We start from the raw sequence: 72,089 nt of genomic DNA on the forward strand, positions 1-72,089 counted from the left end.
AGTGGAAAAAGGAATATATTCAAATATAAACTACACAGAAGCATTCTGTGAAACTTCTTTCTGATCTGAGCATTCAGCTAACAGAGTTAAACCATACTTTTGATTGAGCAGTTTTGAAACACTCTGTCTGTAGAAAATGCAACTGGACATTCGTAGCGCTAAGTGGGTAATAGTGGAAAAAAGAATATGTTCAAATATAAACTACACAGAAGCATTGTATGAAACTTCTTTCTGTTCTGTGCATTCAACTAACAGAGTTGAACCTTACTTTTGATTGAGCCTTTCTGAAACACTCTTTCTGTAGAAACTGCAATTGGACATTCTGAGCGCTAAGAGGCCTCTATTCGGAAAAATAATATCTTCAAATAAAAACTACACAGAAGCATTGTGTGAAACTTATTTCTGATATGTTCATTAAGCTAACGGAGTTAAACCATACTTTGGATTGCGCAGTTCTGAACACTCTTTCTGTAGAAAATGCAAGTGGACATTCGGAACGCTAAGAGGGTAATAGTGGAAAAAGGAATATATTCAAATATAAACTACACAGTAGCATTCTGTGAAAATTCTTTCTGTTCTGTGCATTCAACTAACAGAGTTGAACCTTACTTTTGATTGAGCCGTTCTGAAACACTCTTTCTGTAGAAACTGCAATTGGACATGCTAAGCGCTAAGAGGCCTACATTGGGAAAAAGAATATCTTCAAATAAAAACTACACAGATGCATTCTGTGAAACTTATTTCTGATCTGTAAATTCAGTTAACAGAGATAAAACATATTTTTGATTGAGCAGTTATGAAACACTCTTTTTGTAGAAAATGCAAGTGGAGATTCGGAGCGCTAAGAGGGTAATAGTGGAAAAAGGAATGTCTTCAAATATAAACTACACAGAATCATTCGGTGAAACTTCTTTCTGATCTGTGCATTCAGCTAACAGAGTTAAACCATACTTTTGATTGAGCAGATCTGAACACTCTTTCTGTTGAAAATGCAACTGGACATTTGGAGCGCTAAGAGCGTAGTAGTGGAAAAAGGAATATATTCAAATATAAACTACACAGAAGCATTCTGTGAAACTTCTTTCTGATCTGAGCATACAGCTAACAGAGTTAAACCCTACTTTTGATTGAGCAGTTTTGAAACACTCTGTCTGTAGAAAATGCAACTGGACATTCGTAGCGCTAAGTGGGTAATAGTGGAAAAAAGTATATGTTCAAATATAAACTACACAGAAGCATTGTATGAAACTTCTTTCTGTTCTGTGCATTCAACTAACAGAGTTGAACCTTACTTTTGATTGAGCCGTTCTGAAACACTCTTTCTGTAGAAACTGCAATTGGACATTCTGAGCGCTAAGAGGCCTATATTGGGAAAAAGAATGTCTACAAATAAAAACTACACAGAAGAATTGTGTGAAACTTCTTTCTGTTTTGTTTGTTCAACTAAAAGAGTTGAACCTTAGTTTTGATTGAGCCGTTCTGAAACACTCTTTCTGTAGAAAATGCAAGTGGATATTCGGAGCACTAAGAGGGTAATAGTGGAAAAAGGAATGTCTACAAATATAAACTACACAGAAGCATTCTGTGAAACTTCTTTCTGATCTGAGCATTCAGCTAACAGAGTTAAACCATACTTTTGATTGAGCAGTTTTGAAACACTCTGTCTGTAGAAAATGCAACTGGACATTCGTAGCGCTAAGTGGGTAATAGTGGAAAAAAAATATTTTCAAATATAAACTACACAGAAGCATTGTATGAAAGTTCTTTCTGTTCTGTGCATTCAAATAACAGAGTTGAACCTTACTTTTGATTGAGCTTTTCTGAAACACTCTTTCTGTAGAAACTGCAATTGGACATTCTGAGCGCTAAGAGGCCTCTATTGGGAAAAATAATATCTTCAAATAAAAACTACACAGAAGCATTGTGTGAAACTTATTTCTGATATGTTCATTAAGCTAACGGAGTTAAACCATACTTTGGATTGCGCAGTTCTGAACACTCTTTCTGTAGAAAATGCAAGTGGACATTCGGAACGCTAAGAGGGTAATAGTGGAAAAAGGAATATATTCAAATATAAACTACACAGTAGCATTCTGTGAAAATTCTTTCTGTTCTGTGCATTCAACTAACAGAGTTGAACCTTACTTTTGATTGAGCCGTTCTGAAACACTCTTTCTGTAGAAACTGCAATTGGACATGCTAAGCGCTAAGAGGCCTACATTGGGAAAAAGAATATCTTCAAATAAAAACTACACAGATGCATTCTGTGAAACTTATTTCTGATCTGTAAATTCAGTTAACAGAGATAAAACATATTTTTGATTGAGCAGTTATGAAACACTCTTTTTGTAGAAAATGCAAGTGGAGATTCGGAGCGCTAAGGGGGTAATAGTGGAAAAAGGAATGTCTTCAAATATAAACTACACAGAATCATTCGGTGAAACTTCTTTCTGATCTGTGCATTCAGCTAACAGAGTTAAACCATACTTTTGATTGAGCAGATCTGAACACTCTTTCTGTTGAAAATGCAACTGGACATTTGGAGCGCTAAGAGCGTAGTAGTGGAAAAAGGAATATATTCAAATATAAACTACACAGAAGCATTCTGTGAAACTTCTTTCTGATCTGAGCATACAGCTAACAGAGTTAAACCCTACTTTTGATTGAGCAGTTTTGAAACACTCTGTCTGTAGAAAATGCAACTGGACATTCGTAGCGCTAAGTGGGTAATAGTGGAAAAAAGTATATGTTCAAATATAAACTACACAGAATCATTGTATGAAACTTCTTTCTGTTCTGTGCATTCAACTAACAGAGTTGAACCTTACTTTTGATTGAGCCGTTCTGAAACACTCTTTCTGTAGAAACTGCAATTGGACATTCTGAGCGCTAAGAGGCCTATATTGGGAAAAAGAATGTCTACAAATAAAAACTACACAGAAGAATTGTGTGAAACTTCTTTCTGTTTTGTTTGTTCAACTAAAAGAGTTGAACCGTAGTTTTGATTGAGCCGTTCTGAAACACTCTTTCTGTAGAAAATGCAAGTGGATATTCGGAGCACTAAGAGGGTAATAGTGGAAAAAGGAATGTCTACAAATATAAACTACACAGAAGCATTCTGTGAAACTTCTTTCTGATCTGAGCATTCAGCTAACAGAGTTAAACCATACTTTTGATTGAGCAGTTTTGAAACACTCTGTCTGTAGAAAATGCAACTGGACATTCGTAGCGCTAAGTGGGTAATAGTGGAAAAAAAATATGTTCAAATATAAACTACACAGAAGCATTGTATGAAAGTTCTTTCTGTTCTGTGCATTCAACTAACAGAGTTGAACCTTACTTTTGATTGAGCTTTTCTGAAACACTCTTTCTGTAGAAACTGCAATTGGACATTCTGAGCGCTAAGAGGCCTCTATTGGGAAAAATAATATCTTCAAATAAAAACTACACAGAAGCATTGTGTGAAACTTATTTCTGATATGTTCATTAAGCTAACAGAGTTAAACCATACTTTGGATTGCGCAGTTCTGAACACTCTTTCTGTAGAAAATGCAAGTGGACATTCGGAGCGCTAAGAGGGTAATAGTGGAAAAAGGAATATATTCAAATATAAACTACACAGTAGCATTCTGTGAAAATTCTTTCTGTTCTGTGCATTCAACTAACAGAGTTGAACCTTACTTTTGATTGAGCCGTTCTGAAACACTCTTTCTGTAGAAACTGCAATTGGACATGCTAAGCGCTAAGAGGCCTACATTGGGAAAAAGAATATCTTCAAATAAAAACTACACAGATGCATTCTGTGAAACTTATTTCTGATCTGTAAATTCAGTTAACAGAGATAAAACATATTTTTGATTGAGCAGTTATGAAACACTCTTTTTGTAGAAAATGCAAGTGGAGATTCGGAGCGCTAAGAGGGTAATAGTGGAAAAAGGAATGTCTTCAAATATAAACTACACAGAATCATTCGGTGAAACTTCTTTCTGATCTGTGCATTCAGCTAACAGAGTTAAACCATACTTTTGATTGAGCAGATCTGAACACTCCTTCTGTTGAAAATGCAACTGGACTTTTGGAGCGCTAAGAGCGTATTAGTGGAAAAAGGAATATATTCAAATATAAACTACACAGAAGCATTCTGTGAAACTTCTTTCTGATCTGAGCATTCAGCTAACAGAGTTAAAAAATACTTTTGATTGAGCAGTTTTGAAACACTCTGTCTGTAGAAAATGCAACTGGACATTCGTAGCGCTAAGTGGGTAATAGTGGAAAAAAGAATATGTTCAAATATAAACTACACAGAAGCATTGTATGAAACTTCTTTCTGTTCCGTGCATTCAACTAACAGAGTTGAACCTTACTTTTGATTGATCCGTTCTGAAACACTCTTTCTGTAGAAACTGCAATTGGACATTCTGAGCGCTAAGAGGCCTATATTGGGAAAAAGAATGTCTACAAATAAAAACTACACAGAAGAATTGTGTGAAACTTCTTTCTGTTCTGTTTGTTCAACTAAAAGAGTTGAAGCTTAGTTTTGATTGAGCCGTTCTGAAACACTCTTTCTGTAGAAAATGCAAGTGGAGATTCGGAGTGCTAAGAGGGTAATAGTGGAAAAAGGAATGTCTCCAAATATAAACTACACAGAATCATTCTGTGAAACTTCTTTCTGATCTGTGCATTCAGCTAACAGAGTTAAATCATACTTTTGATTGAGCAGATCTGAACACTCTTTCTGTAGAAAATGCAACTGGACATTTGGAGCGCTAAGAGAGTAGTAGTGGAAAAAGGAATATATTCAAATATAAACTACACAGAAGCATTCTGTGAAACTTCTTTCTGATCTGAGCATTCAGCTAACAGAGTTAAACCATACTTTTGATTGAGCAGTTTTGAAACACTCTGTCTGTAGAAAATGCAACTGGACATTCGTAGCGCTAAGTGGGTAATAGTGGAAAAAAGAATATGTTCAAATATAAACTACACAGAAGCATTGTATGAAACTTCTTTCTGTTCTGTGCATTCAACTAACAGAGTTGAACCTTACTTTTGATTGAGCCTTTCTGAAACACTCTTTCTGTAGAAACTGCAATTGGACATTCTGAGCGCTAAGAGGCCTCTATTGGGAAAAATAATATCTTCAAATAAAAACTACACAGAAGCATTGTGTGAAACTTATTTGTGATATGTTCATTAAGCTAACGGAGTTAAACCATACTTTGGATTGCGCAGATCTGAACACTCTTTCTTTAGAAAATGCAAGTGGACATTCGGAACGCTAAGAGGGTAATAGTGGAAAAAGGAATATATTCAAATATAAACTACACAGTAGCATTCTGTGAAAATTCTTTCTGTTCTGTGCATTCAACTAACAGAGTTGAACCTTACTTTTGATTGAGCCGTTCTGAAACACTCTTTCTGTAGAAACTGCAATTGGACATGCAAAGCGCTAAGAGGCCTACATTGGGAAAAAGAATATCTTCAAATAAAAACTACACAGATGCATTCTGTGAAACTTATTTCTGATCTGTAAATTCAGTTAACAGAGATAAAACATATTTTTGATTGAGCAGTTATGAAACACTCTTTTTGTAGAAAATGCAAGTGGAGATTCGGAGCGCTAAGAGGGTAATAGTGGAAAAAGGAATGTCTTCAAATATAAACTACACAGAATCATTCGGTGAAACTTCTTTCTGATCTGTGCATTCAGCTAACAGAGTTAAACCATACTTTTGATTGAGCAGATCTGAACACTCTTTCTGTTGAAAATGCAACTGGACATTTGGAGCGCTAAGAGCGTAGTAGTGGAAAAAGGAATATATTCAAATATAAACTACACAGAAGCATTCTGTGAAACTTCTTTCTGATCTGAGCATACAGCTAACAGAGTTAAACCCTACTTTTGATTGAGCAGTTTTGAAACACTCTGTCTGTAGAAAATGCAACTGGACATTCGTAGCGCTAAGTGGGTAATAGTGGAAAAAGTATATGTTCAAATATAAACTACACAGAAGCATTGTATGAAACTTCTTTCTGTTCTGTGCATTCAACTAACAGAGTTGAACCTTACTTTTGATTGAGCCGTTCTGAAACACTCTTTCTGTAGAAACTGCAATTGGACATTCTGAGCGCTAAGAGGCCTATATTGGGAAAAAGAATGTCTACAAATAAAAACTACACAGAAGAATTGTGTGAAACTTCTTTCTGTTCTGTTTGTTCAACTAAAAGAGTTGAACCTTAGTTTTGATTGAGCCGTTCTGAAACACTCTTTCTGTAGAAAATGCAAGTGGAGATTCGGAGAGCTAAGAGGGTAATAGTGGAAAAAGGAATGTCTACAAATATAAACTACACAGAATCATTCTGTGAAACTTCTTTCTGATCTGTGCATTCAGCTAACAGAGTTAAACCATACTTTTGATTGAGCAGATCTGAACTCTCTTTCTGTAGAAAATGCAACTGGACATTTGGAGCGCTAAGAGAGTAGTAGTGGAAAAAGGAATATATTCAAATATAAACTACACAGAAGCATTCTGTGAAACTTCTTTCTGATCTGAGCATTCAGCTAACAGAGTTAAACCATACTTTTGATTGAGCAGTTTTGAAACACTCTGTCTGTAGAAAATGCAACTGGACATTCGTAGCGCTAAGTGGGTAATAGTGGAAAAAACAATATGTTCAAATATAAACTACACAGAAGCATTGTATGAAACTTCTTTCTGTTCTGTGCATTCAACTAACAGAGTTGAACCTTACTTTTGATTGAGCCTTTCTGAAAAACTCTTTCTGTAGAAATTGCAATTGGACATTCTGAGCGCTAAGAGGCCTCTATTGGGAAAAATAATATCTTCAAATAAAAACTACACAGAAGCATTGTGTGAAACTTATTTCTGATATGTTCATTAAGCTAACAGAGTTAAAACATACTTTGGATAGCGCAGTTCTGCACACTCTTTCTGTAGAAAATGCAAGTGGACATTCGGAGCGCTAAGAGGGTAATAGTGGAAAAAGGAATATATTCAAATATAAACTACACAGTAGCATTCTGTGAAAATTCTTTCTGTTCTGTGCATTCAACTAACGGAGTTGAACCTTACTTTTGATTGAGCCGTTCTGAAACACTCTTTCTGTAGAAACTGCAATTGGACATGCTAAGCGCTAAGAGGCCTACATTGGGAAAAAGAATATCTTCAAATAAAAACTACACAGATGCATTCTGTGAAACTTATTTCTGATCTGTAAATTCAGTTAACAGAGATAAAACATATTTTTGATTGAGCAGTTATGAAACACTCTTTTTGTAGAAAATGCAAGTGGAGATTCGGAGCGCTAAGAGGGTAATAGTGGAAAAAGGAATGTCTTCAAATATAAACTACACAGAATCATTCGGTGAAACTTCTTTCTGATCTGTGCATTCAGCTAACAGAGTTAAAAAATACTTTTGATTGAGCAGATCTGAACACTCTTTCTGTTGAAAATGCAACTGGACATTTGGAGCGCTAAGAGCGTAGTAGTGGAGAAAGGATTATATTCAAATATAAACTACACAGAAGCATTCTGTGAAACTTCTTTCTGATCTGAGCATACAGCTAACAGAGTTAAACCATACTTTTGATTGAGCAGTTTTGAAACACTCTGTCTGTAGAAAATGCAACTGGACATGCGTAGCGCTAAGTGGGTAATAGTGGAAAAAAGAATATGTTCAAATATAAACTACACAGAAGCATTGTATGAAACTTCTTTCTGTTCTGTGCATTCAACTAACAGAGTTGAACCTTACTTTTGATTGAGCCTTTCTGAAACACTCTTTCTGTAGAAACTGCAATTGGACATTCTGAGCGCTAAGAGGCCTCTATTGGGAAAAATAATATCTTCAAATAAAAACTACACAGAAGCATTGTGTGAAACTTATTTCTGATATGTTCATTAAGCTAACAGAGTTAAACCATACTTTTGATTGCGCAGTTCTGCACACTGTTTCTGTAGAAAATGCAAGTGGACATTCGGAGCGCTAAGAGGGTAATAGTGGAAAAAGGAATATATTCAAATATAAACTACACAGTAGCATTCTGTGAAAATTCTTTCTGTTCTGTGCATTCAACTAACAGAGTTGAACCTTACTTTTGATTGAGCCGTTCTGAAACACTCTTTCTGTAGAAACTGCAATTGGACATGCTAAGCGCTAAGAGGCCTACATTGGGAAAAAGAATATCTTCAAATAAAAACTACACAGATGCATTCTGTGAAACTTATTTCTGATCTGTAAATTCAGTTAACAGAGATAAAACATATTTTTGATTGAGCAGTTATGAAACACTCTTTTTGTAGAAAATGCAAGTGGAGATTCGGAGCGCTAAGAGGGTAATAGTGGAAAAAGGAATGTCTTCAAATATAAACTACACAGAATCATTCGGTGAAACTTCTTTCTGATCTGTGCATTCAGCTAACAGAGTTAAACCATACTTTTGATTGAGCAGATATGAACACTCCTTCTGTTGAAAATGCAACTGGACTTTTGGAGCGCTAAGAGCGTATTAGTGGAAAAAGGAATATATTCAAATATAAACTACACAGAAGCATTCTGTGAAACTTCTTTCTGATCTGAGCATTCAGCTAACAGAGTTAAAAAATACTTTTGATTGAGCAGTTTTGAAACACTCTGTCTGTAGAAAATGCAACTGGACATTCGTAGCGCTAAGTGGGTAATAGTGGAAAAAAGAATATGTTCAAATATAAACTACACAGAAGCATTGTATGAAACTTCTTTCTGTTCCGTGCATTCAACTAACAGAGTTGAACCTTACTTTTGATTGATCCGTTCTGAAACACTCTTTCTGTAGAAACTGCAATTGGACATTCTGAGCGCTAAGAGGCCTATATTGGGAAAAAGAATGTCTACAAATAAAAACTACACAGATGCATTCTGTGAAACTTCTTTCTGTTCTGTTTGTTCAACTAAAAGAGTTGAAGCTTAGTTTTGATTGAGCCGTTCTGAAACACTCTTTCTGTAGAAAATGCAAGTGGAGATTCGGAGCGCCAAGAGGGTAATAGTGGAAAAAGGAATGTCTCCAAATATAAACTACACAGAATCATTCTGTGAAACTTCTTTCTGATCTGTGCATTCAGCTAACAGAGTTAAATCATACTTTTGATTGAGCAGATCTGAACACTCTTTCTGTAGAAAATGCAACTGGACATTTGGAGCGCTAAGAGAGTAGTAGTGGAAAAAGGAATATATTCAAATATAAACTACACAGAAGCATTCTGTGAAACTTCTTTCTGATCTGAGCATTCAGCTAACAGAGTTAAACCATACTTTTGATTGAGCAGTTTTGAAACACTCTGTCTGTAGAAAATGCAACTGGACATTCGTAGCGCTAAGTGGGTAATAGTGGAAAAAAGAATATGTTCAAATATAAACTACACAGAAGCATTGTATGAAACTTCTTTCTGTTCTGTGCATTCAACTAACAGAGTTGAACCTTACTTTTGATTGAGCCGTTCTGAAACACTCTTTCTGTAGAAACTGCAATTGGACATTCTGAGCGCTAAGAGGCCTATATTGGGAAAAAGAATGTCTACAAATAAAAACTACACAGAAGAATTGTGTGAAACTTCTTTCTGTTTTGTTTGTTCAACTAAAAGAGTTGAACCTTAGTTTTGATTGAGCCGTTCTGAAACACTCTTTCTGTAGAAAATGCAAGTGGAGATTCGGAGCACTAAGAGGGTAATAGTGGAAAAAGGAATGTCTACAAATATAAACTACACAGAAGCATTCTGTGAAACTTCTTTCTGATCTGAGCATTCAGCTAACAGAGTTAAACCATACTTTTGATTGAGCAGTTTTGAAACACTCTGTCTGTAGAAAATGCAACTGGACATTCGTAGCGCTAAGTGGGTAATAGTGGAAAAAAAATATGTTCAAATATAAACTACACAGAAGCATTGTATGAAAGTTCTTTCTGTTCTGTGCATTCAACTAACAGAGTTGAACCTTACTTTTGATTGAGCTTTTCTGAAACACTCTTTCTGTAGAAACTGCAATTGGACATTCTGAGCGCTAAGAGGCCTCTATTGGGAAAAATAATATCTTCAAATAAAAACTACACAGAAGCATTGTGTGAAACTTATTTCTGATATGTTCATTAAGCAAACGGAGTTAAACCATACTTTGGATTGCGCAGTTCTGAACACTCTTTCTGTAGAAAATGCAAGTGGACATTCGGAACGCTAAGAGGGTAATAGTTTAAAAAGTAATATATTCAAATATAAACTACACAGTAGCATTCTGTGAAAATTCTTTCTGTTCTGTGCATTCAACTAACAGAGTTGAACCTTACTTTTGATTGAGCCGTTCTGAAACACTCTTTCTGTAGAAACTGCAATTGGACATGCTAAGCGCTAAGAGGCCTACATTGGGAAAAAGAATATCTTCAAATAAAAACTACACAGATGCATTCTGTGAAACTTATTTCTGATCTGTAAATTCAGTTAACAGAGATAAAACATATTTTTGATTGAGCAGTTATGAAACACTCTTTTTGTAGAAAATGCAAGTGGAGATTCGGAGCGCTAAGGGGGTAATAGTGGAAAAAGGAATGTCTTCAAATATAAACTACACAGAATCATTCGGTGAAACTTCTTTCTGATCTGTGCATTCAGCTAACAGAGTTAAACCATACTTTTGATTGAGCAGATCTGAACACTCTTTCTGTTGAAAATGCAACTGGACATTTGGAGCGCTAAGAGCGTAGTAGTGGAAAAAGGAATATATTCAAATATAAACTACACAGAAGCATTCTGTGAAACTTCTTTCTGATCTGAGCATACAGCTAACAGAGTTAAACCCTACTTTTGATTGAGCAGTTTTGAAACACTCTGTCTGTAGAAAATGCAACTGGACATTCGTAGCGCTAAGTGGGTAATAGTGGAAAAAAGTATATGTTCAAATATAAACTACACAGAAGCATTGTATGAAACTTCTTTCTGTTCTGTGCATTCAACTAACAGAGTTGAACCTTACTTTTGATTGAGCCGTTCTGAAACACTCTTTCTGTAGAAACTGCAATTGGACATTCTGAGCGCTAAGAGGCCTATATTGGGAAAAAGAATGTCTACAAATAAAAACTACACAGAAGAATTGTGTGAAACTTCTTTCTGTTTTGTTTGTTCAACTAAAAGAGTTGAACCTTAGTTTTGATTGAGCCGTTCTGAAACACTCTTTCTGTAGAAAATGCAAGTGGATATTCGGAGCACTAAGAGGGTAATAGTGGAAAAAGGAATGTCTACAAATATAAACTACACAGAAGCATTCTGTGAAACTTCTTTCTGATCTGAGCATTCAGCTAACAGAGTTAAACCATACTTTTGATTGAGCAGTTTTGAAACACTCTGTCTGTAGAAAATGCAACTGGACATTCGTAGCGCTAAGTGGGTAATAGTGGAAAAAAAATATGTTCAAATATAAACTACACAGAAGCATTGTATGAAAGTTCTTTCTGTTCTGTGCATTCAACTAACAGAGTTGAACCTTACTTTTGATTGAGCTTTTCTGAAACACTCTTTCTGTAGAAACTGCAATTGGACATTCTGAGCGCTAAGAGGCCTCTATTGGGAAAAATAATATCTTCAAATAAAAACTACACAGAAGCATTGTGTGAAACTTATTTCTGATATGTTCATTAAGCTAACAGAGTTAAACCATACTTTGGATTGCGCAGTTCTGAACACTCTTTCTGTAGAAAATGCAAGTGGACATTCGGAGCGCTAAGAGGGTAATAGTGGAAAAAGGAATATATTCAAATATAAACTACACAGTAGCATTCTGTGAAAATTCTTTCTGTTCTGTGCATTCAACTAACAGAGTTGAACCTTACTTTTGATTGAGCCGTTCTGAAACACTCTTTCTGTAGAAACTGCAATTGGACATGCTAAGCGCTAAGAGGCCTACATTGGGAAAAAGAATATCTTCAAATAAAAACTACACAGATGCATTCTGTGAAACTTATTTCTGATCTGTAAATTCAGTTAACAGAGATAAAACATATTTTTGATTGAGCAGTTATGAAACACTCTTTTTGTAGAAAATGCAAGTGGAGATTCGGAGCGCTAAGAGGGTAATAGTGGAAAAAGGAATGTCTTCAAATATAAACTACACAGAATCATTCGGTGAAACTTCTTTCTGATCTGTGCATTCAGCTAACAGAGTTAAACCATACTTTTGATTGAGCAGATCTGAACACTCCTTCTGTTGAAAATGCAACTGGACTTTTGGAGCGCTAAGAGCGTATTAGTGGAAAAAGGAATATATTCAAATATAAACTACACAGAAGCATTCTGTGAAACTTCTTTCTGATCTGAGCATTCAGCTAACAGAGTTAAAAAATACATTTGATTGAGCAGTTTTGAAACACTCTGTCTGTAGAAAATGCAACTGGACATTCGTAGCGCTAAGTGGGTAATAGTGGAAAAAAGAATATGTTCAAATATAAACTACACAGAAGCATTGTATGAAACTTCTTTCTGTTCCGTGCATTCAACTAACAGAGTTGAACCTTACTTTTGATTGATCCGTTCTGAAACACTCTTTCTGTAGAAACTGCAATTGGACATTCTGAGCGCTAAGAGGCCTATATTGGGAAAAAGAATGTCTACAAATAAAAACTACACAGAAGAATTGTGTGAAACTTCTTTCTGTTCTGTTTGTTCAACTAAAAGAGTTGAAGCTTAGTTTTGATTGAGCCGTTCTGAAACACTCTTTCTGTAGAAAATGCAAGTGGAGATTCAGAGTGCTAAGAGGGTAATAGTGGAAAAAGGAATGTCTCCAAATATAAACTACACAGAATCATTCTGTGAAACTTCTTTCTGATCTGTGCATTCAGCTAACAGAGTTAAATCATACTTTTGATTGAGCAGATCTGAACACTCTTTCTGTAGAAAATGCAACTGGACATTTGGAGCGCTAAGAGAGTAGTAGTGGAAAAAGGAATATATTCAAATATAAACTACACAGAAGCATTCTGTGAAACTTCTTTCTGATCTGAGCATTCAGCTAACAGAGTTAAACCATACTTTTGATTGAGCAGTTTTGAAACACTCTGTCTGTAGAAAATGCAACTGGACATTCGTAGCGCTAAGTGGGTAATAGTGGAAAAAAGAATATGTTCAAATATAAACTACACAGAAGCATTGTATGAAACTTCTTTCTGTTCTGTGCATTCAACTAACAGAGTTGAACCTTACTTTTGATTGAGCCTTTCTGAAACACTCTTTCTGTAGAAACTGCAATTGGACATTCTGAGCGCTAAGAGGCCTCTATTGGGAAAAATAATATCTTCAAATAAAAACTACACAGAAGCATTGTGTGAAACTTATTTGTGATATGTTCATTAAGCTAACAGAGTTAAACCATACTTTGGATTGCGCAGTTCTGAACACTCTTTCTGTAGAAAATGCAAGTGGACATTCGGAACGCTAAGAGGGTAATAGTGGAAAAAGGAATATATTCAAATATAAACTACACAGTAGCATTCTGTGAAAATTCTTTCTGTTCTGTGCATTCAACTAACAGAGTTGAACCTTACTTTTGATTGAGCCGTTCTGAAACACTCTTTCTGTAGAAACTGCAATTGGACATGCTAAGCGCTAAGAGGCCTACATTGGGAAAAAGAATATCTTCAAATAAAAACTACACAGATGCATTCTGTGAAACTTATTTCTGATCTGTAAATTCAGTTAACAGAGATAAAACATATTTTTGATTGAGCAGTTATGAAACACTCTTTTTGTAGAAAATGCAAGTGGAGATTCGGAGCGCTAAGAGGGTAATAGTGGAAAAAGGAATGTCTTCAAATATAAACTACACAGAATCATTCGGTGAAACTTCTTTCTGATCTGTGCATTCAGCTAACAGAGTTAAACCATACTTTTGATTGAGCAGATCTGAACACTCTTTCTGTTGAAAATGCAACTGGACATTTGGAGCGCTAAGAGCGTAGTAGTGGAAAAAGGAATATATTCAAATATAAACTACACAGAAGCATTCTGTGAAACTTCTTTCTGATCTGAGCATACAGCTAACAGAGTTAAACCCTACTTTTGATTGAGCAGTTTTGAAACACTCTGTCTGTAGAAAATGCAACTGGACATTCGTAGCGCTAAGTGGGTAATAGTGGAAAAAGTATATGTTCAAATATAAACTACACAGAAGCATTGTATGAAACTTCTTTCTGTTCTGTGCATTCAACTAACAGAGTTGAACCTTACTTTTGATTGAGCCGTTCTGAAACACTCTTTCTGTAGAAACTGCAATTGGACATTCTGAGCGCTAAGAGGCCTATATTGGGAAAAAGAATGTCTACAAATAAAAACTACACAGAAGAATTGTGTGAAACTTCTTTCTGTTCTGTTTGTTCAACTAAAAGAGTTGAACCTTAGTTTTGATTGAGCCGTTCTGAAACACTCTTTCTGTAGAAAATGCAAGTGGAGATTCGGAGAGCTACGAGGGTAATAGTGGAAAAAGGAATGTCTACAAATATAAACTACACAGAATCATTCTGTGAAACTTCTTTCTGATCTGTGCATTCAGCTAACAGAGTTAAACCATACTTTTGATTGAGCAGATCTGAACTCTCTTTCTGTAGAAAATGCAACTGGACATTTGGAGCGCTAAGAGAGTAGTAGTGGAAAAAGGAATATATTCAAATATAAACTACACAGAAGCATTCTGTGAAACTTCTTTCTGATCTGAGCATTCAGCTAACAGAGTTAAACCATACTTTTGATTGAGCAGTTTTGAAACACTCTGTCTGTAGAAAATGCAACTGGACATTCGTAGCGCTAAGTGGGTAATAGTGGAAAAAACAATATGTTCAAATATAAACTACACAGAAGCATTGTATGAAACTTCTTTCTGTTCTGTGCATTCAACTAACAGAGTTGAACCTTACTTTTGATTGAGCCTTTCTGAAAAACTCTTTCTGTAGAAACTGCAATTGGACATTCTGAGCGCTAAGAGGCCTCTATTGGGAAAAATAATATCTTCAAATAAAAACTACACAGAAGCATTGTGTGAAACTTATTTCTGATATGTTCATTAAGCTAACAGAGTTAAAACATACTTTGGATTGCGCAGTTCTGCACACTCTTTCTGTAGAAAATGCAAGTGGACATTCGGAGCGCTAAGAGGGTAATAGTGGAAAAAGGAATATATTCAAATATAAACTACACAGTAGCATTCTGTGAAAATTCTTTCTGTTCTGTGCATTCAACTAACGGAGTTGAACCTTACTTTTGATTGAGCCGTTCTGAAACACTCTTTCTGTAGAAACTGCAATTGGACATGCTAAGCGCTAAGAGGCCTACATTGGGAAAAAGAATATCTTCAAATAAAAACTACACAGATGCATTCTGTGAAACTTATTTCTGATCTGTAAATTCAGTTAACAGAGATAAAACATATTTTTGATTGAGCAGTTATGAAACACTCTTTCTGTTGAAAATGCAAGTGGAGATTCGGAGCGCTAAGAGGGTAATAGTGGAAAAAGGAATGTCTTCAAATATAAACTACACAGAATCATTCTGTGAAACTTCTTTCTGATCTGAGCATACAGCTAACAGAGTTAAACCATACTTTTGATTGAGCAGTTTTGAAACACTCTGTCTGTAGAAAATGCAACTGGACATGCGTAGCGCTAAGTGGGTAATAGTGGAAAAAAGAATATGTTCAAATATAAACTACACAGAAGCATTGTATGAAACTTCTTTCTGTTCTGTGCATTCAACTAACAGAGTTGAACCTTACTTTTGATTGAGCCTTTCTGAAACACTCTTTCTGTAGAAACTGCAATTGGACATTCTGAGCGCTAAGAGGCCTCTATTGGGAAAAATAATATCTTCAAATAAAAACTACACAGAAGCATTGTGTGAAACTTATTTGTGATATGTTCATTAAGCTAACAGAGTTAAACCATACTTTGGATTGCGCAGTTCTGAACACTCTTTCTGTAGAAAATGCAAGTGGACATTCGGAACGCTAAGAGGGTAATAGTGGAAAAAGGAATATATTCAAATATAAACTACACAGTAGCATTCTGTGAAAATTCTTTCTGTTCTGTGCATTCAACTAACAGAGTTGAACCTTACTTTTGATTGAGCCGTTCTGAAACACTCTTTCTGTAGAAACTGCAATTGGACATGCTAAGCGCTAAGAGGCCTACATTGGGAAAAAGAATATCTTCAAATAAAAACTACACAGATGCATTCTGTGAAACTTATTTCTGATCTGTAAATTCAGTTAACAGAGATAAAACATATTTTTGATTGAGCAGTTATGAAACACTCTTTTTGTAGAAAATGCAAGTGGAGATTCGGAGCGCTAAGAGGGTAATAGTGGAAAAAGGAATGTCTTCAAATATAAACTACACAGAATCATTCGGTGAAACTTCTTTCTGATCTGTGCATTCAGCTAACAGAGTTAAACCATACTTTTGATTGAGCAGATCTGAACACTCTTTCTGTTGAAAATGCAACTGGACATTTGGAGCGCTAAGAGCGTAGTAGTGGAAAAAGGAATATATTCAAATATAAACTACACAGAAGCATTCTGTGAAACTTCTTTCTGATCTGAGCATACAGCTAACAGAGTTAAACCCTACTTTTGATTGAGCAGTTTTGAAACACTCTGTCTGTAGAAAATGCAACTGGACATTCGTAGCGCTAAGTGGGTAATAGTGGAAAAAGTATATGTTCAAATATAAACTACACAGAAGCATTGTATGAAACTTCTTTCTGTTCTGTGCATTCAACTAACAGAGTTGAACCTTACTTTTGATTGAGCCGTTCTGAAACACTCTTTCTGTAGAAACTGCAATTGGACATTCTGAGCGCTAAGAGGCCTATATTGGGAAAAAGAATGTCTACAAATAAAAACTACACAGAAGAATTGTGTGAAACTTCTTTCTGTTCTGTTTGTTCAACTAAAAGAGTTGAACCTTAGTTTTGATTGAGCCGCTCTGAAACACTCTTTCTGTAGAAAATGCAAGTGGAGATTCGGAGCGCTAAGAGGGTAATAGTGGAAAAAGGAATGTCTACAAATATAAACTACACAGAATCATTCTGTGAAACTTCTTTCTGATCTGTGCATTCAGCTAACAGAGTTAAACCATACTTTTGATTGAGCAGATCTGAACTCTCTTTCTGTAGAAAATGCAACTGGACATTTGGAGCGCTAAGAGAGTAGTAGTGGAAAAAGGAATATATTCAAATATAAACTACACAGAAGCATTCTGTGAAACTTCTTTCTGATCTGAGCATTCAGCTAACAGAGTTAAACCATACTTTTGATTGAGCAGTTTTGAAACACTCTGTCTGTAGAAAATGCAACTGGACATTCGTAGCGCTAAGTGGGTAATAGTGGAAAAAACAATATGTTCAAATATAAACTACACAGAAGCATTGTATGAAACTTCTTTCTGTTCTGTGCATTCAACTAACAGAGTTGAACCTTACTTTTGATTGAGCCTTTCTGAAAAACTCTTTCTGTAGAAACTGCAATTGGACATTCTGAGCGCTAAGAGGCCTCTATTGGGAAAAATAATATCTTCAAATAAAAACTACACAGAAGCATTGTGTGAAACTTATTTCTGATATGTTCATTAAGCTAACAGAGTTAAAACATACTTTGGATTGCGCAGTTCTGCACACTCTTTCTGTAGAAAATGCAAGTGGACATTCGGAGCGCTAAGAGGGTAATAGTGGAAAAAGGAATATATTCAAATATAAACTACACAGTAGCATTCTGTGAAAATTCTTTCTGTTCTGTGCATTCAACTAACGGAGTTGAACCTTACTTTTGATTGAGCCGTTCTGAAACACTCTTTCTGTAGAAACTGCAATTGGACATGCTAAGCGCTAAGAGGCCTACATTGGGAAAAAGAATATCTTCAAATAAAAACTACACAGATGCATTCTGTGAAACTTATTTCTGATCTGTAAATTCAGTTAACAGAGATAAAACATATTTTTGATTGAGCAGTTATGAAACACTCTTTCTGTTGAAAATGCAAGTGGAGATTCGGAGCGCTAAGAGGGTAATAGTGGAAAAAGGAATGTCTTCAAATATAAACTACACAGAATCATTCTGTGAAACTTCTTTCTGATCTGAGCATACAGCTAACAGAGTTAAACCATACTTTTGATTGAGCAGTTTTGAAACACTCTGTCTGTAGAAAATGCAACTGGACATGCGTAGCGCTAAGTGGGTAATAGTGGAAAAAAGAATATGTTCAAATATAAACTACACAGAAGCATTGTATGAAACTTCTTTCTGTTCTGTGCATTCAACTAACAGAGTTGAACCTTACTTTTGATTGAGCCTTTCTGAAAAACTCTTTCTGTAGAAATTGCAATTGGACATTCTGAGCGCTAAGAGGCCTCTATTGGGAAAAATAATATCTTCAAATAAAAACTACACAGAAGCATTGTGTGAAACTTATTTCTGATATGTTCATTAAGCTAACAGAGTTAAAACATACTTTGGATTGCGCAGTTCTGCACACTCTTTCTGTAGAAAATGCAAGTGGACATTCGGAGCGCTAAGAGGGTAATAGTGGAAAAAGGAATGTCTTCAAATATAAACTACACAGAATCATTCGGTGAAACTTCTTTCTGATCTGTGCATTCAGCTAACAGAGTTAAACCATACTTTTGATTGAGCAGATCTGAACACTCTTTCTGTTGAAAATGCAACTGGACATTTGGAGCGCTAAGAGCGTAGTAGTGGAAAAAGGAATATATTCAAATATAAACTACACAGAAGCATTCTGTGAAACTTCTTTCTGATCTGAGCATACAGCTAACAGAGTTAAACCCTACTTTTGATTGAGCAGTTTTGAAACACTCTGTCTGTAGAAAATGCAACTGGACATTCGTAGCGCTAAGTGGGTAATAGTGGAAAAAAGTATATGTTCAAATATAAACTACACAGAAGCATTGTATGAAACTTCTTTCTGTTCTGTGCATTCAACTAACAGAGTTGAACCTTACTTTTGATTGAGCCGTTCTGAAACACTCTTTCTGTAGAAACTGCAATTGGACATTCTGAGCGCTAAGAGGCCTATATTGGGAAAAAGAATGTCTACAAATAAAAACTACACAGAAGAATTGTGTGAAACTTCTTTCTGTTTTGTTTGTTCAACTAAAAGAGTTGAACCTTAGTTTTGATTGAGCCGTTCTGAAACACTCTTTCTGTAGAAAATGCAAGTGGATATTCGGAGCACTAAGAGGGTAATAGTGGAAAAAGGAATGTCTACAAATATAAACTACACAGAAGCATTCTGTGAAACTTCTTTCTGATCTGAGCATTCAGCTAACAGAGTTAAACCATACTTTTGATTGAGCAGTTTTGAAACACTCTGTCTGTAGAAAATGCAACTGGACATTCGTAGCGCTAAGTGGGTAATAGTGGAAAAAAAATATGTTCAAATATAAACTACACAGAAGCATTGTATGAAAGTTCTTTCTGTTCTGTGCATTCAACTAACAGAGTTGAACCTTACTTTTGATTGAGCTTTTCTGAAACACTCTTTCTGTAGAAACTGCAATTGGACATTCTGAGCGCTAAGAGGCCTCTATTGGGAAAAATAATATCTTCAAATAAAAACTACACAGAAGCATTGTGTGAAACTTATTTCTGATATGTTCATTAAGCAAACGGAGTTAAACCATACTTTGGATTGCGCAGTTCTGAACACTCTTTCTGTAGAAAATGCAAGTGGACATTCGGAACGCTAAGAGGGTAATAGTGGAAAAAGGAATATATTCAAATATAAACTACACAGTAGCATTCTGTGAAAATTCTTTCTGTTCTGTGCATTCAACTAACAGAGTTGAACCTTACTTTTGATTGAGCCGTTCTGAAACACTCTTTCTGTAGAAACTGCAATTGGACATGCTAAGCGCTAAGAGGCCTACATTGGGAAAAAGAATATCTTCAAATAAAAACTACACAGATGCATTCTGTGAAACTTATTTCTGATCTGTAAATTCAGTTAACAGAGATAAAACATATTTTTGATTGAGCAGTTATGAAACACTCTTTTTGTAGAAAATGCAAGTGGAGATTCGGAGCGCTAAGGGGGTAATAGTGGAAAAAGGAATGTCTTCAAATATAAACTACACAGAATCATTCGGTGAAACTTCTTTCTGATCTGTGCATTCAGCTAACAGAGTTAAACCATACTTTTGATTGAGCAGATCTGAACACTCTTTCTGTTGAAAATGCAACTGGACATTTGGAGCGCTAAGAGCGTAGTAGTGGAAAAAGGAATATATTCAAATATAAACTACACAGAAGCATTCTGTGAAACTTCTTTCTGATCTGAGCATACAGCTAACAGAGTTAAACCCTACTTTTGATTGAGCAGTTTTGAAACACTCTGTCTGTAGAAAATGCAACTGGACATTCGTAGCGCTAAGTGGGTAATAGTGGAAAAAAGTATATGTTCAAATATAAACTACACAGAAGCATTGTATGAAACTTCTTTCTGTTCTGTGCATTCAACTAACAGAGTTGAACCTTACTTTTGATTGAGCCGTTCTGAAACACTCTTTCTGTAGAAACTGCAATTGGACATTCTGAGCGCTAAGAGGCCTATATTGGGAAAAAGAATGTCTACAAATAAAAACTACACAGAAGAATTGTGTGAAACTTCTTTCTGTTTTGTTTGTTCAACTAAAAGAGTTGAAACTTAGTTTTGATTGAGCCGTTCTGAAACACTCTTTCTGTAGAAAATGCAAGTGGATATTCGGAGCACTAAGAGGGTAATAGTGGAAAAAGGAATGTCTACAAATATAAACTACACAGAAGCATTCTGTGAAACTTCTTTCTGATCTGAGCATTCAGCTAACAGAGTTAAACCATACTTTTGATTGAGCAGTTTTGAAACACTCTGTCTGTAGAAAATGCAACTGGACATTCGTAGCGCTAAGTGGGTAATAGTGGAAAAAAAATATGTTCAAATATAAACTACACAGAAGCATTGTATGAAAGTTCTTTCTGTTCTGTGCATTCAACTAACAGAGTTGAACCTTACTTTTGATTGAGCTTTTCTGAAACACTCTTTCTGTAGAAACTGCAATTGGACATTCTGAGCGCTAAGAGGCCTCTATTGGGAAAAATAATATCTTCAAATAAAAACTACACAGAAGCATTGTGTGAAACTTATTTCTGATATGTTCATTAAGCAAACGGAGTTAAACCATACTTTGGATTGCGCAGTTCTGAACACTCTTTCTGTAGAAAATGCAAGTGGACATTCGGAACGCTAAGAGGGTAATAGTGGAAAAAGGAATATATTCAAATATAAACTACACAGTAGCATTCTGTGAAAATTCTTTCTGTTCTGTGCATTCAACTAACAGAGTTGAACCTTACTTTTGATTGAGCCGTTCTGAAACACTCTTTCTGTAGAAACTGCAATTGGACATGCTAAGCGCTAAGAGGCCTACATTGGGAAAAAGAATATCTTCAAATAAAAACTACACAGATGCATTCTGTGAAACTTATTTCTGATCTGTAAATTCAGTTAACAGAGATAAAACATATTTTTGATTGAGCAGTTATGAAACACTCTTTTTGTAGAAAATGCAAGTGGAGATTCGGAGCGCTAAGGGGGTAATAGTGGAAAAAGGAATGTCTTCAAATATAAACTACACAGAATCATTCGGTGAAACTTCTTTCTGATCTGTGCATTCAGCTAACAGAGTTAAACCATACTTTTGATTGAGCAGATCTGAACACTCTTTCTGTTGAAAATGCAACTGGACATTTGGAGCGCTAAGAGCGTAGTAGTGGAAAAAGGAATATATTCAAATATAAACTACACAGAAGCATTCTGTGAAACTTCTTTCTGATCTGAGCATACAGCTAACAGAGTTAAACCCTACTTTTGATTGAGCAGTTTTGAAACACTCTGTCTGTAGAAAATGCAACTGGACATTCGTAGCGCTAAGTGGGTAATAGTGGAAAAAAGTATATGTTCAAATATAAACTACACAGAAGCATTGTATGAAACTTCTTTCTGTTCTGTGCATTCAACTAACAGAGTTGAACCTTACTTTTGATTGAGCCGTTCTGAAACACTCTTTCTGTAGAAACTGCAATTGGACATTCTGAGCGCTAAGAGGCCTATATTGGGAAAAAGAATGTCTACAAATAAAAACTACACAGAAGAATTGTGTGAAACTTCTTTCTGTTTTGTTTGTTCAACTAAAAGAGTTGAACCTTAGTTTTGATTGAGCCGTTCTGAAACACTCTTTCTGTAGAAAATGCAAGTGGATATTCGGAGCACTAAGAGGGTAATAGTGGAAAAAGGAATGTCTACAAATATAAACTACACAGAAGCATTCTGTGAAACTTCTTTCTGATCTGAGCATTCAGCTAACAGAGTTAAACCATACTTTTGATTGAGCAGTTTTGAAACACTCTGTCTGTAGAAAATCCAACTGGACATTCGTAGCGCTAAGTGGGTAATAGTGGAAAAAAAATATGTTCAAATATAAACTACACAGAAGCATTGTATGAAAGTTCTTTCTGTTCTGTGCATTCAACTAACAGAGTTGAACCTTACTTTTGATTGAGCTTTTCTGAAACACTCTTTCTGTAGAAACTGCAATTGGACATTCTGAGCGCTAAGAGGCCTCTATTGGGAAAAATAATATCTTCAAATAAAAACTACACAGAAGCATTGTGTGAAACTTATTTCTGATATGTTCATTAAGCTAACAGAGTTAAACCATACTTTGGATTGCGCAGTTCTGAACACTCTTTCTGTAGAAAATGCAAGTGGACATTCGGAGCGCTAAGAGGGTAATAGTGGAAAAAGGAATATATTCAAATATAAACTACACAGTAGCATTCTGTGAAAATTCTTTCTGTTCTGTGCATTCAACTAACAGAGTTGAACCTTACTTTTGATTGAGCCGTTCTGAAACACTCTTTCTGTAGAAACTGCAATTGGACATGCTAAGCGCTAAGAGGCCTACATTGGGAAAAAGAATATCTTCAAATAAAAACTACACAGATGCATTCTGTGAAACTTATTTCTGATCTGTAAATTCAGTTAACAGAGATAAAACATATTTTTGATTGAGCAGTTATGAAACACTCTTTTTGTAGAAAATGCAAGTGGAGATTCGGAGCGCTAAGAGGGTAATAGTGGAAAAAGGAATGTCTTCAAATATAAACTACACAGAATCATTCGGTGAAACTTCTTTCTGATCTGTGCATTCAGCTAACAGAGTTAAACCATACTTTTGATTGAGCAGATCTGAACACTCCTTCTGTTGAAAATGCAACTGGACTTTTGGAGCGCTAAGAGCGTATTAGTGGAAAAAGGAATATATTCAAATATAAACTACACAGAAGCATTCTGTGAAACTTCTTTCTGATCTGAGCATTCAGCTAACAGAGTTAAAAAATACATTTGATTGAGCAGTTTTGAAACACTCTGTCTGTAGAAAATGCAACTGGACATTCGTAGCGCTAAGTGGGTAATAGTGGAAAAAAGAATATGTTCAAATATAAACTACACAGAAGCATTGTATGAAACTTCTTTCTGTTCCGTGCATTCAACTAACAGAGTTGAACCTTACTTTTGATTGATCCGTTCTGAAACACTCTTTCTGTAGAAACTGCAATTGGACATTCTGAGCGCTAAGAGGCCTATATTGGGAAAAAGAATGTCTACAAATAAAAACTACACAGAAGAATTGTGTGAAACTTCTTTCTGTTCTGTTTGTTCAACTAAAAGAGTTGAAGCTTAGTTTTGATTGAGCCGTTCTGAAACACTCTTTCTGTAGAAAATGCAAGTGGAGATTCAGAGTGCTAAGAGGGTAATAGTGGAAAAAGGAATGTCTCCAAATATAAACTACACAGAATCATTCTGTGAAACTTCTTTCTGATCTGTGCATTCAGCTAACAGAGTTAAATCATACTTTTGATTGAGCAGATCTGAACACTCTTTCTGTAGAAAATGCAACTGGACATTTGGAGCGCTAAGAGAGTAGTAGTGGAAAAAGGAATATATTCAAATATAAACTACACAGAAGCATTCTGTGAAACTTCTTTCTGATCTGAGCATTCAGCTAACAGAGTTAAACCATACTTTTGATTGAGCAGTTTTGAAACACTCTGTCTGTAGAAAATGCAACTGGACATTCGTAGCGCTAAGTGGGTAATATTGGAAAAAAGAATATGTTCAAATATAAACTACACAGAAGCATTGTATGAAACTTCTTTCTGTTCTGTGCATTCAACTAACAGAGTTGAACCTTACTTTTGATTGAGCCTTTCTGAAACACTCTTTCTGTAGAAACTGCAATTGGACATTCTGAGCGCTAAGAGGCCTCTATTGGGAAAAATAATATCTTCAAATAAAAACTACACAGAAGCATTTTGTGAAACTTATTTGTGATATGTTCATTAAGCTAACAGAGTTAAACCATACTTTGGATTGCGCAGTTCTGAACACTCTTTCTGTAGAAAATGCAAGTGGACATTCGGAACGCTAAGAGGGTAATAGTGGAAAAAGGAATATATTCAAATATAAACTACACAGTAGCATTCTGTGAAAATTCTTTCTGTTCTGTGCATTCAACTAACAGAGTTGAACCTTACTTTTGATTGAGCCGTTCTGAAACACTCTTTCTGTAGAAACTGCAATTGGACATGCTAAGCGCTAAGAGGCCTACATTGGGAAAAAGAATATCTTCAAATAAAAACTACACAGATGCATTCTGTGAAACTTATTTCTGATCTGTAAATTCAGTTAACAGAGATAAAACATATTTTTGATTGAGCAGTTATGAAACACTCTTTTTGTAGAAAATGCAAGTGGAGATTCGGAGCGCTAAGAGGGTAATAGTGGAAAAAGGAATGTCTTCAAATATAAACTACACAGAATCATTCGGTGAAACTTCTTTCTGATCTGTGCATTCAGCTAACAGAGTTAAACCATACTTTTGATTGAGCAGATCTGAACACTCTTTCTGTTGAAAATGCAACTGGACATTTGGAGCGCTAAGAGCGTAGTAGTGGAAAAAGGAATATATTCAAATATAAACTACACAGAAGCATTCTGTGAAACTTCTTTCTGATCTGAGCATACAGCTAACAGAGTTAAACCCTACTTTTGATTGAGCAGTTTTGAAACACTCTGTCTGTAGAAAATGCAACTGGACATTCGTAGCGCTAAGTGGGTAATAGTGGAAAAAGTATATGTTCAAATATAAACTACACAGAAGCATTGTATGAAACTTCTTTCTGTTCTGTGCATTCAACTAACAGAGTTGAACCTTACTTTTGATTGAGCCGTTCTGAAACACTCTTTCTGTAGAAACTGCAATTGGACATTCTGAGCGCTAAGAGGCCTATATTGGGAAAAAGAATGTCTACAAATAAAAACTACACAGAAGAATTGTGTGAAACTTCTTTCTGTTCTGTTTGTTCAACTAAAAGAGTTGAACCTTAGTTTTGATTGAGCCGTTCTGAAACATTCTTTCTGTAGAAAATGCAAGTGGAGATTCGGAGAGCTACGAGGGTAATAGTGGAAAAAGGAATGTCTACAAATATAAACTACACAGAATCATTCTGTGAAACTTCTTTCTGATCTGTGCATTCAGCTAACAGAGTTAAACCATACTTTTGATTGAGCAGATCTGAACTCTCTTTCTGTAGAAAATGCAACTGGACATTTGGAGCGCTAAGAGAGTAGTAGTGGAAAAAGGAATATATTCAAATATAAACTACACAGAAGCATTCTGTGAAACTTCTTTCTGATCTGAGCATTCAGCTAACAGAGTTAAACCATACTTTTGATTGAGCAGTTTTGAAACACTCTGTCTGTAGAAAATGCAACTGGACATTCGTAGCGCTAAGTGGGTAATAGTGGAAAAAAAAATATGTTCAAATATAAACTACACAGAAGCATTGTATGAAACTTCTTTCTGTTCTGTGCATTCAACTAACAGAGTTGAACCTTACTTTTGATTGAGCCTTTCTGAAAAACTCTTTCTGTAGAAACTGCAATTGGACATTCTGAGCGCTAAGAGGCCTCTATTGGGAAAAATAATATCTTCAAATAAAAACTACACAGAAGCATTGTGTGAAACTTATTTCTGATATGTTCATTAAGCTAACAGAGTTAAAACATACTTTGGATTGCGCAGTTCTGCACACTCTTTCTGTAGAAAATGCAAGTGGACATTCGGAGCGCTAAGAGGGTAATAGTGGAAAAAGGAATATATTCAAATATAAACTACACAGTAGCATTCTGTGAAAATTCTTTCTGTTCTGTGCATTCAACTAACGGAGTTGAACCTTACTTTTGATTGAGCCGTTCTGAAACACTCTTTCTGTAGAAACTGCAATTGGACATGCTAAGCGCTAAGAGGCCTACATTGGGAAAAAGAATATCTTCAAATAAAAACTACACAGATGCATTCTGTGAAACTTATTTCTGATCTGTAAATTCAGTTAACAGAGATAAAACATATTTTTGATTGAGCAGTTATGAAACACTCTTTTTGTAGAAAATGCAAGTGGAGATTCGGAGCGCTAAGAGGGTAATAGTGGAAAAAGGAATGTCTTCAAATATAAACTACACAGAATCATTCGGTGAAACTTCTTTCTGATCTGTGCATTCAGCTAACAGAGTTAAACCATACTTTTGATTGAGCAGATCTGAACACTCTTTCTGTTGAAAATGCAACTGGACATTTGGAGCGCTAAGAGCGTAGTAGTGGAAAAAGGAATATATTCAAATATAAACTACACAGAAGCATTCTGTGAAACTTCTTTCTGATCTGAGCATACAGCTAACAGAGTTAAACCCTACTTTTGATTGAGCAGTTTTGAAACACTCTGTCTGTAGAAAATGCAACTGGACATTCGTAGCGCTAAGTGGGTAATAGTGGAAAAAAGTATATGTTCAAATATAAACTACACAGAAGCATTGTATGAAACTTCTTTCTGTTCTGTGCATTCAACTAACAGAGTTGAACCTTACTTTTGATTGAGCCGTTCTGAAACACTCTTTCTGTAGAAACTGCAATTGGACATTCTGAGCGCTAAGAGGCCTATATTGGGAAAAAGAATGTCTACAAATAAAAACTACACAGAAGAATTGTGTGAAACTTCTTTCTGTTCTGTTTGTTCAACTAAAAGAGTTGAACCTTAGTTTTGATTGAGCCGTTCTGAAACACTCTTTCTGTAGAAAATGCAAGTGGAGATTCGGAGAGCTAAGAGGGTAATAGTGGAAAAAGGAATGTCTACAAATATAAACTACACAGAATCATTCTGTGAAACTTCTTTCTGATCTGTGCATTCAGCTAACAGAGTTAAACCATACTTTTGATTGAGCAGATCTGAACTCTCTTTCTGTAGAAAATGCAACTGGACATTTGGAGCGCTAAGAGAGTAGTAGTGGAAAAAGGAATATATTCAAATATAAACTACACAGAAGCATTCTGTGAAACTTCTTTCTGATCTGAGCATTCAGCTAACAGAGTTAAACCATACTTTTGATTGAGCAGTTTTGAAACACTCTGTCTGTAGAAAATGCAACTGGACATTCGTAGCGCTAAGTGGGTAATAGTGGAAAAAACAATATGTTCAAATATAAACTACACAGAAGCATTGTATGAAACTTCTTTCTGTTCTGTGCATTCAACTAACAGAGTTGAACCTTACTTTTGATTGAGCCTTTCTGAAAAACTCTTTCTGTAGAAACTGCAATTGGACATTCTGAGCGCTAAGAGGCCTCTATTGGGAAAAATAATATCTTCAAATAAAAACTACACAGAAGCATTGTGTGAAACTTATTTCTGATATGTTCATTAAGCTAACAGAGTTAAACCATACTTTGGATTGCGCAGTTCTGCACACTCTTTCTGTAGAAAATGCAAGTGGACATTCGGAGCGCTAAGAGGGTAATAGTGGAAAAAGGAATATATTCAAATATAAACTACACAGTAGCATTCTGTGAAAATTCTTTCTGTTCTGTGCATTCAACTAACAGAATTTAACCTTACTTTTGATTGAGCCGTTCTGAAACACTCTTTCTGTAGAAACTGCAATTGGACATGCTAAGCGCTAAGAGGCCTACATTGGGAAAAAGAATATCTTCAAATAAAAACTACACAGATGCATTCTGTGAAACTTATTTCTGATCTGTAAATTCAGTTAACAGAGATAAAACATATTTTTGATTGAGCAGTTATGAAACACTCTTTTTGTAGAAAATGCAAGTGGAGATTCGGAGCGCTAAGAGGGTAATAGTGGAAAAAGCAATGTCTTCAAATATAAACTACACAGAATCACTCGGTGAAATTTCTTTCTGATCTGTGCATTCAGCTAACAGAGTTAAACCATACTTTTGATTGAGCAGATCTGAACACTCTTTCTGTAGAAAATGCAACTGGACATTTGGAGCGCTAAGAGCGTAGTAGTGGAAAAAGGAATATATTCAAATATAAACTACACAGAAGCATTCTGTGAAACTTCTTTCTGATCTGAGCATTCAGCTAACAGAGTTAAACCATACTTTTGATTGAGCAGTTTTGAAACACTCTGTCTGTAGAAAATGCAACTGGACATTCGTAGCGCTAAGTGGGTAATAGTGGAAAAAAGATTATGTACAAATATAAACTACACAGAATCATTGTATGAAACTTCTTTCTGTTCTGTGCATTCAACTAACAGAGTTGAACCTTACTTTTGATTGAGCCGTTCTGAAACACTCTTTCTGTAGAAACTGCAATTGGACATTCTGAGCGCTAAGAGGCCTATATTGGGAAAAAGAATGTCTACAAATAAAAACTACACAGAAGAATTGTGTGAAACTTCTTTCTGTTCTGTTTGTTCAACTAAAAGAGTTGAACCTTAGTTTTGATTGAGCCGTTCTGAAACACTCTTTCTGTAGAAAATGCAAGTGGAGATTCGGAGCGCTAAGAGGGTAATAGAGGAAAAAGGAATGTCTACAAATATAAACTACACAGAATCATTCTGTGAAACTTCTTTCTGATCTGTGCATTCAGCTAACAGAGTTAAACCATACTTTTGATTGAGCAGATCTGAACACTCTTTCTGTAGAAAATGCAACTGGACATTTGGAGCGCTAAGAGAGTAGTAGTGGAAAAAGGAATATATTCAAATATAAACTACACAGAAGCATTCTGTGAAACTACTTTCTGATCTGAGCATTCAGCTAACAGAGTTAAACGATACTTTTGATTGAGCAGTTTTGAAACACTCTGTCTGTAGAAAATGCAACTGGACATTCGTAGCGCTAAGTGGGTAATAGTGGAAAAAAGAATATGTTCAAATATAAACTACACAGAAGCATTGTATGAAACTACTTTCTGTTCTGTGCATTCAACTAACAGAGTTGAACCTTACTTTTGATTGAGCCTTTCTGAAACACTCTTTCTGTAGAAACTGCAATTGGACATTCTGAGCGCTAAGAGGCCTCTAATGGGAAAAATAATATCTTCAAATAAAAACTACACAGAAGCATTGTGTGAAACTTATTTCTGATATGTTCATTAAGCTAACGGAGTTAAACCATACTTTGGATTGCGCAGTTCTGAACACTCTTTCTGTAGAAAATGCAAGTGGACATTCGGAACGCTAAGAGGGTAATAGTGGAAAAAGGAATATATTCAAATATAAACTACACAGTAGCATTCTGTGAAAATTCTTTCTGTTCTGTGCATTCAACTAACAGAGTTGAACCTTACTTTTGATTGAGCCGTTCTGAAACACTCTTTCTGTAGAAACTGCAATTGGACATGCTAAGCGCTAAGAGGCCTACATTGGGAAAAAGAATATCTTCAAATAAAAACTACACAGATGCATTCTGTGAAACTTATTTCTGATCTGTAAATTCAGTTAACAGAGATAAAACATATTTTTGATTGAGCAGTTATGAAACACTCTTTTTGTAGAAAATGCAAGTGGAGATTCGGAGCGCTAAGAGGGTAATAGTGGAAAAAGGAATGTCTTCAAATATAAACTACACAGAATCATTCGGTGAAACTTCTTTCTGATCTGTGCATTCAGCTAACAGAGTTAAACCATACTTTTGATTGAGCAGATCTGAACACTCTTTCTGTTGAAAATGCAACTGGACATTTGGAGCGCTAAGAGCGTAGTAGTGGAAAAAGGAATATATTCAAATATAAACTACACAGAAGCATTCTGTGAAACTTCTTTCTGATCTGAGCATACAGCTAACAGAGTTAAACCCTACTTTTGATTGAGCAGGTTTGAAAAACTCTGTCTGTAGAAAATGCAACTGGACATTCGTAGCGCTAAGTGGGTAATAGTGGAAAAAATATATGTTCAAATATAAACAACACAGAAGCATTGTATGAAACTTCTTTCTGTTCTGTGCATTCAACTAACAGAGTTGAACCTTACTTTTGATTGAGCCGTTCTGAAACACTCTTTCTGTAGAAACTGCAATTGGACATTCTGAGCGCTAAGAGGCCTATATTGGGAAAAAGAATGTCTACAAATAAAAACTACACAGAAGAATTGTGTGAAACTTCTTTCTGTTCTGTTTGTTCAACTAAAAGAGTTGAACCTTAGTTTTGATTGAGCCGTTCTGAAACACTCTTTCTGTAGAAAATGCAAGTGGAGATTCGGAGCACTAAGAGGGTAATAGTGGAAAAAGGAATGTCTACAAATATAAACTACACAGAATCATTCTGTGAAACTTCTCTCTGATCTGTGCATTCAGCTAACAGAGTTAAACCATACTTTTGATTGAGCAGATCTGAACACTCTTTCTGTAGAAAATGCAACTGGACATTTGGAGCGCTAAGAGAGTAGTAGTGGAAAAAGGAATATATTCAAATATAAACTACACAGAAGCATTCTGTGAAACTTCTTTCTGATCTGAGCATTCAGCTAACAGAGTTAAACCATACTTTTGATTGAGCAGTTTTGAAACACTCTGTCTGTAGAAAATGCAACTGGACATTCGTAGCGCTAAGTGGGTAATAGTGGAAAAAAAATATGTTCAAATATAAACTACACAGAAGCATTGTATGAAACTTCTTTCTGTTCTGTGCATTCAACTAACAGAGTTGAACCTTACTTTTGATTGAGCTTTTCTGAAACACTCTTTCTGTAGAAACTGCAATTGGACATTCTGAGCGCTAAGAGGCCTCTATTGGGAAAAATAATATCTTCAAATAAAAACTACACAGAAGCATTGTGTGAAACTTATTTCTGATATGTTCATTAAGCTAACAAAGTTAAACCATACTTTGGATTGCGCAGTTCTGAACACTCTTTCTGTAGAAAATGCAAGTGGACATTCGGAGCGCTAAGAGGGTAATAGTGGAAAAAGGAATATATTCAAATATAAACTACACAGTAGCATTCTGTGAAAATTCTTTCTGTTCTGTGCATTCAACTAACAGAGTTGAACCTTACTTTTGATTGAGCCGTTATGAAACACTCTTTCTGTAGAAACTGCAATTGGACATGCTAAGCGCTAAGAGGCCTACATTGGGAAAAAGAATATCTTCAAATAAAAACTACACAGATGCATTCTATGAAACTTATTTCTGATCTGTAAATTCAGTTAACAGAGATAAAACATATTTTTGATTGAGCAGTTATGAAACACTCTTTTTGTAGAAAATGCAAGTGGAGATTCGGAGCGCTAAGAGGGTAATAGTGGAAAAAGGAATGTCTTCAAATATAAACTACACAGAATCATTCGGTGAAACTTCTTTCTGATCTGTGCATTCAGCTAACAGAGTTAAACCATACTTTTGATTGAGCAGATCTGAACACTCCTTCTGTTGAAAATGCAACTGGACTTTTGGAGCGCTAAGAGCGTATTAGTGGAAAAAGGAATATATTCAAATATAAACTACACAGAAGCATTCTGTGAAACTTCTTTCTGATCTGAGCATTCAGCTAACAGAGTTAAAAAATACTTTTGATTGAGCAGTTTTGAAACACTCTGTCTGTAGAAAATGCAACTGGACATTCGTAGCGCTAAGTGGGTAATAGTGGAAAAAAGAATATGTTCAAATATAAACTACACAGAAGCATTGTATGAAACTTCTTTCTGTTCCGTGCATTCAACTAACAGAGTTGAACCTTACTTTTGATTGATCCGTTCTGAAACACTCTTTCTGTAGAAACTGCAATTGGACATTCTGAGCGCTAAGAGGCCTATATTGGGAAAAAGAATGTCTACAAATAAAAACTACACAGAAGAATTGTGTGAAACTTCTTTCTGTTCTGTTTGTTCAACTAAAAGAGTTGAAGCTTAGTTTTGATTGAGCCGTTCTGAAACCCTCTTTCTGTAGAAAATGCAAGTGGAGATTCGGAGCGCTAAGAGGGTAATAGTGGAAAAAGGAATGTCTCCAAATATAAACTACACAGAATAATTCTGTGAAACTTCTTTCTGATCTGTGCATTCAGCTCACAGAGTTAAATCATACTTTTGATTGAGCAGATCTGAACACTCTTTCTGTAGAAAATGCAACTGGACATTTGGAGCGCTAAGAGAGTAGTAGTGGAAAAAGGAATATATTCAAATATAAACTACACAGAAGCATTCTGTGAAACTTCTTTCTGATCTGAGCATTCAGCTAACAGAGTTAAACCATACTTTTGATTGAGCAGTTTTGAAACACTCTGTCTGTAGAAAATGCAACTGGACATTCGTAGCGCTAAGTGGGTAATAGTGGAAAAAAGAATATGTTCAAATATAAACTACACAGAAGCATTGTATGAAACTTCTTTCTGTTCTGTGAATTCAACTAACAGAGTTGAACCTTACTTTTGATTGAGCCTTTCTGAAACACTCTTTCTGTAGAAACTGCAATTGGACATTCTGAGCGCTAAGAGGCCTCTATTGGGAAAAATAATATCTTCAAATAAAAACTACACAGAAGCATTGTGTGAAACTTATTTCTGATATGTTCATTAAGCTAACGGAGTTAAACCATACTTTGGATTGCGCAGTTCTGAACACTCTTTCTGTAGAAAATGCAAGTGGACATTCGGAACGCTAAGAGGGTAATAGTGGAAAAAGGAATATATTCAAATATAAACTACACAGTAGCATTCTGTGAAAATTCTTTCTGTTCTGTGCATTCAACTAACAGAGTTGAACCTTACTTTTGATTGAGCCGTTCTGAAACACTCTTTCTGTAGAAACTGCAATTGGACATGCTAAGCGCTAAGAGGCCTACATTGGGAAAAAGAATATCTTCAAATAAAAACTACACAGATGCATTCTGTGAAACTTATTTCTGATCTGTAAATTCAGTTAACAGAGATAAAACATATTTTTGATTGAGCAGTTATGAAACACTCTTTTTGTAGAAAATGCAAGTGGCGATTCGGAGCGCTAAGAGGGTAATAGTGGAAAAAGGAATGTCTTCAAATATAAACTACACAGAATCATTCGGTGAAACTTCTTTCTGATCTGTGCATTCAGCTAACAGAGTTAAACCATACTTTTGATTGAGCAGATCTGAACACTCTTTCTGTTGAAAATGCAACTGGACATTTGGAGCGCTAAGAGCGTAGTAGTGGAAAAAGGAATATATTCAAATATAAACTACACAGAAGCATTCTGTGAAACTTCTTTCTGATCTGAGCATACAGCTAACAGAGTTAAACCCTACTTTTGATTGAGCAGGTTTGAAAAACTCTGTCTGTAGAAAATGCAACTGGACATTCGTAGCGCTAAGTGGGTAATAGTGGAAAAAATATATGTTCAAATATAAACAACACAGAAGCATTGTATGAAACTTCTTTCTGTTCTGTGCATTCAACTAACAGAGTTGAACCTTACTTTTGATTGAGCCGTTCTGAAACACTCTTTCTGTAGAAACTGCAATTGGACATTCTGAGCGCTAAGAGGCCTATATTGGGAAAAAGAATGTCTACAAATAAAAACTACACAGAAGAATTGTGTGAAACTTCTTTCTGTTCTGTTTGTTCAACTAAAAGAGTTGAACCTTAGTTTTGATTGAGCCGTTCTGAAACACTCTTTCTGTAGAAAATGCAAGTGGAGATTCGGAGCACTAAGAGGGTAATAGTGGAAAAAGGAATGTCTACAAATATAAACTACACAGAATCATTCTGTGAAACTTCTCTCTGATCTGTGCATTCAGCTAACAGAGTTAAACCATACTTTTGATTGAGCAGATCTGAACACTCTTTCTGTAGAAAATGCAACTGGACATTTGGAGCGCTAAGAGAGTAGTAGTGGAAAAAGGAATATATTCAAATATAAACTACACAGAAGCATTCTGTGAAACTTCTTTCTGATCTGAGCATTCAGCTAACAGAGTTAAACCATACTTTTGATTGAGCAGTTTTGAAACACTCTGTCTGTAGAAAATGCAACTGGACATTCGTAGCGCTAAGTGGGTAATAGTGGAAAAAAAATATGTTCAAATATAAACTACACAGAAGCATTGTATGAAACTTCTTTCTGTTCTGTGCATTCAACTAACAGAGTTGAACCTTACTTTTGATTGAGCTTTTCTGAAACACTCTTTCTGTAGAAACTGCAATTGGACATTCTGAGCGCTAAGAGGCCTCTATTGGGAAAAATAATATCTTCAAATAAAAACTACACAGAAGCATTGTGTGAAACTTATTTCTGATATGTTCATTAAGCTAACAAAGTTAAACCATACTTTGGATTGCGCAGTTCTGAACACTCTTTCTGTAGAAAATGCAAGTGGACATTCGGAGCGCTAAGAGGGTAATAGTGGAAAAAGGAATATATTCAAATATAAACTACACAGTAGCATTCTGTGAAAATTCTTTCTGTTCTGTGCATTCAACTAACAGAGTTGAACCTTACTTTTGATTGAGCCGTTATGAAACACTCTTTCTGTAGAAACTGCAATTGGACATGCTAAGCGCTAAGAGGCCTACATTGGGAAAAAGAATATCTTCAAATAAAAACTACACAGATGCATTCTATGAAACTTATTTCTGATCTGTAAATTCAGTTAACAGAGATAAAACATATTTTTGATTGAGCAGTTATGAAACACTCTTTTTGTAGAAAATGCAAGTGGAGATTCGGAGCGCTAAGAGGGTAATAGTGGAAAAAGGAATGTCTTCAAATATAAACTACACAGAATCATTCGGTGAAACTTCTTTCTGATCTGTGCATTCAGCTAACAGAGTTAAACCATACTTTTGATTGAGCAGATCTGAACACTCCTTCTGTTGAAAATGCAACTGGACTTTTGGAGCGCTAAGAGCGTATTAGTGGAAAAAGGAATATATTCAAATATAAACTACACAGAAGCATTCTGTGAAACTTCTTTCTGATCTGAGCATTCAGCTAACAGAGTTAAAAAATACTTTTGATTGAGCAGTTTTGAAACACTCTGTCTGTAGAAAATGCAACTGGACATTCGTAGCGCTAAGTGGGTAATAGTGGAAAAAAGAATATGTTCAAATATAAACTACACAGAAGCATTGTATGAAACTTCTTTCTGTTCCGTGCATTCAACTAACAGAGTTGAACCTTACTTTTGATTGATCCGTTCTGAAACACTCTTTCTGTAGAAACTGCAATTGGACATTCTGAGCGCTAAGAGGCCTATATTGGGAAAAAGAATGTCTACAAATAAAAACTACACAGAAGAATTGTGTGAAACTTCTTTCTGTTCTGTTTGTTCAACTAAAAGAGTTGAAGCTTAGTTTTGATTGAGCCGTTCTGAAACCCTCTTTCTGTAGAAAATGCAAGTGGAGATTCGGAGCGCTAAGAGGGTAATAGTGGAAAAAGGAATGTCTCCAAATATAAACTACACAGAATAATTCTGTGAAACTTCTTTCTGATCTGTGCATTCAGCTCACAGAGTTAAATCATACTTTTGATTGAGCAGATCTGAACACTCTTTCTGTAGAAAATGCAACTGGACATTTGGAGCGCTAAGAGAGTAGTAGTGGAAAAAGGAATATATTCAAATATAAACTACACAGAAGCATTCTGTGAAACTTCTTTCTGATCTGAGCATTCAGCTAACAGAGTTAAACCATACTTTTGATTGAGCAGTTTTGAAACACTCTGTCTGTAGAAAATGCAACTGGACATTCGTAGCGCTAAGTGGGTAATAGTGGAAAAAAGAATATGTTCAAATATAAACTACACAGAAGCATTGTATGAAACTTCTTTCTGTTCTGTGAATTCAACTAACAGAGTTGAACCTTACTTTTGATTGAGCCTTTCTGAAACACTCTTTCTGTAGAAACTGCAATTGGACATTCTGAGCGCTAAGAGGCCTCTATTGGGAAAAATAATATCTTCAAATAAAAACTACACAGAAGCATTGTGTGAAACTTATTTCTGATATGTTCATTAAGCTAACGGAGTTAAACCATACTTTGGATTGCGCAGTTCTGAACACTCTTTCTGTAGAAAATGCAAGTGGACATTCGGAACGCTAAGAGGGTAATAGTGGAAAAAGGAATATATTCAAATATAAACTACACAGTAGCATTCTGTGAAAATTCTTTCTGTTCTGTGCATTCAACTAACAGAGTTGAACCTTACTTTTGATTGAGCCGTTCTGAAACACTCTTTCTGTAGAAACTGCAATTGGACATGCTAAGCGCTAAGAGGCCTACATTGGGAAAAAGAATATCTTCAAATAAAAACTACACAGATGCATTCTGTGAAACTTATTTCTGATCTGTAAATTCAGTTAACAGAGATAAAACATATTTTTGATTGAGCAGTTATGAAACACTCTTTTTGTAGAAAATGCAAGTGGCGATTCGGAGCGCTAAGAGGGTAATAGTGGAAAAAGGAATGTCTTCAAATATAAACTACACAGAATCATTCGGTGAAACTTCTTTCTGATCTGTGCATTCAGCTAACAGAGTTAAACCATACTTTTGATTGAGCAGATCTGAACACTCTTTCTGTTGAAAATGCAACTGGACATTTGGAGCGCTAAGAGCGTAATAGTGGAAAAAGGAATATATTCAAATATAAACTACACAGAAGCATTCTGTGAAACTTCTTTCTGATCTGAGCATACAGCTAACAGAGTTAAACCCTACTTTTGATTGAGCAGTTTTGAAACACTCTGTCTGTAGAAAATGCAACAGGACATTCGTAGCGCTAAGTGGGTAATAGTGGAAAAAAGTATATGTTCAAATATAAACTACACAGAAGCATTGTATGAAACTTCTTTCTGTTCTGTGCATTCAAATAACAGAGTTGAACCTTACTTTTGATTGAGCCGTTCTGAAACACTCTTTCTGTAGAAACTGCAATTGGACATTCTGAGCGCTAAGAGGCCTATATTGGGAAAAAGAATGTCTACAAATAAAAACTACACAGAAGAATTGTGTGAAACTTCTTTCTGTTCTGTTTGTTCAACTAAAAGAGTTGAACCTTAGTTTTGATTGAGCCGTTCTGAAACACTCTTTCTGTAGAAAATGCAAGTGGAGATTCGGAGAGCTAAGAGGGTAATAGTGGAAAAAGGAGTGTCTCAAAATATAAACTACACAGAATCATTCTGTGAAACTTCTTTCTGATCTGTGCATTCAGCTAACAAAGTTAAACCATACTTTTGATTGAGCAGATCTGAACTCTCTTTCTGTAGAAAATGCAACTGGACATTTGGAGCGCTAAGAGAGTAGTAGTTAAAAAAGGAATATATTCAAATATAAACTACACAGAAGCATTCTGTGAAACTTCTTTCTGATCTGAGCATTCAGCTAACAGAGTTAAACCATACTTTTGATTGAGCAGTTTTGAAACACTCTGTCTGTAGAAAATGCAACTGGACATTCGTAGCGCTAAGTGGGTAATAGTGGAAAAAACAATATGTTCAAATATAAACTACACAGAAGCATTGTATGAAACTTCTTTCTGTTCTGTGCATTCAACTAACAGAGTTGAACCTTACTTTTGACTGAGCCTTTCTGAAAAACTCTTTCTGTAGAAACTGCAATTGGACATTCTGAGCGCTAAGAGGCCTCTATTGGGAAAAATAATATCTTCAAATAAAAACTACACAGAAGCATTGTGTGAAACTTATTTCTGATATGTTCATTAAGCTAACAGAGTTAAACCATACTTTGGATTGCGCAGTTCTGCACACTCTTTCTGTAGAAAATGCAAGTGGACATTCGGAGCGCTAAGAGGGTAATAGTGGAAAAAGGAATATATTCAAATATAAACTACACAGTAGCATTCTGTGAAAATTCTTTCTGTTCTGTGCATTCAACTAACAGAGTTGAACCTTACTTTTGATTGAGCCGTTCTGAAACACTCTTTCTGTAGAAACTGCAATTGGACATGCTAAGCGCTAAGAGGCCTACATTGCGAAAAAGAATATCTTCAAATAAAAACTACACAGATGCATTCTGTGAAACTTATTTCTGATCTGTAAATTCAGTTAACAGAGATAAAACATATTTTTGATTGAGCAGTTATGAAACACTCTTTTTGTAGAAAATGCAAGTGGAGATTCGGAGCGCTAAGAGGGTAATAGTGGAAAAAGGAATGTCTACAAATATAAACTACACAGAATCATTCTGTGAAACTTCTTTCTGATCTGTGCATTCAGCTAACAGAGTTAAACCATACTTTTGATTGAGCAGATCTGAACACTCTTTCTGTAGAAAATGCAACTGGACATTTGGAGCGCTAAGAGAGTAGTAGTGGAAAAAGGAATATATTCAAATATAAACTACACAGAAGCATTCTGTGAAACTTCTTTCTGATCTGAGCATACAGCTAACAGAGTTAAACCATACTTTTGATTGAGCAGTTTTGAAACACTCTGTCTGTAGAAAATGCAACTGGACATTCGTAGCGCTAAGTGGGTAATAGTGGAAAAAAGAATATGTTCAAATATAAACTACACAGAAGCATTGTATGAAACTACTTTCTGTTCTGTGCATTCAACTATCAGAGTTGAACCTTACTTTTGATTGAGCCGTTCTGAAACACTCTTTCTGTAGAAACTGCAATTGGACATTCTGAGCGCTAAGAGGCCTATATTGGGAAAAAGAATGTCTACAAATAAAAACTACACAGAAGAATTGTGTGAAACTTCTTTCTGTTCTGTTTGTTCAACTAAAAGAGTTGAACCTTAGTTTTGATTGAGCCGTTCTGAAACACTCTTTCTGTAGAAAATGCAAGTGGAGATTCGGAGCGCTAAGAGGGTAATAGTGGAAAAAGGAATGTCCACAAATATAAACTAAACAGAATCATTCTGTGAAACTTCTCTCTGATCTGTGCATTCAGCTAACAGAGTTAAACCATACTTTTGATTGAGCAGATCTGAACACTCTTTCTGTAGAAAATGCAACTGGACATTTGGAGCGCTAAGAGAGTAGTAGTGGAAAAAGGAATATATTCAAATATAAACAACACAGAAGCATTCTGTGAAACTTCTTTCTGATCTGAGCATTCAGCTAACAGAGTTAAACCATACTTTTGATTGAGCAGATCTGAACACTCTTTCTGTAGAAAATGCAACTGGACATTTGGAGCGCTAAGAGAGTAGTAGTGGAAAAAGGAATATATTCAAATATAAACTACACAGAAGCATTCTGTGAAACTTCTTTCTGATCTGAGCATTCAGCTAACAGAGTTAAAGCATACTTTTGATTGAGCTGTTTTGAAACACTCTGTCTGTAGAAAATGCAACTGGACATTCGTAGCGCTAAGTGGGTAATAGTGGAAAAAAGAATATGTTCAAATATAAACTACACAGAAGCATTGTATGAAACTTCTTTCTGTTCTGTTTGTTCAACTAAAAGAGTTGAACCTTAGTTTTGATTGAGCCGTTCTGAAACACTCTTTCTGTAGAAAATGCAAGTGGAGATTCGGAGCGCTAAGAGGGTAATAGTGGAAAAAGGAATGTCTCCAAATATAAACTACACAGAATCATTCTGTGAAACTTCTTTCTGATCTGTGCATTCAGCTAACAGAGTTAAATCATACTTTTGATTGAGCAGATCTGAACACTCTTTCTGTAGAAAATGCAACTGGACATTTGGAGCGCTAAGAGAGTAGTAGTGGAAAAAGGAATATATTCAAATATAAACTACACAGAAGCATTCTGTGAAACTTCTTTCTGATCTGAGCATTCAGCTAACAGAGTTAAACCATACTTTTGATTGAGCAGTTTTGAAACACTCTGTCTGTAGAAAATGCAACTGGACATTCGTAGCGCTAAGTGGGTAATAGTGGAAAAAAGAATATGTTCAAATATAAACTACACAGAAGCATTGTATGAAACTTCTTTCTGTTCTGTGCATTCAACTAACAGAGTTGAACCTTACTTTTGATTGAGCCTTTCTGAAACACTCTTTCTGTAGAAACTGCAATTGGACATTCTCAGCGCTAAGAGGCCTCTATTGGGAAAAATAATATCTTCAAATAAAAACTACACAGAAGCATTGTGTGAAACTTATTTCTGATATGTTCATTAAGCTAACGGAGTTAAACCATACATTGGATTGCGCAGTTCTGAACACTCTTTCTGTAGAAAATGCAAGTGGACATTCGGAACGCTAAGAGGGTAATAGTGGAAAAAGGAATATATTCAAATATAAACTACACAGTAGCATTCTGTGAAAATTCTTTCTGTTCTGTGCATTCAACTAACAGAGTTGAACCTTACTTTTGATTGAGCCGTTCTGAAACACTCTTTCTGTAGAAACTGCAATTGGACATGCTAAGCGCTAAGAGGCCTACATTGGGAAAAAGAATATCTTCAAATAAAAACTACACAGATGCATTCTGTGAAACTTATTTCTGATCTGTAAATTCAGTTAACAGAGATAAAACCTATTTTTGATTGAGCAGTTATGAAACACTCTTTTTGTAGAAAATGCAAGTGGCGATTCGGAGCGCTAAGAGGGTAATAGTGGAAAAAGGAATGTCTTCAAATATAAACTACACAGAATCATTCGGTGAAACTTCTTTCTGATCTGTGCATTCAGCTAACAGAGTTAAACCATACTTTTGATTGAGCAGATCTGAACACTCTTTCTGTTGAAAATGCAACTGGACATTTGGAGCGCTAAGAGCGTAATAGTGGAAAAAGGAATATATTCAAATATAAACTACACAGAAGCATTCTGTGAAACTTCTTTCTGATCTGAGCATACAGCTAACAGAGTTAAACCCTACTTTTGATTGAGCAGTTTTGAAACACTCCGTCTGTAGAAAATGCAACTGGACATTCGTAGCGCTAAGTGGGTAATAGTGGAAAAAAGTATATGTTCAAATATAAACTACACAGAAGCATTGTATGAAACTACTTTCTGTTCTGTGCATTCAAATAACAAAGTTGAACCTTACTTTTGATTGAGCCGTTCTGAAACACTCTTTCTGTAGAAACTGCAATTGGACATTCTGAGCGCTAAGAGGCCTATATTGGGAAAAAGAATGTCTACAAATAAAAACTACACAGAAGAATTGTGTGAAACTTCTTTCTGTTCTGTTTGTTCAACTAAAAGAGTTGAACCTTAGTTTTGATTGAGCCGTTCTGAAACACTCTTTCTGTAGAAAATGCAAGTGGAGATTCGGAGAGCTAAGAGGGTAATAGTGGAAAAAGGAATGTCTCAAAATATAAACTACACAGAATCATTCTGTGAAACTTCTTTCTGATCTGTGCATTCAGCTAACAAAGTTAAACCATACTTTTGATTGAGCAGATCTGAACTCTCTTTCTGTAGAAAATGCAACTGGACATTTGGAGCGCTAAGAGTTTAGTAGTGGAAAAAGGAATATATTCAAATATAAACTACACAGAAGCATTCTGTGAAACTTCTTTCTGATCTGAGCATTCAGCTAACAGAGTTAAACCATACTTTTGATTGAGCAGTTTTGAAACACTCTGTCTGTAGAAAATGCAACTGGACATTCGTAGCGCTAAGTGGGTAATAGTGGAAAAAACAATATGTTCAAATATAAACTACACAGAAGCATTGTATGAAACTTCTTTCTGTTCTGTGCATTCAACTAACAGAGTTGAACCTTACTTTTGATTGAGCCTTTCTGAAAAACTCTTTCTGTAGAAACTGCAATTGGACATTCTGAGCGCTAAGAGGCCTCTATTGGGAAAAATAATATCTTCAAATAAAAACTACACAGAAGCATTGTGTGAAACTTATTTCTGATATGTTCATTAAGCTAACAGAGTTAAACCATACTTTGGATTGCGCAGTTCTGCACACTCTTTCTGTAGAAAATGCAAGTGGACATTCGGAGCGCTAAGAGGGTAATAGTGGAAAAAGGAATATATTCAAATATAAACTAGACAGTAGCATTCTGTGAAAATTCTTTCTGTTCTGTGCATTCAACTAACAGAGTTGAACCTTACTTTTGATTGAGCCGTTCTGAAACACTCTTTCTGTAGAAACTGCAATTGGACATGCTAAGCGCTAAGAGGCCTACATTGCGAAAAAGAATATCTTCAAATAAAAACTACACAGATGCATTCTGTGAAACTTATTTCTGATCTGTAAATTCAGTTAACAGAGATAAAACATATTTTTGATTGAGCAGTTATGAAACACTCTTTTTGTAGAAAATGCAAGTGGAGATTCGGAGCGCTAAGAGGGTAATAGTGGAAAAAGGAATGTCTACAAATATAAACTACACAGAATCATTCTGTGAAACTTCTTTCTGATCTGTGCATTCAGCTAACAGAGTTAAACCATACTTTTGATTGAGCAGATCTGAACACTCTTTCTGTAGAAAATGCAACTGGACATTTGGAGCGCTAAGAGAGTAGTAGTGGAAAAAGGAATATATTCAAATATAAACTACACAGAAGCATTCTGTGAAACTTCTTTCTGATCTGAGCATACAGCTAACAGAGTTAAACCATACTTTTGATTGAGCAGTTTTGAAACACTCTGTCTGTAGAAAATGCAACTGGACATTCGTAGCGCTAAGTGGGTAATAGTGGAAAAAAGAATATGTTCAAATATAAACTACACAGAAGCATTGTATGAAACTACTTTCTGTTCTGTGCATTCAACTATCAGAGTTGAACCTTACTTTTGATTGAGCCGTTCTGAAACACTCTTTCTGTAGAAACTGCAATTGGACATTCTGAGCGCTAAGAGGCCTATATTGGGAAAAAGAATGTCTACAAATAAAAACTACACAGAAGAATTGTGTGAAACTACTTTCTGTTCTGTTTGTTCAACTAAAAGAGTTGAACCTTAGTTTTGATTGAGCCGTTCTGAAACACTCTTTCTGTAGAAAATGCAAGTGGAGATTCGGAGCGCTAAGAGGGTAATAGTGGAAAAAGGAATGTCCACAAATATAAACTACACAGAATCATTCTGTGAAACTTCTCTCTGATCTGTGCATTCAGCTAACAGAGTTAAACCATACTTTTGATTGAGCAGATCTGAACACTCTTTCTGTAGAAAATGCAACTGGACATTTGGAGCGCTAAGAGAGTAGTAGTGGAAAAAAGAATATATTCAAATATAAACAACACAGAAGCATTCTGTGAAACTTCTTTCTGATCTGAGCATTCAGCTAACAGAGTTAAACCATACTTTTGATTGAGCAGATCTGAACACTCTTTCTGTAGAAAATGCAACTGGACATTTGGAGCGCTAAGAGAGTAGTAGTGGAAAAAGGAATATATTCAAATATAAACTACACAGAAGCATTCTGTGAAACTTCTTTCTGATCTGAGCATTCAGCTAACAGAGTTAAAGCATACTTTTGATTGAGCTGTTTTGAAACACTCTGTCTGTAGAAAATGCAACTGGACATTCGTAGCGCTAAGTGGGTAATAGTGGAAAAAAGAATATGTTCAAATATAAACTACACAGAAGCATTGTATGAAACTTCTTTCTGTTCTGTTTGTTCAACTAAAAGAGTTGAACCTTAGTTTTGATTGAGCCGTTCTGAAACACTCTTTCTGTAGAAAATGCAAGTGGAGATTCGGAGCGCTAAGAGGGTAATAGTGGAAAAAGGAATGTCTCCAAATATAAACTACACAGAATCATTCTGTGAAACTTCTTTCTGATCTGTGCATTCAGCTAACAGAGTTAAATCATACTTTTGATTGAGCAGATCTGAACACTCTTTCTGTAGAAAATGCAACTGGACATTTGGAGCGCTAAGAGAGTAGTAGTGGAAAAAGTAATATATTCAAATATAAACTACACAGAAGCATTCTGTGAAACTTCTTTCTGATCTGAGCATTCAGCTAACAGAGTTAAACCATACTTTTGATTGAGCAGTTTTGAAACACTCTGTCTGTAGAAAATGCAACTGGACATTCGTAGCGCTAAGTGGGTAATAGTGGAAAAAAGAATATGTTCAAATATAAACTACACAGAAGCATTGTATGAAACTTCTTTCTGTTCTGTGCATTCAACTAACAGGGTTGAACCTTACTTTTGATTGAGCCTTTCTGAAACACTCTTTCTGTAGAAACTGCAATTGGACATTCTCAGCGCTAAGAGGCCTCTATTGGGAAAAATAATATCTTCAAATAAAAACTACACAGAAGCATTGTGTGAAACTTATTTCTGATATGTTCATTAAGCTAACGGGGTTAAACCATACTTTGGATTGCGCAGTTCTGAACACTCTTTCTGTAGAAAATGCAAGTGGACATTCGGAACGCTAAGAGGGTAGTAGTGGAAAAAGGAATATATTCAAATATAAACTACACAGTAGCATTCTGTGAAAATTCTTTCTGTTCTGTGCATTCAACTAACAGAGTTGAACCTTACTTTTGATTGAGCCGTTCTGAAACACTCTTTCTGTAGAAACTGCAATTGGACATGCTAAGCGCTAAGAGGCCTACATTGGGAAAAAGAATATCTTCAAATAAAAACTACACAGATGCATTCTGTGAAACTTATTTCTGATCTGTAAATTCAGTTAACAGAGATAAAACATATTTTTGATTGAGCAGTTATGAAACACTCTTTTTGTAGAAAATGCAAGTGGAGATTCGGAGCGCTAAGAGGGTAATAGTGGAAAAAGGAATGTCTTCAAATATAAACTACACAGAATCACTCGGTGAAACTTCTTTCTGATCTGTGCATTCAGCTAACAGAGTTAAACCATACTTTTGATTGAGCAGATCTGAACACTCTTTCTGTAGAAAATGCAACTGGACATTTGGAGCGCTAAGAGCGTAGTAGTGCAAAAAGGAATATATTCAAATATAAACTACACAGAAGCATTCTGTGAAACTTCTTTCTGATCTGAGCATTCAGCTAACAGAGTTAAACCATACTTTTGATTGAGCAGTTTTGAAACACTCTGTCTGTAGAAAATGCAACTGGACATTCGTAGCGCTAAGTGGGTAATAGTGGAAAAAAGAATATGTACAAATATAAACTACACAGAAGCATTGTATGAAACTTCTTTCTGTTCTGTGCATTCAACTAACAGAGTTGAACCTTACTTTTGATTGAGCCGTTCTGAAACACTCTTTCTGTAGAAACTGCAATTGGACATTCTGAGCGCTAAGAGGCCTATATTGGGAAAAAGAATGTCTACAAATAAAAACTACACCGAAGAATTGTGTGAAACTTCTTTCTGTTCTGTTTGTTCAACTAAAAGAGTTGAACCTTAGTTTTGATTGAGCCGTTCTGAAACACTCTTTCTGTAGAAAATGCAAGTGGAGATTCGGAGCGCTAAGAGGGTAATAGTGGAAAAAGGAATGTCTACAAATATAAACTACACAGAATCATTCTGTGAAACTTCTCTCTGATCTGTGCATTCAGCTAACAGAGTTAAACCATACTTTTGATTGAGCAGATCTGAACTCTCTTTCTGTAGAAAATGCAACTGGACATTTGGAGCGCTAAGAGAGTAGTAGTGGAAAAAGGAATATATTCAAATATAAACTACACAGAAGCATTCTGTGAAACTTCTTTCTGATCTGAGCATTCAGCTAACAGAGTTAAACCATACTTTTGATTGAGCAGTTTTGAAACACTCTGTCTGTAGAAAATGAAACTGGACATTCGTAGCGCTAAGTGGGTAATAGTGGAAAAAAGAATATGTTCAAATATAAACTACACAGAAGCATTGTATGAAACTTCTTTCTGTTCTGTGCATTCAACTAACAGAGTTGAACCTTACTTTTGATTGAGCCTTTCTGAAACACTCTTTCTGTAGAAACTGCAATTGGACATTCTGAGCGCTAAGAGGCCTCTATTGGGAAAAATAATATCTTCAAATAAAAACTACACAGAAGCATTGTGTGAAACTTATTTCTGATATGTTCATTAAGCTAACAGAGTTAAACCATACTTTTGATTGCGCAGTTCTGCACACTCTTTCTGTAGAAAATGCAAGTGGACATTCGGAGCGCTAAGAGGGTAATAGTGGAAAAAGGAATATATTCAAATATAAACTACACAGTAGCATTCTGTGAAAATTCTTTCTGTTCTGTGCATTCAACTAACAGAGTTGAACCTTACTTTTGATTGAGCCGTTCTGAAACACTCTTTCTGTAGAAACTGCAATTGGACATGCTAAGCGCTAAGAGGCCTACATTGGGAAAAAGAATATCTTCAAATAAAAACTACACAGATGCATTCTGTGAAACTTATTTCTGATCTGTAAATTCAGTTAACAGAGATAAAACATATTTTTGATTGAGCAGTTATGAAACACTCTTTTTGTAGAAAATGCAAGTGGAGATTCGGAGCGCTAAGAGGGTAATAGTGGAAAAAGGAATGTCTTCAAATATAAACTACACAGAATCATTCGGTGAAACTTCTTTCTGATCTGTGCATTCAGCTAACAGAGTTAAACCATACTTTTGATTGAGCAGATCTGAACACTCCTTCTGTTGAAAATGCAACTGGACATTTGGAGCGCTAAGAGCGTATTAGTGGAAAAAGGAATATATTCAAATATAAACTACACAGAAGCATTCTGTGAAACTTCTTTCTGATCTGAGCATTCAGCTAACAGAGTTAAACCATACTTTTGATTGAGCAGTTTTGAAACACTCTGTCTGTAGAAAATGCAACTGGACATTCGTAGCGCTAAGTGGGTAATAGTGGAAAAAAGAATATGTTCAAATATAAACTACACAGAAGCATTGTATGAAACTTCTTTCTGTTCCGTGCATTCAACTAACAGAGTTGAACCTTACTTTTGATTGAGCCGTTCTGAAACACTCTTTCTGTAGAAACTGCAATTGGACATTCTGAGCGCTAAGAGGCCTATATTGGGAAAAAGAATGTCTACAAATAAAAACTACACAGAAGAATTGTGTGAAACTTCTTTCTGTTCTGTTTGTTCAACTAAAAGAGTTGAACCTTAGTTTTGATTGAGCCGTTCTGAAACACTCTTTCTGTAGAAAATGCAAGTGAAGATTCGGAGCGCTAAGAGGGTAATAGTGGAAAAAGGAATGTCTCCAAATATAAACTACACAGAATCATTCTGTGAAACTTCTTTCTGATCTGTGCATTCAGCTAACAGAGTTAAACCATACTTTTGATTGAGCAGATCTGAACACTCTTTCTGTAGAAAATGCAACTGGACATTTGGAGCGCTAAGAGAGTAGTAGAGGAAAAAGGAATATATTCAAATATAAACTACACAGAAGCATTCTGTGAAACTTCTTTCTGATCTGAGCATTCAGCTAACAGAGTTAAACCATAATTTTGATTGAGCAGTTTTGAAACACTCTGTGTGTAGAAAATGCAACTGGACATTCGTAGCGCTAAGTGGGTAATAGTGGAAAAAACAATATGTTCAAATATAAACTACACAGAAGCATTGTATGAAACTTCTTTCTGTTCTGTGCATTCAACTAACAGAGTTGAACCTTACTTTTGATTGAGCCTTTCTGAAACACTCTTTCTGTAGAAACTGCAATTGGACATTCTGAGCGCTAAGAGGCCTCTATTGGGAAAAATAATATCTTCAAATAAAAACTACACAGAAGCATTGTGTGAAACTTATTTCTGATATGTTCATTAAGCTAACGGAGTTAAACCATACTTTGGATTGCGCAGTTCTGAACACTCTTTCTGTAGAAAATGCAAGTGGACATTCGGAACGCTAAGAGGGTAATAGTGGAAAAAGGAATATATACAAATATAAACTACACAGTAGCATTCTGTGAAAATTCTTTCTGTTCTGTGCATTCAACTAACAGAGTTGAACCTTACTTTTGATTGAGCCGTTCTGAAACACTCTTTCTGTAGAAACTGCAATTGGACATGCTAAGCGCTAAGAGGCCTACATTGGGAAAAAGAATATCTTCAAATAAAAACTACACAGATGCATTCTGTGAAACTTATTTCTGATCTGTAAATTCAGTTAACAGAGATAAAACATATTTTTGATTGAGCAGTTATGAAACACTCTTTTTGTAGAAAATGCAAGTGGAGATTCGGAGCGCTAAGAGGGTAATAGTGGAAAAAGGAATGTCTTCAAATATAAACTACACAGAATCACTCGGTGAAACTTCTTTCTGATCTGTGCATTCAGCTAACAGAGTTAAACCATACTTTTGATTGAGCAGATCTGAACACTCTTTCTGTAGAAAATGCAACTGGACATTTGGAGCGCTAAGAGCGTAGTAGTGGAAAAAGGAATATATTCAAATGTAAACTACACAGAAGCATTCTGTGAAACTTCTTTCTGATCTGAGCATTCAGCTAACAGAGTTAAACCATACATTTGATTGAGCAGTTTTGAAACACTCTGTCTGTAGAAAATGCAACTGGACATTCGTAGCGCTAAGTGGGTAATAGTGGAAAAAAGAATATGTACAAATATAAACTACACAGAAGCATTGTATGAAACTTCTTTCTGTTCTGTGCATTCAACTAACAGAGTTGAACCTTACTTTTGATTGAGCCGTTCTGAAACACTCTTTCTGTAGAAACTGCAATTGGACATTCTGAGCGCTAAGAGGCCTATATTGGGAAAAAGAATGTCTACAAATAAAAACTACACAGAAGAATTGTGTGAAACTTTTTCTGTTCTGTTTGTTCAACTAAAAGAGTTGAACCTTAGTTCTGATTGAGCCGTTCTGAAACACTCTTTCTGTAGAAAATGCAAGTGGAGATTCGGAGCGCTAAGAGGGTAATAGTGGAAAAAGGAATGTCTAAAAATATAAACTACACAGAATCATTCTGTGAAACTTCTCTCTGATCTGTGCATTCAGCTAACAGAGTTAAACCATACTTTTGATTGAGCAGATCTGAACACTCTTTCTGTAGAAAATGCAACTGGACATTTGGAGCGCTAAGAGAGTAGTAGTGGAAAAAGGAATATATTCAAATATAAACAACACAGAAGCATTCTGTGAAACTTCTTTCTGATCTGAGCATTCAGCTAACAGAGTTAAACCATACTTTTGATTGAGCAGTTTTGAAACACTCTGTCTGTAGAAAATGCAACTGGACATTCGTAGCGCTAAGTGGGTAATAGTGGAAAAAAGAATATGTTCAAATATAAACTACACAGAAGCATTGTATGAAACTTCTTTCTGTTCTGTGCATTCAACTAACAGAGTTGAACCTTACTTTTGATTGAGCCTTTCTGAAACACTCTTTCTGTAGAAACTGCAATTGGACATTCTGAGCGCTAAGAGGCCTCTATTGATAAAAATAATATCTTCAAATAAAAACTACACAGAAGCATTGTGTGAAACTTATTTCTGATATGTTCATTAAGCTAACAGAGTTAAACCATACTTTTGATTGCGCAGTTCTGCACACTCTTTCTGTAGAAAATGCAAGTGGACATTCGGAGCGCTAAGAGGGTAATAGTGGAAAAAGGAATATATTCAAATATAAACTACACAGTAGCATTCTGTGAAAATTCTTTCTGTTCTGTGCATTCAACTAACAGAGTTGAACCTTACTTTTGATTGAGCCGTTCTGAAACACTCTTTCTGTAGAAACTGCAATTGGACATGCTAAGCGCTAAGAGGCCTACATTGGGAAAAAGAATATCTTCAAATAAAAACTACACAGATGCATTCTGTGAAACTTATTTCTGATCTGTAAATTCAGTTAACAGAGATAAAACATATTTTTGATTGAGCAGTTATGAAACACTCTTTTTGTAGAAAATGCAAGTGGAGATTCGGAGCGCTAAGAGGGTAATAGTGGAAAAAGGAATTTCTTCAAATATAAACTACACAGAATCACTCGGTGAAACTTCTTTCTGATCTGTGCATTCAGCTAACAGAGTTAAACCATACTTTTGATTGAGCAGATCTGAACACTCTTTCTGTAGAAAATGCAACTGGACATTTGGAGCGCTAAGAGCGTAGTAGTGGAAAAAGGAATATATTCAAATATAAACTACACAGAAGCATTCTGTGAAACTTATTTCTGATCTGAGCATTCAGCTAACAGAGTTAAACCATACTTTTGATTGAGCAGTTTTGAAACACTCTGTCTGTAGAAAATGCAACTGGACATTCGTAGCGCTAAGTGGGTAATAGTGGAAAAAAGAATATGTACAAATATAAACTACACAGAAGCATTGTATGAAACTTCTTTCTGTTCTGTGCATTCAACTAACAGAGTTGAACCTTACTTTTGATTGAGCCGTTCTGAAACACTCTTTCTGTAGAAACTGCAATTGGACATTCTGAGCGCTAAGAGGCCTATATTGGGAAAAAGAATGTCTACAAATAAAAACTACACAGAAGAATTGTGTGAAACTTCTTTCTGTTCTGTTTGTTCAACTAAAAGAGTTGAACCTTAGTTTTGATTGAGCCGTTCTGAAACACTCTTTCTGTAGAAAATGCAAGTGGAGATTCGGAGCGCTAAGAGGGTAATAGTGGAAAAAGGAATGTCTAAAAATATAAACTACACAGAATCATTCTGTGAAACTTCTCTCTGATCTGTGCATTCAGCTAACAGAGTTAAACCATACTTTTGATTGAGCAGATCTGAACACTCTTTCTGTAGAGAATGCAACTGGACATTTGGAGCGCTAAGAGAGTAGTAGTGGAAAAAGGAATATATTCAAATATAAACTACACAGAAGCATTCTGTGAAACTTCTTTCTGATCTGAGCATTCAGCTAACAGAGTTAAACCATACTTTTGATTGAGCAGTTTTGAAACACTCTGTCTGTAGAAAATGCAACTGGACATTCGTAGCGCTAAGTGGGTAATAGTGGAAAAAAGAATATGTTCAAATATAAACTACACAGAAGCATTGTATGAAACTTCTTTCTGTTCTGTGCATTCAACTAACAGAGTTGAACCTTACTTTTGATTGAGCCTTTCTGAAACACTCTTTCTGTAGAAACTGCAATTGGACATTCTGAGCGCTAAGAGGCCTCTATTGGGAAAAATAATATCTTCAAATAAAAACTACACAGAAGCATTGTGTGAAACTTATTTCTGATATGTTCATTAAGCTAACAGAGTTAAACCATACTTTGGATTGCGCAGTTCTGAACACTCTTTCTGTAGAAAATGCAAGTGGACATTCTGAGCGCTAAGAGGGTAATAGTGGAAAAAGGATTATATTCAAATATAAACTACACAGTAGCATTCTGTGAAAATTCTTTCTGTTCTGTGCATTCAACTAACAGAGTTGAACCTTACTTTTGATTGAGCCGTTCTGAAAAACTCTTTCTGTAGAAACTGCAATTGGACATGCTAAGCGCTAAGAGGCCTACATTGGGAAAAAGAATATCTTCAAATAAAAACTACACAGATGCATTCTGTGAAACTTATTTCTGATCTGTAAATTCAGTTAACAGAGATAAAACATATTTTTGATTGAGCAGTTATGAAACACTCTTTTTGTAGAAAATGCAAGTGGAGATTCGGAGCGCTAAGAGGGTAATAGTGGAAAAAGGAATGTCTTCAAATATAAACTACACAGAATCATTCGGTGAAACTTCTTTCTGATCTGTGCATTCAGCTAACAGAGTTAAACCATACTTTTGATTGAGCAGATCTGAACACTCTTTCTGTTGAAAATGCAACTGGACATTTGGAGCGCTAAGAGCGTAGGAGTGGAAAAATGAATATATTCAAATATAAACTACACAGAAGCATTCTGTGAAACTTCTTTCTGATCTGAGCATACAGCTAACAGATTTAAACCATACTTTTGATTGAGCAGTTTTGAAACACTCTGTCTGTAGAAAATGCAACTGGACATTCGTAGCGCTAAGTGGGTAATAGTGGAAAAAAAAATATGTTCAAATATAAACTACACAGAAGCATTGTATGAAACTTCTTTCTGTTCTGTGCATTCAACTAACAGAGTTGAACCTTACTTTTGATTGAGCCTTTCTGAAACACTCTTTCTGTAGAAACTGCAATTGGACATTCTGAGCGCTAAGAGGCCTCTATTGGGAAAAATAATATCTTCAAATAAAAACTACACAGAAGCATTGTGTGAAACTTATTTCTGATATGTTCATTAAGCTAACAGAGTTAAACCATACTTTGGATTGCGCAGTTCTGAACACTCTTTCTGTAGAAAATGCAAGTGGACATTCGGAGCGCTAAGAGGGTAATAGTGGAAAAAGGAATATATTCAAATATAAACTACACAGTAGCATTCTGTGAAAATTCTTTCTGTTCTGTGCATTCAACTAACAGAGTTGAACCTTACTTTTGATTGAGCCGTTCTGAAACACTCTTTCTGTAGAAACTGCAATTGGACATGCTAAGCGCTAAGAGGCCTACATTGGGAAAAAGAATATCTTCAAATAAAAACTACACAGATGCATTCTGTGAAACTTATTTCTGATCTGTAAATTCAGTTAACAGAGATAAAACATATTTTTGATTGAGCAGTTATGAAACACTCTTTTTGTAGAAAATGCAAGTGGAGATTCGGAGCGCTAAGAGGGTAATAGTGGAAAAAGGAATGTCTTCAAATATAAACTACACAGAATCATTCGGTGAAACTTCTTTCTGATCTGTGCATTCAGCTAACAGAGTTAAACCATACTTTTGATTGAGCAGATCTGAACACTCTTTCTGTTGAAAATGCAACTGGACATTTGGAGCGCTAAGAGCGTAGTAGTGGAAAAAGGAATATATTCAAATATAAACTACACAGAAGCATTCTGTGAAACTTCTTTCTGATCTGAGCATACAGCTAACAGAGTTAAACCATACTTTTGATTGAGCAGTTTTGAAACACTCTGTCTGTAGAAAATGCAACTGGACATGCGTAGCGCTAAGTGGGTAATAGTGGAAAAAAGTATATGTTCAAATATAAACTACACAGAAGCATTGTATGAAACTTCTTTCTGTTCTGTGCATTCAACTAACAGAGTTGAACCTTACTTTTGATTGAGCCGTTCTGAAACACTCTTTCTGTAGAAACTGCAATTGGACATTTTGAGCGCTAAGAGGCCTATATTAGGAAAAAGAATGTCTACAAATAAAAACTACACAGAAGACTTTTGTGAAACGTCTTTCTGTTCTGTTTGTTCAACTAAAAGAGTTGAACCTTAGTTTTGATTGAGCCGTTCTGAAACACTCTTTCTGTAGAAAATGCAAGTGGAGATTCGGAGAGCTAAGAGGGTAATAGTGGAAAAAGGAATGTCTCCAAATATAAACTACACAGAATCATTCTGTGAAACTTCTTTCTGATCAGTGCATTCAGCTAACAGAGTTAAACCATACTTTTGATTGAGCAGATCTGAACTCTCTTTCTGTAGAAAATGCAAATGGACATTTGGAGCGCTAAGAGAGTAGTAGTGGAAAAAGGAATATATTCAAATATAAACTACACAGAAGCATTCTGTGAAACTTCTTTCTGATCTGAGCATTCAGCTAACAGAGTTAAACCATACTTTTGATTGAGCAGTTTTGAAACACTCTGACTGTAGAAAATGAAACTGGACATTCGTAGCGCTAAGTGGGTAATAGTGGAAAAAAGAATATGTTCAAATATAAACTACACAGAAGCATTGTATGAAACTTCTTTCTGTTCTGTGCATTCAACTAACAGAGTTGAACCTTACTTTTGATTGAGCCTTTCTGAAACACTCTTTCTGTAGAAACTGCAATTGGACATTCTGAACGCTAAGAGGCCTCTATTGGGAAAAATAATAACTTCAAATAAAAACTACACAGAAGCATTGTGTGAAACTTATTTCTGATATGTTCATTAAGCTAACAGAGTTAAACCATACTTTTGATTGCGCAGTTCTGCACACTCTTTCTGTAGAAAACGCAAGTGGACATTCGGAGCGCTAAGAGGGTAATAGTGGAAAAAGGAATATATTCAAATATAAACTACACAGTAGCATTCTGTGAAAATTCTTTCTGTTCTGTGCATTCAACTAACAGAGTTGAACCTTACTTTTGATTGAGCCGTTCTGAAACACTCTTTCTGTAGAAACTGCAATTGGACATGCTAAGCGCTAAGAGGCCTACATTGGGAAAAAGAATATCTTCAAATAAAAACTACACAGATGCATTCTGTGAAACTTATTTCTGATCTGTAAATTCAGTTAACAGAGATAAAACATATTTTTGATTGAGCAGTTATGAAACACTCTTTTTGTAGAAAATGCAAGTGGAGATTCGGAGCGCTAAGAGGGTAATAGTGGAAAAAGGAATGTCTTCAAATATAAACTACACAGAATCATTCGGTGAAACTTCTTTCTGATCTGTGCATTCAGCTAACAGAGTTAAACCATACTTTTGATTGAGCAGATCTGAACACTCTTTCTGTTGAAAATGCAACTGGACATTTGGAGCGCTAAGAGCGTAGTAGTGGAAAAAGGAATATATTCAAATATAAACTACACAGAAGCATTCTGTGAAACTTCTTTCTGATCTGAGCATACAGCTAACAGAGTTAAACCATACTTTTGATTGAGCAGTTTTGAAACACTCTGTCTGTAGAAAATGCAACTGGACATGCGTAGCGCTAAGTGGGTAATAGTGGAAAAAAGTATATGTTCAAATATAAACTACACAGAAGCATTGTATGAAACTTCTTTCTGTTCTGTGCATTCAACTAACAGAGTTGAACCTTACTTTTGATTGAGCCGTTCTGAAACACTCTTTCTGTAGAAACTGCAATTGGACATTTTGAGCGCTAAGAGGCCTATATTAGGAAAAAGAATGTCTACAAATAAAAACTACACAGAAGACTTTTGTGAAACGTCTTTCTGTTCTGTTTGTTCAACTAAAAGAGTTGAACCTTAGTTTTGATTGAGCCGTTCTGAAACACTCTTTCTGTAGAAAATGCAAGTGGAGATTCGGAGAGCTAAGAGGGTAATAGTGGAAAAAGGAATGTCTCCAAATATAAACTACACAGAATCATTCTGTGAAACTTCTTTCTGATCAGTGCATTCAGCTAACAGAGTTAAACCATACTTTTGATTGAGCAGATCTGAACTCTCTTTCTGTAGAAAATGCAAATGGACATTTGGAGCGCTAAGAGAGTAGTAGTGGAAAAAGGAATATATTCAAATATAAACTACACAGAAGCATTCTGTGAAACTTCTTTCTGATCTGAGCATTCAGCTAACAGAGTTAAACCATACTTTTGATTGAGCAGTTTTGAAACACTCTGACTGTAGAAAATGAAACTGGACATTCGTAGCGCTAAGTGGGTAATAGTGGAAAAAAGAATATGTTCAAATATAAACTACACAGAAGCATTGTATGAAACTTCTTTCTGTTCTGTGCATTCAACTAACAGAGTTGAACCTTACTTTTGATTGAGCCTTTCTGAAACACTCTTTCTGTAGAAACTGCAATTGGACATTCTGAACGCTAAGAGGCCTCTATTGGGAAAAATAATAACTTCAAATAAAAACTACACAGAAGCATTGTGTGAAACTTATTTCTGATATGTTCATTAAGCTAACAGAGTTAAACCATACTTTTGATTGCGCAGTTCTGCACACTCTTTCTGTAGAAAACGCAAGTGGACATTCGGAGCGCTAAGAGGGTAATAGTGGAAAAAGGAATATATTCAAATATAAACTACACAGTAGCATTCTGTGAAAATTCTTTCTGTTCTGTGCATTCAACTAACAGAGTTGAACCTTACTTTTGATTGAGCCGTTCTGAAACACTCTTTCTGTAGAAACTGCAATTGGACATGCTAAGCGCTAAGAGGCCTACATTGGGAAAAAGAATATCTTCAAATAAAAACTACACAGATGCATTCTGTGAAACTTATTTCTGATCTGTAAATTCAGTTAACAGAGATAAAACATATTTTTGATTGAGCAGTTATGAAACACTCTTTTTGTAGAAAATGCAAGTGGAGATTCGGAGCGCTAAGAGGGTAATAGTGGAAAAAGGAATGTCTTCAAATATAAACTACACAGAATCACTCGGTGAAACTTTTTTCTGATCTGTGCATTCAGCTAACAGAGTTAAACCATACTTTTGATTGAGCAGATCTGAACACTCTTTCTGTAGAAAATGCAACTGGACATTTGGAGCGCTAAGAGCGTAGTAGTGGAAAAAGGAATATATTCAAATATAAACTACACAGAAGCATTCTGTGAAACTTCTTTCTGATCTGAGCATTCAGCTAACAGAGTTAAACCATACTTTTGATTGAGCAGTTTTGAAACACTCTGTCTGTAGAAAATGCAACTGGACATTCGTAGCGCTAAGTGGGTAATAGTGGAAAAAAGAATATGTACAAATATAAACTACACAGAAGCATTGTATGAAACTTCTTTCTGTTCTGTGCATTCAACTAACAGAGTTGAACCTTACTTTTGATTGAGCCGTTCTGAAACACTCTTTCTGTAGAAACTGCAATTGGACATTCTGAGCGCTAAGAGGCCTATATTGGGAAAAAGAATGTCTACAAATAAAAACTACACAGAAGAATTGTGTGAAACTTCTTTCTGTTCTGTTTGTTCAACTAAAAGAGTTGAACCTTAGTTTTGATTGAGCCGTTCTGAAACACTCTTTCTGTAGAAAATGCCAGTGGAGATTCGGAGCGCTAAGAGGGTAATAGTGGAAAAAGGAATGTCTAAAAATATAAACTACACAGAATCATTCTGTGAAACTTCTCTCTGATCTGTGCATTCAGCTAACAGAGTTAAACCATACTTTTGATTGAGCAGATCTGAACACTCTTTCTGTAGAAAATGCAACTGGACATTTGGAGCGCTAAGAGAGTAGTAGTGGAAAAAGGAATATATTCAAATATAAACTACACAGAAGCATTCTGTGAAACTTCTTTCTGATCTGAGCATTCAGCTAACAGAGTTAAACCATACTTTTGATTGAGCAGTTTTGAAACACTCTGTCTGTAGAAAATGCAACTGGACATTCGTAGCGCTAAGTGGGTAATAGTGGAAAAAAGAATATGTTCAAATATAAACTACACAGAAGCATTGTATGAAACTTCTTTCTGTTCTGTGCATTCAACTAACAGAGTTGAACCTTACTTTTGATTGAGCCTTTCTGAAACACTCTTTCTGTAGAAACTGCAATTGGACATTCTGAGCGCTAAGAGGCCTCTATTGGGAAAAATAATATCTTCAAATAAAAACTACACAGAAGCATTGTGTGAAACTTATTTCTGATATGTTCATTAAGCTAACGGAGTTAAACCATACTTTGGATTGCGCAGTTCTGAACACTCTTTCTGTAGAAAATGCAAGTGGACATTCGGAACGCTAAGACGGCAATAGTGGAAAAAGGAATATATTCCAATATAAACTACACAGTAGCATTCTGTGAAAATTCTTTCTGTTCTGTGCATTCAACTAACAGAGTTGAACCTTACTTTTGATTGAGCCGTTCTGAAACACTCTTTCTGTAGAAACTGCAATTGGACATGCTAAGCGCTAAGAGGCCTACATTGGGAAAAAGAATATCTTCAAATAAAAACTACACAGATGCATTCTGTGAAACTTATTTCTGATCTGTAAATTCAGTTAACAGAGATAAAACATATTTTTGATTGAGCAGTTATGAAACACTCTTTTTGTAGAAAATGCAAGTGGAGATTCGGAGCGCTAAGAGGGTAATAGTGGAAAAAGGAACGTCTTCAAATATAAACTACACAGAATCATTCGGTGAAACTTCTTTCTGATCTGTGCATTCAGCTAACAGAGTTAAACCATACTTTTGATTGAGCAGATCTGAACACTCTTTCTGTTGAAAATGCAACTGGACATTTGGAGCGCTAAGAGCGTAGTAGTGGAAAAAGGAATATATTCAAATATAAACTACACAGAAGCATTCTGTGAAACTTCTTTCTGATCTGAGCATACAGCTAACAGAGTTAAACCCTAATTTTGATTGAGCAGTTTTGAAACACTCTGTCTGTAGAAAATGCAACTGGACATGCGTAGCGCTAAGTGGGTAATAGTGGAAAAAAGTATATGTTCAAATATAAACTACACAGAAGCATTGTATGAAACTTCTTTCTGTTGTGTGCATTCAACTAACAGAGTTGAACCTTACTTTTGATTGAGCCGTTCTGAAACACTCTTTCTGTAGAAACTGCAATTGGACATTCTGAGCGCTAAGAGGCCTATATTGGGAAAAAGAATGTCTACAAATAAAAACTACACAGAAGAATTGTGTGAAACTTCTTTCTGTTCTGTTTGTTCAACTAAAAGAGTTGAACCTTAGTTTTGATTGAGCCGTTCTGAAACACTCTTTCTGTAGAAAATGCAAGTGGAGATTCGGAGAGCTAAGAGGGTAATAGTGGAAAAAGGAATGTCTCCAAATATAAACTACACAGAATCATTCTGTGAAACTTCTTTCTGATCTGTGCATTCAGCTAACAGAGTTAAACCATACTTTTGATTGAGCAGATCTGAACTCTCTTTCTGTAGAAAATGCAACTGGACATTTGGAGCGCTAAGAGAGTAGTAGTGGAAAAAGGAATATATTCAAATATAAACTACACAGAAGCATTCTGTGAAACTTCTTTCTGATCTGAGCATTCAGCTAACAGAGTTAAACCATACTTTTGATTGAGCAGTTTTGAAACACTCTGTCTGTAGAAAATGCAACTGGACATTCGTAGCGCTAAGTGGGTAATAGTGGAAAAAACAATATGTTCAAATATAAACTACACAGAAGCATTGTATGAAACTTCTTTCTGTTCTGTGCATTCAACTAACAGAGTTGAACCTTACATTTGATTGAGCCTTTCTGAAAAACTCTTTCTGTAGAAACTGCAATTGGACATTCTGAGCGCTAAGAGGCCTCTATTGGGAAAAATAATATCTTCAAATAAAAACTACACAGAAGCATTGTGTGAAACTTATTTCTGATATGTTCATTAAGCTAACAGAGTTAAACCATACTTTGGATTGCGCAGTTCTGCACACTCTTTCTGTAGAAAATGCAAGTGGACATTCTGAGCGCTAAGAGGGTAATAGTGGAAAAAGGAATATGTTCAAATATAAACTACACAGAAGCATTCTGTGAAAATTCTTTCTGTTCTGTGCATTCAACTAACAGAGTTGAACCTTACTTTTGATTGAGCCGTTCTGAAACACTCTTTCTGTAGAAACTGCAATTGGACATTCTGAGCGCTAAGAGGCCTATATTGGGAAAAAGAATGTCTACAAATAAAAACTACACAGAAAAATTGTGTGAAACTTCTTTCTGTTCTGTTTGTTCAACTAAAAGAGTTGAACCTTAGTTTTGATTGAGCCGTTCTGAAACACTCTTTCTGTAGAAAATGCAAGTGGATATTCAGAGCGCTAAGAGGGTAATAGTGGAAAAAGGAATGTCTCCAAATATAAACTACACAGAATCATTCTGTGAAACTTCTTTCTGATCTGTGCATTGAGATAACAGAGTTAAATCATACTTTTGATTGAGCAGATCTGAACACTCTTTCTGTAGAAAATGCAACTGGACATTTGGAGCGCTAAGAGAGTAGTAGTGGAAAAAGGAATATATTCAAATATAAACTACACAGAAGCATTCTGTGAAACTTCTTTCTGATCTGAGCATTCAGCTAACAGAGTTAAACCATACTTTTGATTGAGCAGTTTTGAAACACTCTGTCTGTAGAAAATGCAACTGGACATTCGTAGCGCTAAGTGGGTAATAGTGGAAAAAAGAATATGTTCAAATATAAACTACACAGAAGCATTGTATGAAACTTCTTTCTGTTCTGTGCATTCAACTAACAGAGTTGAACCTTACTTTTGATTGAGCCTTTCTGAAACACTCTTTCTGTAGAAACTGCAATTGGACATTCTGAGCGCTAAGAGCCCTCTATTGGGAAAAATAATATCTTCAAATAAAAACTACACAGAAGCATTGTGTGAAACTTATTTCTGATATGTTCATTAAGCTAACGGAGTTAAACCATACTTTGGATTGCGCAGTTCTGAACACTCTTTCTGTAGAAAATGCAAGTGGACATTCGGAACGCTAAGAGGGTAATAGTGGAAAAAGGAATATATTCAAATATAAACTACACAGTAGCATTCTGTGAAAATTCTTTCTGTTCTGTGCATTCAACTAACAGAGTTGAACCTTACTTTTGATTGAGCCGTTCTGAAACACTCTTTCTGTAGAAACTGCAATTGGACATGCTAAGCGCTAAGAGGCCTACATTGGGAAAAATAATATCTTCAAATAAAAACTACACAGATGCATTCTGTGAAACTTATTTCTGATCTGTAAATTCAGTTAACAGAGATAAAACATATTTTTGATTGAGCAGTTATGAAACACTCTTTTTGTAGAAAATGCAAGTGGAGATTCGGAGCGCTAAGGGGGTAATAGTGGAAAAAGGAACGTCTTCAAATATAAACTACACAGAATCATTCGGTGAAACTTCTTTCTGATCTGTGCATTCAGCTAACAGAGTTAAACCATACTTTTGATTGAGCAGATCTGAACACTCTTTCTGTTGAAAATGCAACTGGACATTTGGAGCGCTAAGAGCGTAGTAGTGGAGAAAGGAATATATTCAAATATAAACTACACAGAAGCATTCTGTGAAACTTCTTTCTGATCTGAGCATACAGCTAACAGAGTTAAACCCTAATTTTGATTGAGCAGTTTGAAACACTCTGTCCGTAGAAAATGCAACTGGACATGCGTAGCGCTAAGTGGGTAATAGTGGAAAAAAGTATATGTTCAAATATAAACTACACAGAAGCATTGTATGAAACTTCTTTCTGTTGTGTGCATTCAACTAACAGAGTTGAACCTTACTTTTGATTGAGCCGTTCTGAAACACTCTTTCTGTAGAAACTGCAATTGGACATTCTGAGCGCTAAGAGGCCTATATTGGGAAAAAGAATGTCTACAAATAAAAACTACACAGAAGAATTGTGTGAAACTTCTTTCTGTTCTGTTTCTTCAACTAAAAGAGTTGAACCTTAGTTTTGATTGAGCCGTTCTGAAACCCTCTTTCTGTAGAAAATGCAAGTGGAGATTCGGAGAGCTAAGAGGGTAATAGTGGAAAAAGGAATGTCTCCAAATATAAACTACACAGAATCATTCTGTGAAACTTCTTTCTGTTCTGTGCATTCAGCTAACAGAGTTGAACCTTACTTTTGATTGAGCCTTTCTGAAACACTCTTTCTGTAGAAACTGCAATTGGATATGCTAAGCGCTAAGAGGCCTACATTGGGAAAAAAATATCTTCAAATAAAAACTACACAGATGCATTCTGTGAAACTTATTTCTGATCTGTAAATTCAGTTATCAGAGATAAAACATATTTTTGATTGAGCAGTTATGAAACACTCTTTTTGTAGAAAATGCAAGTGGAGTTTCGGAGCGCTAAGAGGGTAATAGTGGAAAAAGGAATGTCTTCAAATATAAACTACACAGAATCATTCGGTGAAACTTCTTTCTGATCTGTGCATTCAGCTAACAGAGTTAAACCATAGTTTTGATTGAGCAGATCTGAACACTCTTTCTGTTGAAAATGCAACTGGACATTTGGAGCGCTAAGAGCGTAGGAGTGGAAAAAGGAATATATTCAAATATAAACTACACAGAATCATTCTGTGAAACTTCTTTCTGATCTGAGCATACAGCTAACAGAGTTAAACCATACTTTTGATTGAGCAGTTTTGAAACACTCTGTCTGTAGAAAATGCAACTGGACATTCGTAGCGCTAAGTGGGTAATAGTGGAAAAAAGAATATGTTCAAATATAAACTACACAGAAGCATTGTATGAAACTTCTTTCTGTTCTGTGCATTCAACTAACAGAGTTGAACCTTACTTTTGATTGAGCCGTTCTGAAACACTCTTTCTGTAGAAACTGCAATTGGACATTCTGAGCGCTAAGAGGCCTATATTGGGAAAAAGAATGTCTACAAATAAAAACTACACAGAAGAATTGTGTGAAACTTCTTTCTGTTCTGTTTGTTCAACTAAAAGAGTTGAACCTTAGTTTTGATTGAGCCTTTCGGAAACACTCTTTCTGTAGAAGCTGCAATTGGACATTCTGAGCGCTAAGAGGCCTATATTGGGAAAAATATTATCTTCAAATAAAAACTACACAGAAGCATTGTGTGAAACTTATTTCTGATATGTTCATTAAGCTAACAGAGTTAAACCATACTTTTGATTGCGCAGTTCTGAACACTCTTTCTTTAGAAAATGCAAGTGGACATTCGGAGCGCTAAGAGGGTAATAGTGGAAAAAGGAATATATTCAAATATAAACTACACAGTAGCATTCTGTGAAAATTCTTTCTGTTCTGTGCATTCAACTAACAGAGTTGAACCTTACTTTTGATTGAGCCTTTCTGAAACACTCTTTCTGTAGAAACTGCAATTGGATATGCTAAGCGCTAAGAGGCCTACATTGGGAAAAAGAATATCTTCAAATAAAAACTACACAGATGCATTCTGTGAAACTTATTTCTGATCTGTAAATTCAGTTAACAGAGATAAAACATATTTTTGATTGAGCAGTTATGAAACACTCTTTTTGTAGAAAATGCAAGTGGAGATTCGGAGCGCGAAGTGGGTATTAGTGGAAAAAGGAATGTCTTCAAATATAAACAACACAGAATCATTCGGTGAAACTTCTTTCTGATCTGTGCATTCAGCTAACAGATTTAAACCATACTTTTGATTGAGCAGATCTGAACCCTCTTTCTGTTGAAAATGCAACTGGACATTTGGAGCGGTAAGAGCGTAGTAGTGGAAAAAGGAATATATACAAATATAAACTACACAGAAGCATTCTTTGAAACTTCTTTCTGATCTGAGCCTACAGCTAACAGAGTTAAACCATACTTTTGATTGAGCAGTTTTGAAACACTCTGTCTGTAGAAAATGCAACTGGACATTCGTAGCGCTAAGTGGGTAATAGTGGAAAAAAGAATATGTTCAATTATAAACTACACAGAAGCATTGTATGAAACTTCTTTCTCTTCTGTGCATTCAACTAACAGAGTTGAACCTTACTTTTGATTGAGCCGTTCTGAAACACTCTTTCTGTAGAAACTGCAATTGGACATTCTGAGCGCTAAGAGGCCTATATTGGGAAAAAGAATGTCTACAAATAAAAACTACACAGAAGAATTGTGTGAAACTTCTTTCTGTTCTGTTTGTTCAACTAAAAGAGTTGAACCTTAGTTATGATTGAGCCTTTCTGAAACACTCTTTCTGTAGAAAATGCAAGTGGAGATTCGGAGCGCTAAGAGGGTAATAGTGGAAAAAGGAATGTCTCCAAATATAAACTACACAGAATCATTCTGTGAAACTTCTTTCTCATCTGTGCATTCAGCTAACAGATTTAAAACATACTTTTGATTGAGCAGATCTGAACACTCTTTCTGTAGAAAATGCAACTGGACATTTGGAGCGCTAAGAGAGTAGTAGTGGAAAAAGGAATATATTCAAATATAAACTACACAGAAGCATTCTGTGAAACTTCTTTCTGATCTGAGCATTCAGCTAACAGAGTTAAACCATACTTTTGATTGAGCAGTTTTGAAACACTCTGTCTGTAGAAAATGCAACTGGACATTCGTAGCGCTAAGTGGGTAATAGTGGAAAAAAGAATATGTTCAAATATAAACTACACAGAAGCATTGTATGAAACTTCTTTCTGTTCTGTGCATTCAACTAACAGAGTTGAACCTTACTTTTGATTGAGCCTTTCTGAAACACTCTTTCTGTAGAAACTGCAATTGGACATTCTGAGCGCTAAGAGGCCTCTATTGGGAAAAATAATATCTTCAAATAAAAACTACACAGAAGCATTGTGTGAAACTTATTTATGATATGTTCATTAAGCTAACGGAGTTAAACCATACTTTGGATTGCGCAGTTCTGAACACTCTTTCTGTAGAAAATGCAAGTGGACATTCGGAACGCTAAGAGGGTAATAGTGGAAAAAGGAATATATTCAAATATAAACTACACAGTAGCATTCTGTGAAAATTCTTTCTGTTCTGTGCATTCAACTAACAGAGTTGAACCTTACTTTTGATTGAGCCGTTCTGAAACACTCTTTCTGTAGAAACTGCAATTGGACATGCTAAGCGCTAAGAGGCCTACATTGGGAAAAAGAATATCTTCAAATAAAAACTACACAGATGCATTCTGTGAAACTTATTTCTGATCTGTAAATTCAGTTAACAGAGATAAAACATATTTTTGATTGAGCAGTTATGAAACACTCTTTTTGTAGAAAATGCAAGTGGAGATTCGGAGCGCTAAGAGGGTAATAGTGGAAAAAGGAACGTCTTCAAATATAAACTACACAGAATCATTCGGTGAAACTTCTTTCTGATCTGTGCATTCAGCTAACAGAGTTAAACCATACTTTTGATTGAGCAGATCTGAACACTCTTTCTGTTGAAAATGCAACTGGACATTTGGAGCGCTAAGAGCGTAGTAGTGGAAAAAGGAATATATTCAAATATAAACTACACAGAAGCATTCTGTGAAACTTCTTTCTGATCTGAGCATACAGCTAACAGAGTTAAACCCTAATTTTGATTGAGCAGTTTTGAAACACTCTGTCTGTAGAAAATGCAACTGGACATGCGTAGCGCTAAGTGGGTAATAGTGGAAAAAAGTATATGTTCAAATATAAACTACACAGAAGCATTGTATGAAACTTCTTTCTGTTGTGTGCATTCAACTAACAGAGTTGAACCTTACTTTTGATTGAGCCGTTCTGAAACACTCTTTCTGTAGAAACTGCAATTGGACATTCTGAGCGCTAAGAGGCCTATATTGGGAAAAAGAATGTCTACAAATAAAAACTACACAGAAGAATTGTGTGAAACTTCTTTCTGTTCTGTTTGTTCAACTAAAAGAGTTGAACCTTAGTTTTGATTGAGCCGTTCTGAAACACTCTTTCTGTAGAAAATGCAAGTGGAGATTCGGAGCGCTAAGAGGGTAATAGTGGAAAAAGGAATGTCTCCAAATATAAACTACACAGAATCATTCTGTGAAACTTCTTTCTGATCTGTGCATTCAGCTAACAGAGTTAAACCATACTTTTGATTGAGCAGATCTGAACACTCTTTCTGTAGAAAATGCAACTGGACATTTGGAGCGCTAAGAGAGTAGTAGTGGAAAAAGGAATATATTCAAATATAAACTACACAGAAGCATTCTGTGAAACTTCTTTCTGATCTGAGCATTCAGCTAACAGAGTTAAACCATACTTTTGATTGAGCAGTTTTGAAACACTCTGTCTGTAGAAAATGCAACTGGACATTCGTAGCGCTAAGTGGGTAATAGTGGAAAAAAGAATATGTTCAAATATAAACTACACAGAAGCATTGTATGAAACTTCTTTCTGTTCTGTGCATTCAACTAACAGAGTTGAACCTTACTTTTGATTGAGCCTTTCTGAAACACTCTTTCTGTAGAAACTGCAATTGGACATTCTGAGCGCTAAGAGCCCTCTATTGGGAAAAATAATATCTTCAAATAAAAACTACACAGAAGCATTGTGTGAAACTTATTTCTGATATGTTCATTAAGCTAACGGAGTTAAACCATACTTTGGATTGCGCAGTTCTGAACACTCTTTCTGTAGAAAATGCAAGTGGACATTCGGAACGCTAAGAGGGTAATAGTGGAAAAAGGAATATATTCAAATATAAACTACACAGTAGCATTCTGTGAAAATTCTTTCTGTTCTGTGCATTCAACTAACAGAGTTGAACCTTACTTTTGATTGAGCCGTTCTGAAACACTCTTTCTGTAGAAACTGCAATTGGACATGCTAAGCGCTAAGAGGCCTACATTGGGAAAAATAATATCTTCAAATAAAAACTACACAGATGCATTCTGTGAAACTTATTTCTGATCTGTATATTCAGTTAACAGAGATAAAACATATTTTTGATTGAGCAGTTATGAAACACTCTTTTTGTAGAAAATGCAAGTGGAGATTCGGAGCGCTAAGGGGGTAATAGTGGAAAAAGGAACGTCTTCAAATATAAACTACACAGAATCATTCGGTGAAACTTCTTTCTGATCTGTGCATTCAGCTAACAGAGTTAAACCATACTTTTGATTGAGCAGATCTGAACACTCTTTCTGTTGAAAATGCAACTGGACATTTGGAGCGCTAAGAGCGTAGTAGTGGAGAAAGGAATATATTCAAATATAAACTACACAGAAGCATTCTGTGAAACTTCTTTCTGATCTGAGCATACAGCTAACAGAGTTAAACCCTAATTTTGATTGAGCAGTTTTGAAACACTCTGTCCGTAGAAAATGCAACTGGACATGCGTAGCGCTAAGTGGGTAATAGTGGAAAAAAGTATATGTTCAAATATAAACTACACAGAAGCATTGTATGAAACTTCTTTCTGTTGTGTGCATTCAACTAACAGAGTTGAACCTTACTTTTGATTGAGCCGTTCTGAAACACTCTTTCTGTAGAAACTGCAATTGGACATTCTGAGCGCTAAGAGGCCTATATTGGGAAAAAGAATGTCTACAAATAAAAACTACACAGAAGAATTGTGTGAAACTTCTTTCTGTTCTGTTTCTTCAACTAAAAGAGTTGAACCTTAGTTTTGATTGAGCCGTTCTGAAACCCTCTTTCTGTAGAAAATGCAAGTGGAGATTCGGAGAGCTAAGAGGGTAATAGTGGAAAAAGGAATGTCTCCAAATATAAACTACACAGAATCATTCTGTGAAACTTCTTTCTGTTCTGTGCATTCAGCTAACAGAGTTGAACCTTACTTTTGATTGAGCCTTTCTGAAACACTCTTTCTGTAGAAACTGCAATTGGATATGCTAAGCGCTAAGAGGCCTACATTGGGAAAAAAATATCTTCAAATAAAAACTACACAGATGCATTCTGTGAAACTTATTTCTGATCTGTAAATTCAGTTATCAGAGATAAAACATATTTTTGATTGAGCAGTTATGAAACACTCTTTTTGTAGAAAATGCAAGTGGAGTTTCGGAGCGCTAAGAGGGTAATAGTGGAAAAAGGAATGTCTTCAAATATAAACTACACAGAATCATTCGGTGAAACTTCTTTCTGATCTGTGCATTCAGCTAACAGAGTTAAACCATAGTTTTGATTGAGCAGATCTGAACACTCTTTCTGTTGAAAATGCAACTGGACATTTGGAGCGCTAAGAGCGTAGGAGTGGAAAAAGGAATATATTCAAATATAAACTACACAGAATCATTCTGTGAAACTTCTTTCTGATCTGAGCATACAGCTAACAGAGTTAAACCATACTTTTGATTGAGCAGTTTTGAAACACTCTGTCTGTAGAAAATGCAACTGGACATTCGTAGCGCTAAGTGGGTAATAGTGGAAAAAAGAATATGTTCAAATATAAACTACACAGAAGCATTGTATGAAACTTCTTTCTGTTCTGTGCATTCAACTAACAGAGTTGAACCTTACTTTTGATTGAGCCGTTCTGAAACACTCTTTCTGTAGAAACTGCAATTGGACATTCTGAGCGCTAAGAGGCCTATATTGGGAAAAAGAATGTCTACAAATAAAAACTACACAGAAGAATTGTGTGAAACTTCTTTCTGTTCTGTTTGTTCAACTAAAAGAGTTGAACCTTAGTTTTGATTGAGCCTTTCGGAAACACTCTTTCTGTAGAAGCTGCAATTGGACATTCTGAGCGCTAAGAGGCCTATATTGGGAAAAATATTATCTTCAAATAAAAACTACACAGAAGCATTGTGTGAAACTTATTTCTGATATGTTCATTAAGCTAACAGAGTTAAACCATACTTTTGATTGCGCAGTTCTGAACACACTTTCTTTAGAAAATGCAAGTGGACATTCGGAGCGCTAAGAGGGTAATAGTGGAAAAAGGAATATATTCAAATATAAACTACACAGTAGCATTCTGTGAAAATTCTTTCTGTTCTGTGCATTCAACTAACAGAGTTGAACCTTACTTTTGATTGAGCCGTTCTGAAACACTCTTTCTGTAGAAACTGCAATTGGACATGCTAAGCGCTAAGAGGCCTACATTGGGAAAAAGAATATCTTCAAATAAAAACTACACAGATGCATTCTGTGAAACTTATTTCTGATCTGTAAATTCAGTTAACAGAGATAAAACATATTTTTGATTGAGCAGTTATGAAACACTCTTTTTGTAGAAAATGCAAGTGGAGATTCGGAGCGCTAAGAGGGTAATAGTGGAAAAAGGAACGTCTTCAAATATAAACTACACAGAATCATTCGGTGAAACTTCTTTCTGATCTGTGCATTCAGCTAACAGAGTTAAACCATACTTTTGATTGAGCAGATCTGAACACTCTTTCTGTTGAAAATGCAACTGGACATTTGGAGCGCTAAGAGCGTAGTAGTGGAAAAAGGAATATATTCAAATATAAACTACACAGAAGCATTCTGTGAAACTTCTTTCTGATCTGAGCATACAGCTAACAGAGTTAAACCCTAATTTTGATTGAGCAGTTTTGAAACACTCTGTCTGTAGAAAATGCAACTGGACATGCGTAGCGCTAAGTGGGTAATAGTGGAAAAAAGTATATGTTCAAATATAAACTACACAGAAGCATTGTATGAAACTTCTTTCTGTTGTGTGCATTCAACTAACAGAGTTGAACCTTACTTTTGATTGAGCCGTTCTGAAACACTCTTTCTGTAGAAACTGCAATTGGACATTCTGAGTGCTAAGAGGCCTATATTGGGAAAAAGAATGTCTACAAATAAAAACTACACAGAAGAATTGTGTGAAACTTCTTTCTGTTCTGTTTGTTCAACTAAAAGAGTTGAACCTTAGTTTTGATTGAGCCGTTCTGAAACACTCTTTCTGTAGAAAATGCAAGTGGAGATTCGGAGAGCTAAGAGGGTAATAGTGGAAAAAGGAATGTCTCCAAATATAAACTACACAGAATCATTCTGTGAAACTTCTTTCTGATCTGTGCATTCAGCTAACAGAGTTAAACCATACTTTTGATTGAGCAGATCTGAACTCTCTTTCTGTAGAAAATGCAACTGGACATTTGGAGCGCTAAGAGAGTAGTAGTGGAAAAAGGAATATATTCAAATATAAACTACACAGAAGCATTCTGTGAAACTTCTTTCTGATCTGAGCATTCAGCTAACAGAGTTAAACCATACTTTTGATTGAGCAGTTTTGAAACACTCTGTCTGTAGAAAATGCAACTGGACATTCGTAGCGCTAAGTGGGTAATAGTGGAAAAAACAATATATTCAAATATAAACTACACAGAAGCATTGTATGAAACTTCTTTCTGTTCTGTGCATTCAACTAACAGAGTTGAACCTTACATTTGATTGAGCCTTTCTGAAAAACTCTTTCTGTAGAAACTGCAATTGGACATTCTGAGCGCTAAGAGGCCTCTATTGGGAAAAATAATATCTTCAAATAAAAACTACACAGAAGCATTGTGTGAAACTTATTTCTGATATGTTCATTAAGCTAACAGAGTTAAACCATACTTTGGATTGCGCAGTTCTGCACACTCTTTCTGTAGAAAATGCAAGTGGACATTCTGAGCGCTAAGAGGGTAATAGTGGAAAAAGGAATATGTTCAAATATAAACTACACAGAAGCATTCTGTGAAAATTCTTTCTGTTCTGTGCATTCAACTAACAGAGTTGAACCTTACTTTTGATTGAGCCGTTCTGAAACACTCTTTCTGTAGAAACTGCAATTGGACATTCTGAGCGCTAAGAGGCCTATATTGGGAAAAAGAATGTCTACAAATAAAAACTACACAGAAAAATTGTGTGAAACTTCTTTCTGTTCTGTTTGTTCAACTAAAAGAGTTGAACCTTAGTTTTGATTGAGCCGTTCTGAAACACTCTTTCTGTAGAAAATGCAAGTGGATATTCAGAGCGCTAAGAGGGTAATAGTGGAAAAAGGAATGTCTCCAAATATAAACTACACAGAATCATTCTGTGAAACTTCTTTCTGATCTGTGCATTGAGATAACAGAGTTAAATCATACTTTTGATTGAGCAGATCTGAACACTCTTTCTGTAGAAAATGCAACTGGACATTTGGAGCGCTAAGAGAGTAGTAGTGGAAAAAGGAATATATTCAAATATAAACTACACAGAAGCATTCTGCGAAACTTCTTTCTGATCTGAGCATTCAGCTAACAGAGTTAAACCATACTTTTGATTGAGCAGTTTTGAAACACTCTGTCTGTAGAAAATGCAACTGGACATTCGTAGCGCTAAGTGGGTAATAGTGGAAAAAAGAATATGTTCAAATATAAACTACACAGAAGCATTGTATGAAACTTCTTTCTGTTCTGTGCATTCAACTAACAGAGTTGAACCTTACTTTTGATTGAGCCTTTCTGAAACACTCTTTCTGTAGAAACTGCAATTGGACATTCTGAGCGCTAAGAGCCCTCTATTGGGAAAAATAATATCTTCAAATAAAAACTACACAGAAGCATTGTGTGAAACTTATTTCTGATATGTTCATTAAGCTAACGGAGTTAAACCATACTTTGGATTGCGCAGTTCTGAACACTCTTTCTGTAGAAAATGCAAGTGGACATTCGGAACGCTAAGAGGGTAATAGTGGAAAAAGGAATATATTCAAATATAAACTACACAGAAGCATTCTGTGAAAATTCTTTCTGTTCTGTGCATTCAACTAACAGAGTTGAACCTTACTTTTGATTGAGCCGTTCTGAAACACTCTTTCTGTAGAAACTGCAATTGGACATGCTAAGCGCTAAGAGGCCTACATTGGGAAAAATAATATCTTCAAATAAAAACTACACAGATGCATTCTGTGAAACTTATTTCTGATCTGTAAATTCAGTTAACAGAGATAAAACATATTTTTGATTGAGCAGTTATGAAACACTCTTTTTGTAGAAAATGCAAGTGGAGATTCGGAGCGCTAAGGGGGTAATAGTGGAAAAAGGAACGTCTTCAAATATAAACTACACAGAATCATTCGGTGAAACTTCTTTCTGATCTGTGCATTCAGCTAACAGAGTTAAACCATACTTTTGATTGAGCAGATCTGAACACTCTTTCTGTTGAAAATGCAACTGGACATTTGGAGCGCTAAGAGCGTAGTAGTGGAGAAAGGAATATATTCAAATATAAACTACACAGAAGCATTCTGTGAAACTTCTTTCTGATCTGAGCATACAGCTAACAGAGTTAAACCCTAATTTTGATTGAGCAGTTTTGAAACACTCTGTCCGTAGAAAATGCAACTGGACATGCGTAGCGCTAAGTGGGTAATAGTGGAAAAAATATATGTTCAAATATAAACTACACAGAAGCATTGTATGAAACTTCTTTCTGTTGTGTGCATTCAACTAACAGAGTTGAACCTTACTTTTGATTGAGCCGTTCTGAAACACTCTTTCTGTAGAAACTGCAATTGGACATTCTGAGCGCTAAGAGGCCTATATTGGGAAAAAGAATGTCTACAAATAAAAACTACACAGAAGAATTGTGTGAAACTTCTTTCTGTTCTGTTTCTTCAACTAAAAGAGTTGAACCTTAGTTTTGATTGAGCCGTTCTGAAACCCTCTTTCTGTAGAAAATGCAAGTGGAGATTCGGAGAGCTAAGAGGGTAATAGTGGAAAAAGGAATGTCTCCAAATATAAACTACACAGAATCATTCTGTGAAACTTCTTTCTGTTCTG

The sequence above is a fragment of the Symphalangus syndactylus genome, chromosome 15 (genome assembly GCF_028878055.3).
Source record: "Symphalangus syndactylus isolate Jambi chromosome 15, NHGRI_mSymSyn1-v2.1_pri, whole genome shotgun sequence".
Classification (NCBI taxonomy): Eukaryota; Metazoa; Chordata; class Mammalia; order Primates; family Hylobatidae; genus Symphalangus; species Symphalangus syndactylus.